At 37.3% G+C, this 72,089-nt stretch overlaps 4 protein-coding genes across 5 annotated transcripts; 3 read left to right on the plus strand and 1 right to left on the minus strand.

The window, feature by feature from the left end:
• Window positions 1-4,590: 4,590 nt before the first annotated feature.
• Window positions 4,591-8,721, plus strand: LOC110911375 (probable serine/threonine-protein kinase PIX13). Its single transcript, XM_022155982.2, has 6 exons — window positions 4,591-4,843; window positions 5,325-5,695; window positions 6,720-6,855; window positions 6,938-7,080; window positions 7,554-7,674; window positions 8,141-8,721. Exons 1-6 carry the CDS (start codon window positions 4,702-4,704, stop codon window positions 8,590-8,592), a joined length of 1,365 nt encoding a protein of 454 aa, XP_022011674.1. The 5' UTR covers window positions 4,591-4,701; the 3' UTR covers window positions 8,593-8,721.
• Window positions 8,722-19,362: 10,641 nt separating this feature from the next.
• LOC110911376 (ubiquitin domain-containing protein DSK2a) lies at window positions 19,363-23,563 on the minus strand. Of its 2 annotated transcripts, none has more exons than XM_022155984.2 (8): window positions 23,115-23,563; window positions 21,855-22,592; window positions 21,147-21,322; window positions 20,417-20,530; window positions 20,253-20,308; window positions 20,112-20,128; window positions 19,931-20,020; window positions 19,363-19,698 (listed from the first exon to the last, which is right to left on the minus strand). In XM_022155984.2, the coding sequence occupies exons 1-8, from the start codon at window positions 23,335-23,337 to the stop codon at window positions 19,550-19,552; spliced, it is 1,563 nt and encodes a 520-aa protein (XP_022011676.1). In that variant the 5' UTR covers window positions 23,338-23,563; the 3' UTR covers window positions 19,363-19,549. The 2 variants fall into 2 exon arrangements, with proteins under 2 accessions (XP_022011676.1, XP_022011675.1); XM_022155983.2 differs by having other exon boundaries at window positions 20,100-20,128.
• Window positions 23,564-28,260: 4,697 nt separating this feature from the next.
• LOC110913586 (zyxin-like) lies at window positions 28,261-29,403 on the plus strand. Its single transcript, XM_022158409.1, has 2 exons — window positions 28,261-28,605; window positions 28,702-29,403. Exons 1-2 carry the CDS (start codon window positions 28,261-28,263, stop codon window positions 29,401-29,403), a joined length of 1,047 nt encoding a protein of 348 aa, XP_022014101.1.
• Window positions 29,404-50,768: 21,365 nt separating this feature from the next.
• On the plus strand, window positions 50,769-55,629 carry LOC110911377 (probable flavin-containing monooxygenase 1). Its single transcript, XM_022155985.2, has 5 exons — window positions 50,769-51,257; window positions 52,583-52,820; window positions 52,901-53,076; window positions 54,378-54,736; window positions 55,081-55,629. Exons 1-5 carry the CDS (start codon window positions 50,829-50,831, stop codon window positions 55,415-55,417), a joined length of 1,539 nt encoding a protein of 512 aa, XP_022011677.1. The 5' UTR covers window positions 50,769-50,828; the 3' UTR covers window positions 55,418-55,629.
• Window positions 55,630-72,089: the final 16,460 nt, after the last annotated feature.

Genomic DNA, 72,089 nt, shown 5'->3' on the forward strand with positions numbered 1-72,089 from the left:
ACTGGTGATTTTAAACATAATTACTGGCTATTCAATTACAGTTATAATGATTCAAAGTTCCCTAAATAAAAAATAAAAACTGGCTTAAATTTTATAAACCTAAGAATTTTGAAATTACCACCTTAAACATATCCTTAAATACGTTATCTCATTAATTCAGACAATTAATTGTAATAATAGTCAAACAATCTATATTGTTATTAAAAAGTTGTTAAATTTAGAAGTTAATAAATGACAAATAAATATCACATTATTATTATTAATTGTTTATTGATTGAAATATAAGATTACAATTTACAAAATTATCAATCATTTCTAAATTTGAACTTTTGAAATTTAAATTTGAAAAACAGTTATAAATGTATTGCAATAGTACAATTGCGTTGAATACAATCAAAGATACTACACGGTAAGATATGTGTTATAATTATTGAAAGTTTCCTGAATAAAACTAAATGGTGGTTTAAATTTATACATCTAAAAAATTTAAAATTACCCGTCTTAAACATATCCTTAAATACGTTATTTCATATATAACAATCTAAATTTTAATTATACGTTGATGAATATAGAAGTTAATAAATAACAATTACGTGTCACATTATTATCATCATCATCTAAATGTGATCTAAATTACTGAAGTTTTTTATTTATGAAAGTTTGAAAACTCAAAACTACATACCAAAATCAATATAGATCGTGATAATTGTGAAAATCCACTAAAAAATTATTTAAATTTAATTGAAAGATGTATTATATTAAATATACTTATAACCAAAAACAAAAACAAAAAAAAACATAATTGTTAAAGCAAATAAATGGGTAGAACTAATACAAAAAACAAAAAATAATCCTAACAATTTAATGAAAAGGCAAAACAAACATTGATTAATTTGTTACATGATGTTCTTCAATAAAATACATGAATAGATGCGTGACTATGGACGGAGAAGAATAACATGCAATCAAGTAAACAAAAACATGTTAACAATATCGAAATCGAAAATGTACTATAAAAAAGATGATTGGGATCACCGTTTAAATAAAACAAAAGCAATATAAATACGATTCGATGAAGATTAAATGAAAAAGAAAACCATACCTGTAAGATCAAGTTGATTCCTGCAATTAAGAAGATCCGTGAATCAAAATTAAAAAAAAAAACAGTAGTTATGCTGAAGGAAAATGGACAATTTTGATAGAGAACAAACGATTAAGATAAATATAAACATCAGATACACATACCTTTCGATACAAATGACAATCTTGAAGAACAATAATGAATCTCCGATTGAAAAAAGGGTTTACAGAAGAACGTGAAAAGAGAAACGTGAAAACCCTCGACAACACGAACCCTATCGGATGCTTCTCAGCTTTCTAATAAATAGCGATTATCCATTTCAGATCTTGTTGAAACCCTCGAAAAACAAATAACAACTCAAATCATTGGATCGATTAGCATATAGATACAGAAAGACAATACCAGTAGAATAAGATGGGTTGAAATACCTTTCATAATCGTTGAAATACCTTTTGTAATCGTTGTCTCCACCACCAAAATAAGAAGATGATCCAAGTTTGTGATGGTAACGGCGATTAAACGATGATGAAGATTTAGGTTTTAGAGAAAATGAGACATAGGAAGAAGAGGCGATATGATCTGCAGTAGCAAAGATGTGAATCTAGGGTTTCAAGAATGAAGCGGCGAAGGAGAAGAATGAGGTTGTAGAGAAATTTAGGTTTTTTAGATGGCTTATATACACGGGTCAAAAAAACGGGTAAAATAGCTCCATTCGGGGCTTCATTGTCAAAAAAACGGATCCATGGTTTTCCCGCCAAAAAGCAAAATTTAGAGGCCTCCTAGCTTGACACATCAGCAAAAATTAACACATTTATTATATATATATATATATATATATATATATGTAGGTAGAGGATCCTGTAAAAAAGGCCTAAAGTGTGAGAAGGGTAAGAAAGAATCTCAGCCATTAGATCTTTTGATCTAATGGTTGAGATCGATAGGGACCAAATTGTAAAATATTTTTATTAATTTGGACTGATTTGAAATATCTAGGGGCAATATAGTCTTTTAAACCCACTAGAAATTAGGTAATGCACATGTAACTTTCCCCCGTCTTTTTTAAACGTCAATAACTTTTTGTACGTAACTTTTTTTTTAAAAAAATTACACCATAATAACGAGCGTTTTTTTATCTTTAATATGAGTACCATATTGCTATACTTATATAGAGAAAAAATATGTTTCGATCAGATGTTTAGTCAATGAATGGTGTTATATACTTGCTGAATGATATTATATACTTGCTGAATGGTGTTATATACTTACTGAATGGTGTTATATACTTGCTGAGTGCTGAATGGTGTTATATACTTGCTGAATGGTGTAATATACTTACTGAATGGTGTTATATATACTTGCTGAATGCTAAATGGTGTTATATACTTGCTGAATGGTGTTATATACTTACTGAATGTTGTTATATACTTGCTGAATGGTGTTATATACTTCCTATAATTAAGGTGGCGGTTATGGGAACTTTTTAATTAATTGAATTAATGATAAAATTATTTGTTTACCCTTTTCAATTAATTTAGATCTAATGACTGAGATTTTTTCTTACCTTTCTTACACTTTTGGTCCTTTTTACAATAACCTTACCATATATATATATATATATATAAGGAAATTGTAAAATGAGAATCATCTTGAGTTGTAAGAACTACCAGAACTCGGCCTTCTAAAATATGTTTCCATTTTTTTCTCAAAAATCTTTAAAAAATACTTGTCCAACAAAAAAAATGTTGCATGCAAAAATTCACCTCGATGTAAAAATTTTTATTGGTGATGTGATTGTTCCGTAAACAAAATTTACATCAGGCATAACTAGCGATTCGACAATTTTTTTACAGATGTGTTTATAACATTTTTCATCTTCGTTTATGCAAAAAATGGTGGTCTAGCTCACGTGGAAAATAGTAGTTCGCATAGTTCTCACAACCTGAATCCTATATATATAATGTAAAATATAAAAATAGGTTCACATGTGATATATAATATATTTATTAAACAATCCTATATATGTTAAGCAACCCATCAGTCAAGCTTTCGCTACCATACATTGATTAAAGTCCAAATTCAACTTTATGAATATCTAACTTTGAACAAAAACATGCTTCTTAAGTCTTGTTCACATTATGCTAACTAGACGCTAAAGTAATCAATCAACACTCCTTATGAGAACGTACACAACACCAAACTGGTGTTTTACAATATATGGAGGTGATTGTGCGATACACAATAACCAGAATGTATGTAACATTTTGATCTATTGTTAAATTTATGATCAACTAACGTAACTACAAGAAAAATATTTACAAATCTTTATAAGTACTTGTTATATTTGTCAAAAAAAAAAAAATTATAAAGACAACTAAAAGTGTTATTATGATATATTGTTGAATTTATGATCAACTAACGTGAATATAAGAAAAATATTTACAAATCTATATAAGTACTTGTTATATTTGTCAATAAAAATATATATTAAAAAGACAATTAAAAGTGTTATCATTAACCATATAAGGAAAAAAAAAAACCTACATTTTAATATTGTTAATTATTGTTTATAAAATTGTCAATCATTGTTTATAAAACTGTCTTAAAGAGCTATAATGTATCTATTAAATAGCTACAAATATACAACATCCTAGTTTCTTGTTTTTTCTTAATTAGATGTGTTCAGAATTCGATTCGGATTCGAAAAATTCGAAATTCGACTCGATTCGATTAAAAAGGTTCGAATTCGAGTTGATTCGTATTCGAGTCCAATAATCGAATACGGATTTATGATTTTCAATTCAATTCGAAATTCGAATTCAACTGATATATAATTTTTTCATATATGTATATAGACACACAAACATATATATACATACATATAACTTCTAAACTTGGCCAAAGTATGAACTACCTCCATAAGTGATAAAGTTTATTATTCATAACATTACCAAACCTACCGACAAATAGCTCATACTATTTATTTCTAATTTTTTACCTAACTTAAATCACTATCAGTAACCAACCTATCTTCTAATTTTTGGTGTTTTAACATATTGATAGTTAATTAATTTTGCAGATTATTATATTTTATGTTGAATATAATTAATTTTTAGTACTTTAAAAAATGAAAGCAAAAATAATTATTGTTTAGGGTGAATTTGAATTAAATCGAATTTATTCGAATTCGAGTTTCAAATACTAATTGAATCGAATACGAATCCAGGTTAAAAAATTCAAAAAATTTAATTCGAATAATTTAAAAATTCATTAATCGATTCGATAAACACCCTATTCTTAATCACATGCTCATAGCTACTATCAAACATTTGAAAATAAGATTAATCACAAACTTTAAATAATCTTTTTGGTATAAAGGTGAGGAGGTGACATGATATAACATATTGTTATTTCCAGAAGATGATTCATCACAAAAATATAAAACCTGCTAAATTTATTATCAAGGGGCCTATCTGACTTAGTCCTCTGCCTCCATGGCTCCACCTACAGAATTCCACACTCTTTTAACACCACAAAATTACAATTTTTTTTCTACCCAAATTAAGTCCTGGTCAATACAACCACCTTTGAATATATAAGTTTGAAACATATTTGATTCCACAATGTCACATATTCAACATCTTCTTCATCAAGATTTCACACCCCAAGAAGAAACTGGGGGAAAATTAGCAGTTTTCATCATGGGTGGTATTTGCAGTTCTACAACTAACGTAGCCCCTACCACCACTGGCAATCTCACTTCAGGTATAATACTTTAATTCTTACATGTTTTTTTGGGAATTATTTGTGGGTTTTGTGGTTTCTGTTGATTAATGTTAGAATTACATCTCAGTTCAGTTATAAAACTAAAATTCTTAATAGTTTTTTCATACTTTTTTGGGAATTATTTGTGGGTTATTGTGATTTCTGTTGATTAATGTTAGGATTCATCTCAATTTTGTTCATTGATCATTAAAGGTTTGATCTTTTTCTCTGTGTTGACCCGTTGACTTACCCTAGAAATTGTATGATCTAGTCTAAATTTAAGATCTTGAATCACACATGTGAGATAGGTAGTGTTCTTTAATGTCCTTTGACAGGATCCTAAGACTATACACCCAATTTGATATTTTTTAATAACCTATACAAATAGTCAACATATACAATGGTTAAAGTCCAAATGCAAATCTAGAGCTATAATTTAGGGATTTGTTTTGAACTTTTGATCAAGATTGTGGTAATACAGTTGCAGGGAGTTCACAGTCGAATACAACGACCACCACCAGCATTACTACAAGCTCATTATCAGTATCATCATCAGGAATTAGTAGCCATGTCTCCGGCAAAAGCCAGTTTTCATCGGCAAGCAGCGGTGATGATCTGGGCCCCGGTGGCCAGATTTTGCCCAATTCAAATCTTAAAATATACACCTTTGCTGAACTCAAATCTGCCACAAAAAACTTTCGACCTGATACTATTTTAGGTGAGGGTGGCTTTGGAAAGGTTTACAAAGGCCGGATCGAAGAAAAAAACGGATCGAAACTCACTAGTAATGGTTCTGTAGTTGCTGTCAAGAAGCTGAATTCGGAGAGTATGCAAGGAGTCGAAGAGTGGCAGGTAATTTCGAACGTCTACAATCTGTCATTGTGTTTATGTACATGTTCATTATCCGATGAGCTCTGTGTGAGCAAAGCTGACAATATGGTTGGCATGAGGTGTTGGATGTTACTAATCAGGATGCAAAATCAGGGGTGTGAATTTATGACACGACACGACACAAACCTAACACGAAGTTCGCGAGTTTGGGTTTAGTCTAAATAGGTCGGGTCAGTTTCAGGTTGAACCTGTTTAGCTATATGGGTCGGGTTCGGGCCAACCCGGTCGGGTTGACCCGTTTAACCCATATATTATATATTTTTACAATATGTTTTATGTCATAAATTAAATTGGATGTGTATTTTATGTCATAATTATAATTTAAAAAGAGAAATTGACAAAAGATTTTATAATTTAAATGTAACTAGGGTAGTAGTTACCCGCGCGTTGCGCAGGGACGCGGTTGGAATTCAGAACGTATCGCACACCATGACAACTGATAAATAAATTCGTAAAATTAAACAAAATAATATTTAAATGTGTTATGCTATTTGTGTCATAACTCGGCTTTGAAGATAAAAAAAAGGTAAAACAATACAATAAATAACAAAGGTAAATAAAGGTAAACGAAAAAGAAAACGATAGGAAATCAGTCGGTTTAGGAGCTATATGATAACTTTATTAAAGTTTAAGGGTATAAAAATAATTAAATTACATGAGGTGTAAATGAAAGTTTACAGTAAATGACAAAATAGACTAAAAGACGAGAAAAATCACTATTCATCTTCTTATAATTTATATAGATATAATATAATTGTATTATATACATTTGTGTTTTTTTTTAAATTGATTTTAATATATTAATTTGCAGAAAAATTCGAGTTAAACAGGTCGTGTTAGGGTTCATATGTATGGGACGATTTCGGGTTCGGGCCGGGTTGAACCGGCGAACACGACTGTTTAGCACCCCTATGCAAAATGATTAAAGCAAGATCTTTTTTTTGGTTACTTTATATTAAAATGATATTATGATTCTTTTGAGCAGGCTGAGGTCGTCTTTTTAGGTAGGCTTTCGCATCCAAATCTCGTGAAACTTTTGGGATACTGTTACGAGGATGATGAGCTTCTACTTGTGTATGAATTCATGCAAAGAGGCAGCTTGGAGAACCACCTTTTCGGAAGTAATATTTTTTTTATTAATTATTGGTCATGAAATATTTTTGTTGTTAAGTTAATTTATGATTATTTTTGTTAACTTTGCAGGAGGGTCGACTATTCAGCCGCTCCCATGGGATATACGGCTTAAAATTGCAATAGGAGCTGCTCGGGGGCTGGCGTTTTTGCACACTTCGGATCAAAAGGTTATATATAGAGACTTCAAGGCATCAAACATATTGCTCGATGGGGTAAGTTAAGTCTTGTGGGCTGTACCTCATAAATGATTGTAACTATTTTTTGGTTTGTCGGTCGTGTCGGGTTGGCAGTTTGAATTGTTGAGTACGAACATGACCCATATATATATTCGTGCCAAATACATCAACCCCACAGTCCACACGACCCCGTTTATCCATTTAACTAAACGATTCAACAGGTAGTAAAAGGGTTGGCGGGTTATATTCGAGTTGTAAACGTGTTAAAGGGGTCATAAACGGGTTGGTAGGTTGTCATAAATGGGTTAAACAGGTTGATGGGTTGATTTGTTTAAATAAACGGGTTAAAACAGATCTGTCTATTAAATGGGTTAGATATGATAACTCAAAACCTGACTATATTCGTGCAGTTTTTCCGGTCGTGCTAGAAATTGCCACCCCTGTAGGCTGTACTACTGATTATTGCAAGGAGTAACACTGATCCTCTGTTGTGTTCTTGTTTTTGACAGTCGTATAACGCAAAGCTGTCGGATTTTGGGCTGGCTAAAATGGCGTCGGCTAGTCAATCGCATGTGACAACACGTGTCATGGGTACACATGGCTATGCTGCTCCTGAGTACGTGACCACAGGTAACCGCAAAGGCCACAACACATGCATACACCATTAAACTAGTCAGTTTGGTTCGGTTTTAGGATCACAAATTTCGGTTTGTGGTTTCATGTGTCGAACAAACTGTCCGTATTCAACTATTTATCAAATTTTAATCAATATTAAGTTGTGTTAGAATTATTTTATTTGCCAAAATTGCTACCACTTCAACCCATTTACCTATGAATGGGCCAATTCGGGTTGTATTTAATTTCTATCTTGTCAAATGGGTAAATACAATAATTAGCTAAAACTGAAAGAAGAAACCGGTTGAAAGTCGCTAAAAAAGGTTTTTTTTTTTTTTTTTTTTTTTGCATAAAACAAAAATCTATAGCTCAATTTATCAGAAAAAGTTAGATTATTATCGAAATAACGGATTCCTCCTATTCATATAATGATATACTAATTATCTGTTACAAAACTAATGAAGTTTCAATTTTTTTTCAGGGCATTTGTATGTGAAGAGTGATGTCTACGGTTTCGGCGTTGTGTTGGTTGAGATGCTAACAGGAATGCGGGCACTTGACGACGATCGCCCAGGTAACCAACGCAATCTTGTGGAGTGGGCCAAGTCGTATCTCTCTAACCGTCGGAAATTGAAGAACATAATGGACCAACGGCTTGAAGGAAGTTACCCTTCTAAAGCTGCAAGCCAGGTAGCCCAACTAGCTCTCACGTGCGTTGAGCCCGAACCAAAAGCCCGTCCGTCAATGAAGGAAGTGGTGGCAACACTAGAACAACTCACTGACATCAAAGAAAGACCAAAAGTTCCTAGAATACACAATTCTGGTCCTCACTCACCATATCGAAATGGTAAACAACCTTTGCGTCATCGTTCAACGCTTCGTGTTAAGGATGATGTAGACCGACGGAATCACGACTCACCGAAAGGCTCATGATATATATTAGTATTATATTTTTTTCTTAAAGGGGTGTGGAGAGAAATTGCTATATGTTGTATATTTTTGTGAAGGTATTAATTGAATTCAAAATAAGTGACCTTTTATTTCCATTCAAGAGTTTGTGTGTGGAGTTTGGTGATTGTCAAGACTTATAATGTCTTAATGAGTATGGGTCAAACAGGTTTAGAGTAGAAGTAGCATGATGGGTGGTTCGGGTAATGGGTCAAACTGGTTCAGAGGCTGCCAAACAGCCCTTACTCCACTAATAATTCAATTTATTTAAAATAATGATTTAACAGTTTTCATGCTTATAAAAACTTTGGTCGAATTTGCCTTGTACCCATTTCGGTTTTGACTGTTAGCTAATTATTTTATTACTCATTTGACTAGTTAAATACGAAATACAGCATGTATTAGCACATTTATAAGTACATATATATATATATATATATATGCATCAAACTACCATTTCAAGAACTTACAATTCAATTTTTCAATTGGTAGTTGTGATGTTTGATGGAAGAAAAATGAGCTCTCAACTTCAGCAACTTTATTCTATTAAAAGTTATTACCAGGTATTGTAAATAATTAGAGATGTTAGAATCTTTTCAATTTTACACTACTGCTAAAATTCCACTCGTAGCAAAATTGTTGGTAGGGTTTAAGGGCGGTAGGATGTAGTGCACATCCTACCGCCCGCATATCCTACCAATGGCTTTGTATGTTGCATGATGCTAAAATTACAACTCAGGTATTGAGCCATAATGGTAAGGACTAACAAAACCAAAACGATACCATTCAACCAGTGCAGTTCTGTTTGGACCTAGTCAGTGGTTGAGCTTGAACGACAAAAAATCAATGAGGGTTGGACTCTCAAAATCCAAATCAGCGAGTGTCGTACTCTTAAAAATTCAATATTTTACAGTACATTTTTTCCGGAAATTTCGATAAATTACGGACGAAAAATCAGCAGGGACTGGTAGAGGGGGCAATCTTGACCCAAAGTCTTCCAAGTGGGTCAGTTTGGGTTGCTTTTAAAATTATATGGGTTGGTTTGGGTAAGATATTTTAACTAAATGGGTCACAATGGGTCACTTGAAATTCCATCTTGTTATTTCCGGGTCAAAGCGGGTCGACAACATTAAAGAAATGGGTCGATTTGGGTTAATGTCTTAAAGAAACGGGGCAGGTTTCGGATCGGAATGGGTTTCGAGCCGGCACAAGTATCCGCACAAGACGGGTTACGGCACGAAACGGGTTTTGGATCGGAACGGGTTCGGTTCAAATTGAGTTTCGGGCCGAGACGGGTTTCGGCACGACGCATGTTTTGGATCGGAACAGGGTCGGTTCGGTTCGGGTCAGGTCGGGTTTCGGCCGACACGGGTTTCTGCACGGGATGGGTTTCGGATCGCAACGGGTTTTGGGCCAACACGAGTTTCCGCACGCGACGAGTTTCGGGTCGGGACGAGTTTCGTACCGTTTCTACCGGTATCGTTTCGACCAGTACCGTTTCGACAAGTTCGTTTCGAATCGAACCGTTTTGACCAGTACCGTTTCGAATCGAACCGTTTCGACCCGTACCATTTCGACCAGTACTGTTTCGAATCGAACCGTTTCGACCCGAACCGTTTCGACGCGAACCGTTTCGACGCGTACCGTTTCGATCCGTACCGTTTCGACGCGAACCTAAACATGAATTAATACGCAAACCTAAACACTTTATCTTTTAGTAAATTGGATATACGATATCAATCCTGCCATTGTACAGCTGACTAGAATTTGATAGCATTATTGCTATTTACCACCATTGTAGACTTGTAATACATTACAGGGATTGATAATAACTTTTCTGCTGATGTGACTTGAAATGTTATTTACATAAAGCAATTCATGAAGCCTCAAATAGCCTGTTATTTGACGATGATGCAACCTAGAGATATATGCTGGGACATCCTTTTTATTTACGTATTACGGTATTACCTTTGTTTTGCACCTACGGTATTACATTAAACAAAATTGCCCCTTGATGTACAATCTCTTTAAAAAAAACATTTTTAACCAACCCGACCCGAAACTCGTTCTGACCCGAACCCGTTCTGACCCGAACCCATTTTGACCCGAACCAAAACAACCCCTTTTTTAATTGACCCGTTTTGACCCAAACCCATTCTGACCCGAACACATTTTGACCCATGACCCGACCCGACCCAACCCGACCCGTTTGCCAGGTCTATCAGGACTGTGGCACCCCGGGCCACCAGAAGATCCTCACATGGTCCTAGTTATGTAATACAATATTTTACTAACAGTAAAATGAGCATGAGAATTTATCAAAATTTAATAACTCTGGAGTTGGAATAAGAACAATCTATATAGATAGATACCTACTTCTGTACCCAAGAAACTTCTTCAAAGATAACTTTTGCTCATGAAAGAAACTCTTCCTTTGAATCAAGTCTTTAGGTAAAGGCACGGTGCTTTCAACATAACATTTGATTTGATGGAACTCCACGGTTGATTCGCATAGAAATGGATGATCGAGAGTGAATTGTACTGATCTAAAACATCCGGTCTTTATGATGTAATTATAGGTGCACCGATCACATTCCAAGACAACTTTCTCAAGGAAAAGATAATCTCATCCATATTGACAGAATCTAACGGGAGAAAGCAATCTGACGTGCGCCAAGACTCGGGGAATGTAATGGTTTCTGTCACCCAAACATTATTTTCATAGTCGTTTAATATCAAAATATGCACTTGGTTAGCTTCCGCTATACAATCATAACAAACAACTCCTATACAGCCATTGATTTTTATGATGTGTGGATGTTTATAATTGGATTTCTTGTTGCCAAAATACCGTTCGCTTCCCCAGGCATAACATCTATAGGAACCTTAACAATCGAAAACTCCTCTTTCCTCAAATCAAATGCCAAAATTTCTAACGTAGTTACAAGCATCCAATGTACCAACGATTCCAACTAATATCAACAGTAGCATCAATCATTCTCCATGAGTTATTCGACATAGAGAAAATCATAACCGACATTATAGAATCTGATCTAACACAAAGCATCCTTAAAATAACGTGTTCATTTCTCAACTCATCAAACCCAAAGTAGTACCCGATATCATCATCTACCTGTCTCAGGAAGTTTAAAAACCTTATGCATGCTAGGGTTAAGAACCAAAGCTTCACACGGGGAAGAATAACATACTAATCCGTTCAAATGTTCGACGGCTTCTATGAGCATGCGGTATTTTGTTGGCCATCTGAAACATCTCCATCATATGCATAAGAATAAGCATTTGCAGCGGAAGGTTTAAATGATTTGCAGTCATGATGAAAATGATATTGCAGAACAAGAGACAATGCAGAACTAGTAGAGAAGAAATGAATAAAGAAAGGACACTTTCGATAAACAAGAAAATGTCTTGGTACCCGACATGATTGCCGGTACACTTGAATAAATACATAGTGTTTGGCAGTTGATTTTGGCGGGTAACTACCGAAGGCAGTTATTTGAATCATTTACCCGCTTATCTCACCGGTTATTACATACACTTATCACTTATCATCCGAAAAACATATCATACATGTTACTAATTATAAATTCAGATAATTAAAACATAAACTTATAAACATAACTAAGTTTAATATTTCTAACATAACCCCTCTTAAACTTGGTTATGTTTCAGAGCTTGATTCATGACGCTTCGGTTAGCTTCCTCAACGGCCCATCTTGCATGATTGAAGTTGAATCTCTTCCGTCTTTTAACTTGATTCCAGTCATCATCTTCAATCCCAGCAAAGAATGCCGACTGTTCTGACTCTGCACCCTTATGATCTTCACTTGCAGCAACACCCCGACCCATATCTTCACTCTTTGTCTTCCTGTGACGTCATTGAGAGGATTCAGCACCTTCATTCACCACTTCCTTCACATGCACTTTCTCCTGTACAGTTTTATATTTATAATAATACTCTAAAACATCCAGGTACATTGCATATACAATCCTCATATAGTCACCATCTTTATATTCGAATCCCAGATCTTTTGCAATGATTGGCCATATGTTTTCTATAGTGACTTCTCGGTATCCGCCATCCTTTGCCACCAACATATATAAACTTAACAGATCTATCTTTCTTTGATCCAAAGAGTAGGGTGGGATTGGTCTATAATTGATTCCTAAATATTCATTCAGAAACCAGTGAACCATTTCCTCAAATTTCTTTTCTAGATCAACTTTATACTTGAATACGTATTCACGGTCATCAAGCATATTGATCAATGCTTTGCAATCACCAAATTCATGAAATTCTAATGCTTTTAAAATCATTAAATTCCAGTCATCTTTATCGGAAACATTCAGTGTTTCGAAATAAGAATTCAAATAATCGCTTTTGAATTCATCATCTATGCCGCACATGTTTTTCAGCCTCTCTTTCTCTTTTAATCCCAGTTCCTCCTCCTTCGTCAAACCAGTCATGTCATTTATTGAATTCACCACCGGAGATGAAAACATAGGAAAGATTTTACATGAATCACCAGATTTTCTGACCGTGAAACCTTGAAGTGTTAACTGTTCAAGACTTAGAACGTTTCGGTCAATATCTGATGAATAAAATACACTGGGAATTCGAAGTGTTTCGTTCCCTGTTTTCATCTCCACTATTCCTACTCCGCGGATGAAAAAAAATTATTCATTCCGGATCTCGTTTCGACACCCATTATGTGTTTAACCCTCTTAAAAACATCGATATTACCCACAAAATGATGATTGAATGTTGAATTAACATACCAGATTTCATTCCATTGTCCACCATCAGTCCCGGTGACAACCATCTCATCACAGCAGTGCACATCATCATTCTGTGTTCTTATTCCGGCATTGATCGCTTGCCGAATCAGTTGTGACTCTTCGTCGTTCTCCTTGGCTTTACACGTGTAAATTTGGTGACCGGGCAAATGGCAGTAATAACATAATCTTTCACGCTGAGTTCGGCGTTTTCTTTCATTTTTCTCATCAATGCAATGTTGACAAGGCATAGATGTGGCGGTCGGTTTAACTTCTGCATCGAATCTTGTAGTGGCTCTGATACCACTATGTTGGCCATCCGAAACATCTCCATCATATGCATAAGAATAAGCATTTGCAGCGGAAGGTTTAACATGATTTGCAGTCATGATGAAAATGATATTGCAGAACAAGAGACAATGCAGAATTAGTAGAGAAGAAATGAATAAAGAAAGGACACTTTCGATAAACAAGAAAATGTCTTGGTACCCGACATGATTGCCGGTACACTTGAATAAATACATAGTGTTTGGCGGTTGATTTTGGCGGGTAACTGCCGGAGGCAGTTATTTGAATCATTTACCCGCTTATCTCACCGGTTATTACATACACTTATCACTTATCATCCGAAAAACATATCATACATGTTACTAATTATAAATTCGAGAAAAATGCAATTTGCGTCCCTGTGGTATGTCCCAAACATCAACCTGAGCCCCTAAATTAAATTTTTGGTTTTTTGAGTCCCTGACCTTATGAATTCATAACACTTTGAGTCCCTGCCGTCAGTTTGACTGTTTGAGGCAGGGGTAAGACCGTCTTTTGACATATATTAATAACACTTTGCGTCCCTATGGTATGAGTGAAATATCAATCTGAGCCCCTAAATTCATTTTTTGCTTTTTTCTTAAGAAATCTAATAATTCAAATTAAATTAACTCTTTTATTTTTTTAAAAATGCAATCTAATAATGAACTCTTTTTAAATAAATGCAATATAATAATTAAATGTATACTATATATAACAAATTATTAAAGCATAAACTGTATATTAAATGTAAAGTTTTAATACATACAATACAGAGACAAAACGTCATACCAACTTCGTAGACTTGACAGAACTTACAGACTCGATAACAAAAGACCGTAACATACAATACAGAGACAAAACGTCAAAGATCCACAAGCAATTGTGGATCTTTACTGACGAGTGCACTTCGGAATGTAGCAGATATGAATGAATATAACCCAAGTGGTAGATATGAAATTCCAGAGCTCGCTAATTACATATCTGCCACTGGGGTTATATTCATTCATATGAATGAATATAACCCAAGTGGTAGATATGAAATTCCAGAGCTCGCTAATTACATATCTGCCACTGGGGTTGTATTCATTCATATCAATCACTTCCTTATGTGCACCACACCATCTTCTAGGAGGTTGTCAAGTGTTCTCGCCTTCGTAGTTGGTGTTTTGCGTATCTTTACATCCGCAGCCATTCTGTACAACAAAACACATTCAAATGAGGAACACATTCAATCCAAAACTGATCCGATACAACAAAAACATTCAAACCAACATCAAAACCAAAACACATTCAAATGAGGAACACATTCAATCCAAAACTGATCCGATACAACAAAACACATTCAAACCAGCATCAAAACCAAAACACATTCAAATGAGGAACACATGCAAACCAGAATCAAAACCAAAACACATTCAAACCTCTGTTTTGATACCCTAACACATTCAAACCAAAAATCAAAATCAAAACACATCAAACCCACATTCAAACCCACAAGAATCAAAACCAAAACACATTCAAACCCACATTCAAACCCTCTCTGTTTTGATACCGTAAACCCTAAACCCACAAGAATCAAAACCAAAACACATTCAAACCCACATTCAAACCCTTTGTTTTGATACCCTAAACCCACAAGAATCAAAACCAAAACACATTCAAACCCACATTCAAACCCTCTGTTTTGATACCCTAAACCCTAAACCCACAAGAATCAAAACCTCTGTTGATACATCAAACCCAAAATCAACCCTCTGTTTTTTCAAAATAAACCGCAAATCATCAAATGGAACCCAAAATCAAACCCAAAATCAACCCTCTGTTTTTTTTCAAAATCAACCAAAAATCATCGAATGGAACCCAAAATCAAACATAGAATCAACCCTCTTTTTTTCACAATACACATTCAAATCATCGAATCAAACAAAAAATCAATATGAGGATGAAGATGAACCTGATCTGTTTGATGATTAAGATGTTCGATGAAGATGATCTATTGAAGATGATGATGATGATCGATGAAGATGATGAAGAGATCTGTTGAAGATGATGATGATGTTCTTGAGAGTTGGGAGAGCTCGCTATTTGATGATGTGATGATAATGAAACTGGTGATGATAATGAAACTGGTAATGAAGTAATGAATTTATTAAGCTCGCTATTTAAGGGTTGGGGGTATTATGGACTTTTCACAAGCCTCAAACGGTCAAACTGACGGAACACTGACGGCAGGGACTTATACTGTTATGAATTTATAAAGTCAGGGACTCAAAAAACCAAAAATTTAATTTAGGGGCTCAGGTTGATGTTTGGGACATACCACAGGGACGCAAATTGCATTTTTCTCTATAAATTCAGATAATTAAAACATAAACTTATAAACATAACTAAGTTTAATATTTCTAACATATTTATGGTCGAGTGTCATGAGATGAGTGACTAATCCACCATCATGAGGGGCGGAGAGAAAGTATTGTTTGCATGTGATGCATGGATCGTAAGAATGAAGAGGCAATGGTGGCGCAAATAATGAAAACGATATTAGTAACTAAGTTGATCTATATGTCTCTGAATTTAAGAATAGGGTGGAGATACAATAGGAAGTTTATTTGGCTAGGAAGGCTAGGAAGTGATCTTGACCATCCATTAAGTTAATCAAGGGCTAAGATTAAATCAGGGAAATTGAAAGGAAGAAAAGAGGCGCGTGAGTTTGTGCAAGGGCATTCTAGTCAATCCAAGCCAATAGTTTCTCTCTCCTCCAATCCCCCCCCATTTTTTAAACGTTAATAACTCTTTCATACGACATTATTTTTTTATAAAAATTGCACCAAAAAAAACGAGCGTTTTTATCTTTAAAACGAGTATACTATTGCTATATTTAAAAAAAAAAAATTAAAACCCAGTTGCGTAAAACGCAATAGAAAAACCACCAGTTACGTAAAACGCAATGAAAAAAAAACCTAAAAAATGACATTTTTCTAAAACGCAATGCACCAAAAACACAAAGAAATGACTTATTTGTAAAACGCAATGGCCAGAAAACACATAAAAATGTGTTTTACCTAAAACGCAATGCACCAAAAACACATAAAAAAATGTTTTACCTAAAACGCAATGCACCAAAAACACATAAAAAGATGTTTTACCTAAAACGCAATGCACCAAAAACACAAAGAAATGTCTTATTTGTAAAACGCAATGGCCAGAAAACACTTAAAAATGACTCATTCTAAAACGCAATGGACTGAAAACACCTAAAAAATGTGTTTTACCTAAAACGCAATGACTAAAAACACTTAAAATGTGTTTTTTTCTAAAACGCAATAGCCAGAAACACATAAAACTCTCTTATTTCTAAAACGCAATGGACACATAAAACTGTCTGTCAATGTGAACTGTCTGAATTGTCTACGAATTACTGTCTTCGAAATGAGCCAATTTCTGGAAAATTAATTTTTCTGATGCGTTTTTAGTGCAGCTCAACCCCAGCAAGGGGCTCTGTCCCTTGGACCCCGCCAGGGGCTGCCGCCCCCGGACCCCCGCAAAGATCGTAAAACGCAATGACTAAATCAAAAACCCAGATCATGAAAATGAAATTAAAGAATTTCTTGCATGGATCGAAGCCGATTTCTTCATCAATTGACGAAATTTGAATGATAGAAACACTTATCAACGCTCGAATCGAACGAAACGAGTGATTATCTCCAAAATCACCGGAAAAAACGAGATTTTTTTCTGAAATTAAACTGGGGTTTCTTCAAAAAAAGCTGAAGAACACGTTGATCGGGTTTTGAATCATTGATTGGTGATGAAAATCGCACTATAATGTAGTGATTATTGAGATAGAAAGTGAAGAAATAGTTGAAGATGGTGGGTTTTAAAAATGGTGGGTTTTGAAGTTACTGGGTTTTGAAAAAGGAAGAAGAAGGAGTTGGATTGACTAAAATACCCTCTCTTTATTTTAAAATTTGCCACATGTCATAATCTTATGGCTTCCTATCAATCCTAGCGAAAATTAACTTCCATCTTTTCCCTTTAAGAATAATCTACATATTGATGTTTACAATTAAAAAAACTGCTATCCATTGCTCGGAAAACACCCTCAAAGCCGGATATAGAGCAAGACGATAAGAGGTCCACAGTTGCTTTTCTCCGCTCGAAGTTACGGCCATGATCATTTTTCTTAGAGCTTTTACCCTCTCATATAATTAGCGAAGAACTTAAAGTATCAAGAGTTCGGAATAACCTGAATAAAAAAATGTGTTTGTGATGATCATTCATCATAAGATAAATAACAACACAAAAAAGAGTACCATGTTCCCTACAATATCCAATCCCTTGAGCTCCATTTTTTCTACAATGTCAAATCCCTGGAGTACCACAATTTTTCCTAGTTCTTAATACATCATTAGGTGTGTCTTCATGTGAGAAATTACGAGACAACACAAAAATTATTAGGTTTTGGGTTGCATATTTAACCTGTTTATTAACACACCAACCCAATTAATACATTTACAACTTGATTACTACCCTCCAAGTCGTACAACACGGTTAGATAAGTAGATTAAACGGCTCATGTTCGAGTTATACGATTTTAAGTGTGTCTGAGTTAGGGTTGATGTTTTTTATACTATAAATATTATAACTTTATATCGAAAAAGTACTTATTTTTTTCTACCTTTGTTAAACAACATGCACCAAAAATTTATTTTAACCCACTATCCAACTAATCCATTTTTCTACATTTGTTAAAGAGTGATTCTATGTTTCTCATTGTTAGTAGAGACAACTTGAAAGTTAACAATTAACTTGTGAAACAGAAACAATAACATAAAGTAATAATGAATAACAAAATTTTGGGCAAACCTGAGATGAAACAAAATAAAAAATATATATATAAATAAAGATATTGGATCAAATAATGGAAATAATATATATGAACAAAAAAAAAACAACAAATGGAAACTAATTTATTTAATTACCTCCTTTCTTGTGGACCTATCTGCAAGTTTTCGAAAGGAAACATCATTAGGTCACTCAAAGCATCACTACAAGAAACACGAGCATTAGTGGCGACCTTTTTAGTGGTGACATGACATCACTAAAGTCGTCGCTATTGGTCACTACAAGAAAATGAGTGTTCTACCTGTGCTTCAATGATGAATTTTTTTATATAAACTAGTTAACGACTTAACTGTTGTTTTACTTGTTTGGATTTGGTTGAACGAGGAACAGACTCGATGGAAGCTTAGCCGTATGTTAATCCCGCCATGAGTCATACCTTTATTACTACAACATCTTCTTTTGTTATTTGATAGACGTTATCATATAAAGACTGCTAGGTGTTGGTGGCGGTGCTAGGGCTAATGGTGTGTACTTATGTTTGTGGTTTGGGGCTACTAAACACATGGTAGGGATTACGAGAGATTGGACTTGAATGTAATTTGACCAAAAAAGTCAAAACCGCATCATCATCATCATCAGTAAATCCCATCAATAGCAAAGCTAAAGTAGGGTCTGAAGAGGGTAAAATATAGACAGCCTTACCTCTAAATATCACAATAAGCATAAACCATTGACCAAAACATTTAAAATACCAAACTTTGATCAAAACAACACATCTAAAAATTTTACCAATAAAACAATGACATGTAGACACTCCCAAGACGGAGGTATTTCAAAAGAACATCATAAAAAAACAGCAATGAACTATGAAATTTGTTGGTACAATAAAAAACACCAAAAGAAAATCCACATGACCTCCATTTGTCTACAAAGAATACTTTAAAACCGAATCATATTACAAGCCCGGTTATATCTTTAGAGATCAAAAGAGACATCATGGGCCAAAGTTACCCAAAAGCCTCTCGACAGCAGCATGAACGTTGCCCGATGTAGCTCGTAGCGCCCTGATGTTCTCTTGGGTATCAAAAAACCCCATTTCTTGAAGCTGTGCTAGTTGTGTTGCATATAATTGTTCCGGTGGCACTACATGAAGAAAAAAAAACATCACCTTTATTAAACAATCAGAATCATAATATGTATATTCGGACATTAAACTCGGGATTATCACGACTACAGCAACAATAAAAAGATCACTTAAAAATGCACGTTAAAATTTTTTTATAACTATTTAACTGCAGAGTTGGGCTACTTACGGTTGTCTGTAAATCGTATATTTCGTAAATGTATATTTTCTGGATCAAAAGTAAAGTCTTACCATCAGGCACATTTGGAACAGCCAAACCGCCAGCTCCAAGCCCACCAAACATATTCATCAACATGTCCAGCCCCATATTATTTTGTGCTCCTGCAGATTATTATAAACACGAAACAATATTATATATAACAGGGACTGTGAGAAATTAACAGAAATAAAAAGTCTGTACCCGTAGCAGCACCTGTTTGGGTAGGGTCCCTGAAACAGAAAAGCGCCGGTTTTAAACGAAATATAAAGCTAATAATGCTCGGGGTGTTTTGAGTCGTTCATATCTCTAGATTTCACTTTCACATGGTAGTTAAATAGTTGACAAATTACTTACAAAGTGGATTGCTGCTGGTTAAGCTGAGGTAGAAGCTGCTGCAACGACATCATTTGCTGTAAAAATGAAACGGAAATGGTACATGGTTAGTCAAACCAACCTTTTAACCAGTCAAACTCTTTAAAAAAAACACAAACCACCCCACAAGCTGTAATGCTGTATACCTGCATCATCTGTGGTGAAGTTAACTGGCGCATTACTTCTGGATTTTGCATCATTTCTCTTAACTGAGGGTTAGCATCGTACATACTGCGTAGTTGAGGGTTTTGGTTCACTATCTACAAGTTCACATCATCAAAAAAAAAGTGAAAACCAGTTAGAAATTAAAATTAAAATTAAAAAATTAAGGATTAACTTCATATATACCCTTACAAACTTGAAAATTTTCATATATACCCAACCAAAACTAAAAATATCATATATGCCCTTACAAAACAGTTAAAATATCAAATATACCCAATTTATTAAAAAATCTAATAAATAATCATTTTACCCTTAATTTTTTAACTTCGAAGTTTTCATATATGCTCATCTTTTAACTTCATATTTTTATATAACACATTTTAAGCTTAAGTTAATTTTTACTCTTTTTCCCCCATAAACAATGGTATTCTCCATATATATAATATTTAAGATAAATAAATTAAGCTAGAAATGAGTAAATATAATATTTGAAGTTAAAGGTCATACACGAGATTTCAAAGTTTTAGAAAAATAAGGGTAAAATTGTCTTTTATTAAATTGTTTTTAATGAATTGGGTATATATGATATTTCAACTACTTTGTAAGGGTATATATGATATTTATAATTTTGCAGGGGTATTATATGATATTTTGTAAGTTTGTATATGAAATTGCCCCTAATATTAAGATATCAGAAGCATATGTACATACCTGCTCCATATATTGGGGATTTGAAAGCAAGCTTTGCATCATCTGAGATATAGCCGGGTTTTGCATGAGCTGACTCATGTCAGGCATGTTAGACGCGCGATCTAACCCTGGTAGACCCATACCGCCTAACCCGGACACGTTTGGTGCTCGGGTACCAGCATTTGTTGGGGCAGCACCTAACAATTTTCAGCATAAAAATTTCAGCACAAAATAATGCTTCCTGTAATTTAGAGTAAAATGTCATTTTTGTCCCTGAGGTTTGGCCAGTTTTGCGACTTTCGTCCAAAGGTTTGTTTGTCCGCATCTAGATCCAAAAGGTTTGAAATCTTGCCATTTTCATCTGGCTTGTTAACTCCATCTATTTTTCTCTGTTAAGTCGGGAGTATTTTCGTCTTTTCTCTCTGTTAAGGGTATTTTGAATATTTGTACATTATGCTAAATGCTTGTAGATAAAGTGAAAAGGACCGGATTGCCCTTTAAGTTATAACAAGAATAATGAAAAATACGCCTGACTTAACCAAGAAAAATGGATGAAGTTAAAGAGCAGGATGAAATCATGAAATGGCAAGATTTCAAACTTTTTGGATCCAGATGCGAAAAAACAAACCTTTGGACAAAAGTTGCAAAGCTGGCCAAACCTCAGGGACGAAAATCGCATTGTACTCTATAATTTAACAAAAAAAAAACTACAGGTGTTCAGATCTTTACCTGTAGTACCACCCCACGGGTTAGGAAGTGGGTTAGAATTAGGAACTGCAGATCCTGGAGTTGTTTCAGAACCCGTTACCGAAGGAGTGTTAGCAGCAGCAGCAGTACCCTGATTACCGAGTAAAGCTGCAAACGGGTTAGCCGCAGAATCATTTCCACCGGTTGTTGTGGCATTCAGAAACGGTTCTTGGACATTCTCATACATCCGTCTCAGCATGTTAAAACCCTCAGGAGACGATTCAATATTGCTCATAGCCCTATCGGTGTTACGCATCATCTCACGCATAAGCTCGGGATTCCTCGCGGTTTCAAGCGACTGCCTAAGAATTGCAGGGTCATTAAGAATATGAGCCAGCTCGGGGTTACGGTCAATGATCTCACGCATCTGAGGATTGCTCATAATCATGCTACGCATGATTTCCGGATTATTCAGTATGTTTTGAATCGCTGGCATGTTCATCATGTCTCTCATCATATTAGGATTTTGAGATAGTTGCTGCTGAACTTGTTCAAATTCAGGAAGTCCCGACCCAAATAGGTTCGGTGCACCAGTTCCCCCGAGCCCACCCAAACCAGGCCCAGGAAACGGCGGTGCCCCAGCCCCGCCACCAGCACCAGCCAGCCCGACTCCTTCATTGGATACAGCACCTTGAGAGGGAGTTCCAGCAGCAGGTGCACTAGTTGCTGGTGCTGGTGCAGAACCGCGCACCATGTGAATTGTGTGATCCGCCTGCAGGCCTACACAACATTCGCATTTAGGTGTAAATAGCAAAACTCACACCCATATACATTCACACTATGCATACATATATACATATACATACACACACTCTTTTTTGCATATAACAAGACGATATATAACATCCAATATATCTGGCAAATTACAAGTTTAGCTAATCTGTACAATAAATCATTGAAACCAAGATCAATGTCTATAAATCATCAAGCGAATTGCGTGTAAACAGCAAAATTCACACACACTCACACACATATACATATACATATACATACATGCATACACACACACATATACATATATGCATACACACGCACTTTTTTGCACAAAACAAGACTTTATATCACATCCAATACATCTGCCAAATTACAAGTTTAGCTAATTTGTACAATAAATCACTGAAACCTAGATCAATGTACAGTTTATAAAGCATCATACAACATTTTCAAACACATAACAATGTAACAATCATCAACAAAATTATCAACCTGAATCAAACATCAATAAAAAAAAAAAACATTTACCATAACTATCTAGGGTTTGATCGTCCTTCAAAATCCTTCCTTTATAAATCAAGCGCTGTTGATTCGCCGGAACATCGCAGTTGTGGGCCAAAAGATCTTTAAAAGCGCTGACCGTTGATCGGAGAGTCGATCTAACGGAGAACTTGTTGCCGTTAGAGCAGCGGATGTTGAGGTTGATCTCTGCATCGCCACCGTCAACGGCCGTTTGAGTTGATTCACCCATTAAAGAAAAACCCCAATTCTAAATTCTAAATTGGAAATTGAACATAAACGAAACGAAATGAATGATGGAAGCAGGCAGGAATTGGGATAGAGAAGATATGATATGATTGTTGATAGATGAGTTGCTGAATTTATTATTTTTGAGGAAAAGGGTCAATATTGGTGAGCGTATGTTCAAGATTTTGGGAGACAATGAAAACAATTATTTGTTTGGTTTATTCTAATTTCATTCATCCATCAATGTTTTCTAAAATAAACATAAAAACACTTTTTTTTTTTTTTTACGTTTAACAAAGTTCGGCCACCCGGGTATACTATAGGTAAAAGGCTCACACAAGCCTGCAATCACTGACAGCTGGTGACTTGACCTGTCATTAATTTCAGAGAAAACTCACCGCTCAAAGGCCCAGTGTGGTAAAACTCTGGCTCACAAATGATATTTGGTTATGAAAGAGACTCCAAACGCGACCTCCCCTAGAAAAAATCAACAAGTACCACTAGAGTACCGCCTTTTTGGTCATAAAACATATTTAATCCTAATAAATAAGAAACTGATTGTAGCATAGATAGTGCAAAGAGTGTACTAAGGCATTTCCCCTACCAAATGTTGTAGGTTCTTATCTTATAATGGACACTGATATAATAGTTAGGAGTTCTTTCTAGTGGTTATGTGAGTTTACCGTTCTATAAAATAGTAATAGTTTTTTTAATATCAATCCGATTTACTGCTAATTTTGCATCATTGCTTCTCGTGACTAAATTCGAGGCATCTTTGTGACAACCCTCACCAAACCAGGTATCCGTACGAATTAATTAATATTTAATTAATGCTTAATTACTGTGCTTGCTTACAATTGTGGTTAAACTGCTACTTGAATTCTGATACATACATATACTTGCATCATACTTTATTAACTGTCACTCTATTTATTTACACTGTCTCTAAGGCCAGTATGAGCCGGGAATAGTTTACTACACTAGTAGGGAGTGTAGAGAGGTGAGGATTGTAGAACTGCGTCACTAGGTATTAGTTATATTGACCGGATGTGCCTAAAACATGTTTTAAACACAAAATCCTACACTTTAAAACAAAATTCAGCATTTAAGCTAACTAGTTAAGTGCAAAACATGGGAAAATAATACTAGACACTTTCCAAAGTGTCGGGAATTCATTGTGTCACTAAAAATAATAATAAAGACACTTTAAAGCTTTGTTTGACACTCTAACGGATCAGTATCCAACCGAACAACCGGACTTTACCCGGAACATAAAAATATTGTCAATGACATTGTTTTCCTTCTCTGAGCCAGTTAGGGTCCCCGAATACCCTAACACCCGTCACATAACACTACACGCTAGTAACTAGTTTAATCACCTAATTAAACTAACTAGTTACTAACTAACTAGTTCAAATTCAACCATAACCCCCCCTTCCAACCAAATCGGTCCCATGTAGGGGACACACTCTTACAATGTTGATTATTTAATTAAGAGTTGTCTAATATCTTCCGTACATGTTATACATTGGATAATTAGACATTATGGATTATAAATGTGCCCATAAGATCACCACTTCACTTCTCATAAACACTTCACCAAAGTTTCACTCTCCCTCTCCTCTCATCATTCTCGGCCAAACACAACCATACCCACCTCACCATCCTTCAATCTTGATCTTGCAACTCCACATACACATCAAGGTGCTGGAGTTCATACGAGGAGACCCGGTGCTTACGGAATCACAAGGACCTCTCTACATCGCTATTATCCACCTTGTTTTTGCTTAGATTCTTCCCTAGCCTTGAGCTAGTTGTAAGTGATTCTAAACACTCTCTTGATCTTGCCTAAAGTGGTTAATAAGGAATTTAAACGGATAAAAATTATGAACACTAAAGATCAAAGCTTAAAGACTTAAAAGTATGATGAATATGGTGGTTAAAGAGAAACTAATGGTGTATAACTCATGAATCTTGTTTTGTTATGGTTATTTTATGTTGTTGGTTGCTAGTAGTGGAACGGGTCGTCATCTAACCATGCTAGATCATGTTCATGTAACATGAACTAGCATTATGTTAAATAGAAAAGTTACAAGATGACGAACCCTTTCATACAGAAATAACTTGTGTAAAAATAGTTTTTCTTGTAAAATGAAGTTCTAAACTAGTAGATCTAAGGATCTACAAGTGGTATTTTCGAAGAACCAAGTGTAAGATGAAATCATGTTTAAAAGCCGGATCTTTCTTGAAACAAAGGCATTTTTGTGAACCAAAAAGTGTGTAGACACTTGTGTAACGAAAGGATTTAACAAAGAAATATTTTTGTAATTTTCGACTAAGAAGTTGTAAAGATGCAGTTTCTTTAAAAATAAAGCTTCCAAGAAACCGATTTCATTTTTAAAGGTAAAAAGATCTACTAAAAATAATGGAAGATTACTATGTATTTTCACACAACTTACAAGTTCATGTGTTTGTGGTTTATACTTGTTTTGACTAGTTTAGTGTTTGAACATGTGTTTGTGGTTTATACTTGTTTTGACTAGTTTAGTGTTTGAACATTGTTTGTTGATGATGGGAAAATTGTTGATTGAGTTGTTAAAAGAAAATGATACGCTTGTAAGCGTGGCCACCTCCAGTTACAGAGGAAACTCTGGCGAAATTTTTCCAGAAAATAACACTTGGAATATTTCCATGACAAGTGTCTATAAATATACTTTTAACTTATTTTTTTCAAATAAAATTCGCCATAAATTTTTATTACAAAATTTCCAAGTGTCGGAGGTGGGATTTTCATAAATAAAACTTGCTAAATATATATTTAGAATATATATTTTTCATAGTAACACTTGTGTGAATATTTATGATTATTTTATGAACTACATAAATATTATTTTTAGAGTAAAAATAATATTACTGGAATACACTGAACGGTAACGACTCCAAAATAATACTAACGCCCTCACAAATAAATATCTAAGTTACACCAGTATTATTATTATTACCACCCGAACTTTAAGTGTAACTTATGTATTTTCAGAAAATACTCTTAAATGTGTATTTTGATTAAAGTATTATTTTGGGAAAAATTATATGGAATAAAATATAATATTTTTGGGAAAATATTTATATTTTGGAGATAGAATGTTTTGGACTAATGAATTAAAATATATTTTATTAAGTGGGACTTGATAATATATTTTTGGAATTATAAGAAAACGCACATGTATTACAACCCCCATCCTTGGGAAGGAATAAAATTTCTAAATATTTAAGAAGTGTCAATACGAAATAGTTGCCTAACTATTTCCCCAAAAACGCTAAACCTTAAGCTAAGGCACTGCCGTCCGTCTAATAGAAGTTAGTACATGTAGGTCGTCACGCAGCAGGTTGACTGGGAGATTACTGTTTCAAGACGCACTTCAGTGAATTCATGTCCCCCTTTTCTCTTAAACTGTTTTCAGTTTCTAAACTGCGGGGGTGAAATACATGTTACAATGTTTACGAATACTTTTATACATGGTATGATTAGCTTAAGGAGGGTTACTACTTAGATCATGTGAGTGAGTAGGCGAGAACTGGAGGCCATTAATCCTCAGTGTAGGACCGAGGGTCTTTAGCGGTAGATCTATCTGGGTGTAGCGAGCCCGGCCCCAGGCCCAACAGTACGGACCTCGGGGTGACTTGGTACCCGACGCAAAAATCTGCTAGGTTTGAGTCTTCCTACTGCACTTCACACATATCAATGGCCTTGCAAACCATTGGTGATCCCTTTATTTCCTTATTTGCTACATACCAGGATTTTATAATTACAAAGGTTTTACATACTCACTGCATATGAACTCGCTCAACATTTTTGTTGATTTTTCCAACTTACAAGTATTTCAGGGAACTAAGGATCTGGCACTGTATGCTACGTTTTCACGCTGCGTAAGAGTTATGAGGTCATCCAAGTTTAGGGGTTGTGGCTTTTACCTGGACGAGTCACAGTTCTTAAACTACGTCTGTTTTATGTTTGTGGTTATGTCTTCTGAACATTGTTTTTATATTATTAGGTTGTAATTTCCGTTGCATGTGTCAACGCTCTAAAACAATGTTGTGGTACTTTTATTTTAAAACTTAAATCAATGGATGATCTGCATGGTTTTACTTTCATATAGCTTTGTTGTGATTAAGCTATGGTATTAAGAAGTCACACCAAATAAACCCACGCTTCCGCAAAGCCAGGGTGTGACAGCTTGGTATCAGAGCTTTGATCATAGCGAACTAGGATTCCTTCTCGAGTCTAGACTATGATCACTAGGGCTCTCACGAAAACATTTTTACATTGCATACACTACGTCCAGATCCAGAGTACAAAATATCTTTACAGACAAAAGTTGAGCACATTTTATTTGTTAGTTATGGCTCAGTCTGGGAGGCTGAGGGAGTGGTCTAGTGGGACTAGGAGGCTCAGTCTGGGAGGCTGAGGGAGTGGTCTAGTGGGACTAGGGAGTCAGTCTGGGAGGCTGGGAGGTTTATCTAGTGGGACTAGGGAGTTCAGTCTGAGAGACTAGGAGATTCAGTCTGAGAGGCTGGGAGGCTAGTGGGACTAGGAGAACTATTTGATTGCTTATTGGTGACTAACATGTTTATTTGACTATATGATTGATTGTTTGTGCATGTGTGTGTTTGTGTTACAGACATCATGCCTTCATCTGGTACTGGAGAGTCATACACTACGGACCCCATGGCTATAGTATCAGACGACATAGTTTCATCAGAGCACGAGGTGTATACTTCGGATACTACCAGCACGGACGATGACGACTTCCAGCCCTTTGTGCTACCCAATGTCGTAGCAGAGCCTGCTGATGGCCATATCGCTGGGGATTTGCCACTCGCGGTGATCCCTGCTCTTGTGCCCCTTGCCGCTTACCCAATTGTTGATATGCCCCTCGACGTAGTCGCTGACGTCGACTTGTTTGATGAGGACTCACTCGAGGATGACTTTGAGGGCGAGGCCCATATTGCTGCTGGTGATCTCCTACTTCTTGCTGACGCTCCTGCAGAGGAGGCTCCCATCCATTCACCAGTCCCAAACTCCTTTGAGTCTGTGGCATCCGCACCTTCACACGCGCAGGGAGTGCAACACCATTCACATGACACAGACCCTGATATGGCATCATCCGCTGCACCTGCCTCTGCCCCTAGTTTTGAGTTCGATCATGATATTGATGATGATTCAGATCCTGTTTTCCCACCTGGTTTTGATCCAAACCAGGAGATTGAGTTTGTACACTTAGATCAGCCCATGGAGGATCCCGTAGCCCCTGTTGACCCTATGTTTGCTGATCCCGCTGATTTTGAGATGGAGTTTGATGATCTGGAGCCTGCTGTGGCCCCTGAGCCAGTTGATGCTCCTGTCCTCGCATTAGAGCATGACCCTGATCATACCGATGCACCTGTTGTTGCTCCTATCGTTGATGATTTGCCTGTTGACGATCATCCTGATGTTGCTCCACTGTTGGAGGATGATCATGCTGTTGATGCTCATATTGATGCTCCTCACATTGCTGACATTCCTGCTGATCCTGTTGTCGCACCACATCCTGATCCCATGCCAGTGATGTTCGATCGTGCACCTTTCGCGACCCATGTTGACCCACGATATGCTGACACCCACAATGGGTGGATAGACGATGATGATGATTTTCCACCTTTCGTGGTACCTGTTACACCTGTTTCAGCCCCTATTGATGTACCTTTGTTTCCCACCCACGTCACAGATGCGCATCGCGCATACCTTCCTGTTACATTTCTCCAGGACATCCCTCCGCCACGTCCTGGAGAGGGTTCATCTCGTCAGCCTTTTGGTCATACACCTTTCATGATAGGAGGAGATCAGTTTGTACCTCCGATTTCTCATCATACTTTTGTTCCCCCTGTTGCACCGTTTGCTGTACCATCCTTCGCTCCATCTAGTGAGTCGTTCCTCTGGACTTCGCCACCCATTATGCCGCCATCTGATCCTTATCATCCTTATCACATGGGTTATTCTACAGAGGATATTCTCAGGTCTTTCATGATATAGCAGGAGGCGCTGACTCGTCGCGTGCAGGAGCTTGAGAGAGCTCAGCGACCACCGTGCCAGTACCCGACTCACCCTGTAGTATCACACCCTCCTCGTCCGTTATCTCCCGATTCTACTGCTCGTTTTTGGAGTCCGGAGCAGCAGATAGCATATCTGTTGCGTTCTCATCGCGCTATGGAGGAGGATTGGCTTCACATGCGACGTTTGCTCTTTTCTCATTTTCCCCCTCCTCCACCGCCATCAACGTAGGGCCATTTTGTACGACTCGGGTAGACTTTTGATGAGAGGACGGCGATTATGCAAACTTTACAGCCTTTTGGAGACCGCATATTGGATGATTTTGACTTTTGATGATTTGTATATTGGTTGTTATTGACACTGATTTGATAGTTTTGGACTAGGGCGATGTGGCCCTTAGTCACGGATGTTGTATGATACAGTTGTGTACTTGTAAACCTTACATTGTGGTCTCGATTTATGACAGTACAATCGCAGTATTCTCATCATATGTGACGTTTGATTGATTGTTTATGTTCTATAACATGAGATGTTATGTGTTTGATTTAGCTATAACATGAGACGTTATGTGTTGATATTATTATTACATATGTATGATCCTTTATCTATTATGGCCTGACCTACGTGAACTCATCTTTTTAGAAGATGCCTCCGAGACGCCAGACGCGCATGCCTACCAACGAGGCAGAACTCCAACAAGTCATTGCTGCCGCCATTGCGCAATATGCTGCTTCGCAGGCGGAAACCAGTGGGAATATCTCTCAAAACAACGGCAATAACAATCCGCCTCATGGTAATATTAAGTCATTAAGACATACCACGATACATTTGGATATCTCTAGCAAGTTTGCTAATGCCATTTGTATATTCTAACGTATGTGCAGGGTGCACTTACAAGCAGTTTCTTGACTGCAAGCCTGTAAACTTTGACGGCACCGGAGGTGCTGTTGCTTTTGTTAGATGGGCCGAAAAGACAGAGTCTGTTCTCCGAATGAGCAAGTGCGCTCTAGACCAACAAGTGACTTACATTTCTGGGCTATTCTTGGACGGAGCCCTGTCCTGGTGGAACTTACAAGTACAGACTCTTGGTGAAGCCGCTGCATATGCAATGACATGGAACGAGCTAAAGGAGCTTATGCTAAGAAAGTATTGCTCTCGCCCTGAAATTCAAAGGTTGGAGACTGAATTTTGGCATTTAAAGATGGAAGGCTCCAAGATCGCGGAGTATGTTCAAAGGTTTCACGACCTGTCTCATGTGGTACCTTACATGGTTACACCGGAATTCAAGCGAGTCGAGTGCTTCATTTGGGGTCTAGCTCCTCAAATCATGAGTATGGTGACCTCTTCAAAGCCGGCGACAATCACTGAGGCAATCGATCTGAGCGTAGCTCTTACTGAGGAAGCCGTCCGCTTAAACAAGCTTTCAAATGTTGAGCCAAAGAAGAAAGAGACTCACATAGAGTCATCTGGCGAGAACAAAAGGAAGTTCTCGAATTTCAAACAAGGAACAAGTGGGGTTGGTAAGAAAAGAGAGTCAAGCACGCCGGTTCAAGCTACAACCGGTGCTGGAAAGAAATGAAAAGGGTATATGGGTACACACCCCAAGTGTAACACCTGCCAGCGTCACCATTCTGGCCGGTGTGGGCCAAAAGTGTGTGAAGCTTGTGGAAAGGTTGGTCATTTGAAGGATAATTGTTGGGCTAGTGCAGGCCGGGGAGGCCAAGGAGGTTTTGGTAATAGGAACAATAATCGTGGAGGTAATGGAAATCGTGCACAAGGAAATAACGGAGGGAATGGAAATCGAGGGAACAACGCGAATCAAGCGGGTAATGTGAACTGAACTCAAGACAAAAATCAAGCTGGGAACGGAGCAGGAAATGGTTAAAGAATGGGTTGTTTCAACTGTGGTGACATTGGGAATTTTAAGAGAAACTGCTCGGAATTGAACCAAGCACGGGGAAGGGTCTTTAATATCGAAGCGAGGGAAGCGCGCCAGGATCCCAATGTTGTTACTGGTACGTTCCCTATAAACCAACACTTTGCATCCATTTTATTTGATACTGGTGCCGATTATAGCTTCGTGTCATTAGAATTTAAGAATATGCTTGGGTTAGCTGCTAGTAAATTAGATATCCCGTACTCAATCGAATTGGCGAATGGGAAGTTGGTAGAAGCCAATGAAGTGGTCAGAGGTTGTGTAATCGAATTGGGAAAGCGTGAGTTTACTTTGGATCTACTACCAGTCCAGTTGGGGAGCTTCGACGTGGTAGTAGGGATGGATTGGTTATCAAGCAACAAGGCAGAAATTGTTTGTCACGAAAAGGTCGTTCGCATCCCAACCGAAGATGGAGAGACGATAGTAGTTCATGGAGAAAAGCGTGATACGCCTTTAAGAATCATCAGCTGCCTGAAACCCCGTAAGTGTTTACAGAAGGGATGTGCTGCCTTCCTGGCATACATCGTGGATAAGAAAGCTGCTGAGCCAAAGATCGAAGACATCCCTGTCGTGAAGGAAGATCCGGAAGTCTTTCCAGAAGACTTGCCAGGATTGCCACCCCAAAGGCAAGTGGAATTCCACATTGACTTAGTTCCAGGCGTCGCGCCTGTGGCTAAGGCACCCTACAGACTTGCTCCTTCAGAAATGCAAGAATTGTCGACACAACTTCAAGAGTTGTTAGACAAGGGATTCATCAGACCAAGCTTCTCACCTTGGGGAGCTCCGGTCCTGTTTGTCAAGAAGAAGGACGGTAGTTTTCGTATGTGTATCGACTACCGGGAGTTGAATAAGTTGACAATCAAGAATAGGTATCCTCTGCCAAGGATCGATGACCTATTTGACCAGCTGCAAGGCTCAAGTTTTTACTCAAAGATCGATTTGCGATCAGGTTACCATCAGTTGAGAATACAAGAGGAAAGTATTCCTAAGACCGCCTTTAGGACTCGTTATGGACACTACGAGTTCCTAGTTATGCCTTTTGGGTTGACTAACGCACCAGCTGTTTTTATGGACCTAATGAACAGAGTTTGCAAGCCGTACTTGGATAAGTTCGTGATTATGTTTATCGACGACATTTTGATTTATTCAAAGACGAAGGCTGAACATGAACAACACTTAAGAGCTATTTTGGAGTTGCTGAAAAAGGAACAGTTGTATGCCAAATTCTCAAAGTGCGAATTTTGGTTGCGTGAAGTCCAATTCCTTGGACATGTGGTAAATGAAGATGGGATTCATGTGGACCCCACCAAGATCGAAGCGATCAAGAATTGGGAGACCCCAAAGACGCCAACCGAGATTCGTCAATTCTTAGGTTTGGCTGGCTACTATCGAAGATTTATTGAGGATTTTTCAAAAATCGCCCAACCACTGATATTCCTCACGCAGAAAGATAAGAAGTTTGATTGGGGAATCAAACAGGAAGAAGCGTTTCAGCTGTTAAAAGACAAGCTCTGCAATGCGCCAATCTTAGCACTACCAGAGGGTACAGATGATTTTGTGGTATATTGTGACGCCTCGCGTCAAGGATTGGGTTGCGTGTTGATGCAACGCCAGAAGGTTATAGCATACGCATCGCGCCAATTGAAGGTACATGAAAAGAACTATACCACGCATGACTTGGAACTAGGCGCAGTGATATTTGCATTGAAGATCTGGAGACATTACCTATATGGTACAAAATGTACAATCTTCACAGATCATAAGAGTCTGCAGCACATATTCGACCAGAAAGAGCTGAATATGAGATAAAGACGTTGGGTCGAGTTGTTGAACGCTTACGACTGCGAGATCAAGTATCACCCAGGGAAGACGAATGTGGTCGCCGATGCCTTAAGTCGAAAAGAAAGAATCAAGCCCATAAGGGTTAGGGCTTTAGAGATGATTACTCAGACGGATCTTTCCTTGCGCATTCGTGCCGCGCAGAAAGAAGCTCTTAAGGAAAGAAACCATGAAGAAGAATATCTCCGTGGGATGGAGAAGCAATTAGTGCCAAACGAGGAAGGAACGTTATGTTTTATGAAAAGGATTTGGGTTCCTCTGTTTGGTGGTTTAAGAAAAGTTATTTTTGATGAGGCACACAAATCATGGTACTATATCCATCCATGAGCGAATAAGATGCACCAGGATCTTAAAGATTACTATTGGTGGCCTAGGATGAAAGGCGACGTTGCTGTTTATGTGAGCAAGTGTTTAACGTGTGCTAAGGTTAAAGCTGAATACAAGAAGCCTTCAGGACTTCTGCAACAACCTGAGATTCCCAAGTGGAAATGAGAACAAATTTCAATGGATTTTATAACGAAGTTGCCAAGAACGCCAAAGGGTCATGACACTATTTGGGTAATAGTGGACCGATTAACGAAATCTGCGCACTTCTTACCCATCAGAGAGAAGGACAACACGAGCAAATTGGCTGAAATTTACATGAGAGAAATCGTTGCACGTCATGGAGTGCCACTCTCAATCATCTCTGATAGGGACGGAAGGTTTGTGTCAAGGATTTGGCAGTCCTTCCAAGAAGCTTTTGGCTCGCAATTGAATCTGAGCACTGCATTTCACCCACAGACCTATGGACAAAGCGAACGGACGATACAGACTTTGGAAGATATGCTGAGAGCATGTGTTATGGATTTGGGTGGTAGCTGGGATAAACATTTACCATTGGTCGAATTTTCATACAACAACAGCTACCACACCAGTATTGGTGCCGCGCCATTTGAAGCTCTATATGGCCGCAAGTGCAGATCACCGCTTTGTTGGTCTGATGCAGGTGATAGGCAGTTGGTTGGTCCTGATGTGGTACAGGTAACCACAGACAAAATCGCACAGATCCGAGATCGCATCAAGGCGGCTCGTGATCGTCAGAAATGTTATGCGGATCGAAGAAGGAAACCTCTAGAGTTTGAGGTAGGTGACATGGTATTGTTGAAAGTATCACCCTGGAAGGGTGTGGCACGCTTCAGGAAGCGTTGAAAGTTGAATCCTCGATATATTGGTCCATTCAAGATTCTGGAAAGAATTGGGTTAGTAGCATACAAGTTGGATTTACCTGCCGAGCTGAACGGTGTCCACGATACATTTCATGTATCAAATTTGAAGAAAAGTCCAACGCAAGATACTGTTGTCATTCCCGCAGACGAGATTCATATTGACGACACGCTCCACTTTGTCGAAGAACCGATTGAGGTTACAGATTGGAAGGTAAACAAAACCCGCCGGAGCGGTGTCAAACTCGTCAAGGTTCGTTGGAATGCAAGACACGGTCCAGAATACACCTGGGAGCGTGAGGACCGAATGAAAGAAAAGTACTCCCACTTATTTCCTAAGACCCCTGCAACTAGAAGCAGAGCCTAAAATTTCGGGACGAAATTCTAACGGGGGAGAATGTGACAACCCTCACAAAACTAGGTATCTGTACGAATTAGTTAATATTTAATTAATGCTTAATTATTGTGCTTGCTTACAATTGTGGTTAAACTGCTACTTGAATTCTGATACGTACATATACTTGCATCATACTTTATTAACTGTCACTCTATTTATTTACACAGAACTATAGTGACAAACTTGATGCACAAAAGCACAGTAGCACAATGAACGGATAACCCAGTAAACGTGCTGACATAGCCACCACCAGACAGACACTGTCTCTAAGGCCAGTATGAGCCGGGAATAGTTTACTACACTAGTAGGGAGTGTAGAGAGGTGAGGATTGTAGAACTGCGTCACTAGGTATTAGTTATAGTGACCGGATGTGCCTAAAACATGTTTTAAACACAAAATCCTACACTTTAAAACAAAATTCAGCATTTAAGCTAACTAGTTAAGTGCAAAAACATGGGAAAATAATACTAGACACTTTCCAAAGTGTCGGGAATTCATTGTGTCACTAAAAATAATAATAATAAAGACACTTTAAAGCTTTGTTTGACACTCTAACGGATCAGTATCCAACCGAACAACCGGACTTTACCCGGAACATAAAAATATTGTCAATGACATTGTTTTCCTTCTCTGAGCCAGTTAGGGTCCCCGAATACCCTAACACCCGTCACAAAACACTACACGCTAGTAACTAGTTTAATCACCTAATTAAACTAACTAGTTACTAACTAACTAGTTCAAATTCAACCATAACCCCCCCTTCCAACCAAATCGGTCCATGTAGGGGACACACTCTTACAATGTTGATTATTTAATTAAGGGTTGTCTAATATCTTCCATACATGTTATACATTGGGTAATTAGAGATTATGGATTATAAATGTGCCCATAAGATCACCACTTCACTTCTCATAAACACTTCACCAAAGTTTCACTCTCCCTCTCCTCTCATCATTCTCGGCCGAACACAACCATACTGTAACACCCCGTGTTTTCGAATGTCAAAGTCAAAGTCAAAGTCCAAGTCAACTTTGACTTCTTTGACTGTCTATGTTCTTTTTACTTTTGTATTATGTGGAGTAAGTGTTGTATAAATGAAGTAATCGAATGTTTTAACGCGAACCGATCTACGACTGTGAATGATAGGAAGTAACAATGCGATAAAGTTAACTAATCAGCAATCAAACCGATCTAACAATCATCGAACTCGAGACTCGAACTATGCGAATTTTGGTATTGTTATACGTGTGCGTGTGCCTTATGTGTTACTTGTGCATGTTTACTTTATGTTTGGTGTGGTATTCAAGCGAATCAATCGAAAATCGAATCGAAACTCGAAAAGCAATCGAACCCAATCGAAACCGACATCGAAACGTGACTTATAGAAGATTGTATGTTAGATATAGTGATTGGGACTGAAAGTAATTTGACTAGGAACTCTATCGTATTCGTATCATCGTCCATCAAAATTGAAACGTCGAAAATCGTCGCAAAATACTCAAAGTGTGTCGCGGATCGAACAGGAGGCATCCTGATCGAACAGGCCAGCCGATCGGCTAGCATCTTGCCAGCCGATCGAGCAGCCCATTCGATCGGAGCTCCTGGCCGATCGGCTGCCACTTTCCCCTTTTGGAAGCCTATAAATAGGGCTGTCCTTGTCTTCATTTCCACTTTTGGAAAGTTCTGACCGGCCAGCTCCTTTTCTTCACCTTTTCTCCGATTTCTCTCAACTCCGGTAAGTTTTCACTCTAATTCTTATACGTTTTTTATCATTGCATGATTCTACATTTTTCTATATTTCAAAACTCGATTTCTAACCGTGAAATCACCAAGATCTAAGTGTTCTTGGGTGATGTCATCATGGTGTTCTTGAAGAACATCAAACTTTGGCCTCATTCAACTATGAATAGCTTAGATCTAACCGATTTCCACATAAACAAGTTAAGATCTATCAAAGATCTAAACATCCACAAGTTGTGAAGGATTGAAAGAAGGAATCCCAACTTCCTTTCAACTCTTTTACCCTCAATGCCTTCAAACCGGTAGAAACGGAGCCTGAGCCAACCCACCGATCATTCCAATGGTTGGATGGTTCAAGATTCGGGTTCTATCTACGAGGTTCACCGACAATGGGTTAAACTCCAAACCGACGTTCCGAACCGCTCAACGGACGGATTTGGGTGATTCCTGTCCGAGCCGAAGAGACGAGTAAGAACGAAGGTATCATAGTTCAACTCGTTATCAAACTACCTCGATATAATGACAAATCATCAAACATCCGAGTGTTAGACGGAAGGCCGACCAGGTCAGACTTGCTGGCCGAACGGCTAGGCTGTTCGAACAGCCCAGCCGATCGACCGGGCCAGCCGATCGGCTAGCACATGGTCTCACACTCTTAACATTTCATGAAGCATAGTATTGAGGAAGAGAAGTTCGATCGAACTGCGTTTGGTGAACATTACTCTTCGGATCATGAGATACTACTCTTCAACACTTAATCGTTTTCACAACTCGTTTGTAGTAGGGAATGCCAGCCGATCGAACAGGCTGTTCGATCGAGCGACATTCCGTTGAGAATCACTATAGGGTTCCCAGCCGATCGATTAAGCCGGCCAATCGAACGGACCGTTCGATCGATCGACCTGAAAGGTAAGGACATTTTTGTGTTCTCATATACTACAACGAAAACTTCAAAAGTTCAAATCCTCAAACACAAACATACCAGAGGAAGAAACAATCCACTCGAATGGCCCAGCCGATCGAGCCTATCGGCCGATCGAACAAGATTGTCCAATCGGATATGCCAGCCGATCGAACAGACCGTTCGATCGAACCTGCCGTTCGATCGACCAGCCCATTCGATCCATTCACACTTGTCTTATTCTTCCACGTTACTCATTGTTATGCTATCGAACTATTCAGGCTAACCCTACTCTCAGCGCTTCCTTCAATCCATAATCAATCATTGTGAGTATACTCGATCCCTTTTTGCTTTTAGCACTTTTGGGTGTTACATACGTTACTTATCAAAATCACAATCAAACACACCATTCAAACTATTTGAACGCTAACCAATATGCATGTATTACGTGACTTAATGAATGCTTGTTGATTGTGTTTACACGTGGAATGCTGTCTACCTGCCTTAACGATGTAGTACTATAGTTTGGACTCAGCACCCGTTCACACGGGGTTGTTAAGGACAATTACTTGCATGGATTACGGTGGTAATCATGTATTGCGAACCGTCTCGGACGGTCAACCCGCAGTCGTTGGTATCGATGGTCCCATGTTGATAATTAACATGCATCGTTTTCCTCTGTGTACGTGCCTGGTTATGCGTAAACTATTCGAACTCTATATGCTATTATCAAACTTGTATGCTCACCTTTACATTATATGTATTGACTTTATTTTAACGTATGTGACAGGTGCTTAAGTTGCTAGGATGCTTAGGCGCGTGGTGATGAAATCGAGGCTAGGGAGTCTAGAAATAATAAACAACTGTCTGTAATAATAATTGAATCTGAGTTGTCGGAACGGAATTATTTGCCTAGTTGCTTTCTATGATAACTTGTTTATTTATTTGGGATACGGTATGGGACGTATCATTTAAACTGAATTTATATAATAGTTGTTGTGGAAACTTCTGGACAATCTGTTTCGCTCAGTGCCGCGCCCCGATGATTCCGCCATCGGTTGGGGTGTGACACATACCCACCTCACCATCCTTCAATCTTGATCTTGCAATTCCACATGCACATCAAGGTGCTAGAGTTCATACGAGGAGACCCGGTGCTTACGGAATCACAAGGACCTCTCTACATCGCTATTATCCACCTTGTTTTCGCTTAGATTCTTCCCTAGACTTGAGCTAGTTGTAAGTGATTCTAAACACTCTCTTGATCTTGCATAAAGTGGTTAATAAGGAATTTAACGGATAAAAATTATGAACACTAAAGATCAAAGCTTAAAGACTTAAAAGTATGATGAATATGGTGGTTAAAGAGAAACTAATGGTGTATAACTCATGAATCTTGTTTTGTTATGGTTATTTTATGTTGTTGGTTGCTAGTAGTGGAACGATTCGTCATCTAACCACGCTAGATCATGTTCATGGAACATGAACTAGCATTATGTTAAATAGAAAAGTTACAAGATGACGAACCCTTTCATACAGAAATATGAACTTGTATAAAAATAGTTTTTCTTGTAAAATGAAGTTCTAAACTAGTAGATCTAAGGATCTACAAGTGGTATTTTCGAAGAACCAAGTGTAAGATGAAATCATGTTTAAAAGCCGGATCTTTCTTGAAACAAAGGCATTTTTGTGAACCAAAAAGTGTGTAGACACTTGTGTAACGAAATAATTTAACAAAGAAATATTTTTGTAATTTTCGACTAAGAAGTTGTAAAGATGCATTTTCTTTAAAAATAAAGCTTCCAAGAAACCGATTTCATTTTTAAAGGTAAAAAGATCTACTAAAAATTAATGGAAGATTACTATGTATTTTCACACAACTTACAAGTTCATGTGTTTATGGTTTATACTTGTTTTGACTAGTTTAGTGTTTGAACATTGTTTGTTGATGATGGGAAAATTGTTGATTGAGTTGTTAAAAGAAAATGATATGCTTGTAAGCGTGGCCACCTCCATTTACAGGGGAAACTGGCGAAATTTTTCCAGAAAATAACACTTGGAATATTTCCATGACAAGTGTCTATAAATATACTTTTAACTTATTTTTTTCAAAAAAAATTCGCCATGAATTTTTATTACAAAATTTCCAAATGTCGGAGGTGGGATTTTCATAAATAAAACTTGCTAAATATATATTTAGAATATATACTTTTCATAGTAACACTTGTGTGAATTTTTATGATTATTTTGTGAACTACATAAATATTATTTTTAGAGTAAAAATAATATTACTGGAATACACTGAACGGTAACGACTCCAAAATAATACTAACGCCGTCACAAATAAATATCTAAGTTACACCGGTATTATTATTATTACTACCCGAACTTTAAGTGTAAATTATGTATTTTCAGAAAATACTCTTAAATGTGTATTTTGATAAAAGTATTATTATGGGAAAAATTATATGGAATAAAATATAATATTTTTGGGAAAATATTTATATTTTGGAGATAGAATGTTTTGGACTAATGAATTAAAATATATTTTATTAAGTGGGACTTGATAATATATTTTTGGAATTATAAGAAAACGCACATGTATTACAACCCCCATCCTTGGGAAGGAATAAAATTTCTAAATATTTAAGAAGTGTCAATACGAAATAGTTGCCTAACTATTTCCCAGAAACACTAAACCTTAAGCTAAGGCACGGTCGTCCGTCTAATAGAAGTTAGTACGTGTAGGTCGTCACGCAGCAGGTTGACTGGGAGATTACTGTTTCAAGACGCACTTCAGTGAGTTCATGTCCCCCTTTTCTCTTAAACTGTTTTCAGTTTCTAAACTGCGGGGGTGAAATACATGTTACAATGTTTACGAATACTTTTATACATGGTATAGTTAGCTTAAGGAGGGTTACTACTTAGATCATGTGAGTGAGTAGGCGGGAACTGGAGGCCATTAATCCTCAGTGTAGCACCGAGGGTCTTTAGCGGTAGATCTATCTAGGTGTAGCGAGCCCGGCCCCAGGCCCAACAGTACGGACCTCGGGGTGACTTGGTACCCGACGCAATAATCTGCTAGGTTTGAGTCTTCCTACTGCACTTCACACATATCAATGGCTTTGCAAACCATTGGTGATCTCTTTATTTCCTTATTTGCTACATACCATGATTTTATAATTACAAAGGTTTTACATACTCACTGCACATGAACTCGCTCAACATTTTTGTTGATTTTTCCAACTTACATGTATTTCAGGGAACTAAGGATCTGGCACGGTATGCTGCGTTTTCACGCTGCGTAAGAGTTATGAGGTCATCCAAGTTTAGGGGTTGTGGCTTTTACCTGGACGAGTCACAGTTCTTAAACTACGTCTGTTTTATGTTTGTGGTTATGTCTTCTGAACAATGTTTTTATATTATTAGGTTGTAATTTCCATTGCATGTGTCAACGCTCTAAAACAATGTTGTGGTACTTTTATTTTAAAACTTAAATCAATGGATGATCTGCATGGTTTTACTTTCATATAGCTTTGTTGTGATTAAGCTATGGTATTAAGAAGTCACAGCAAATAAACACACGCTTCCGCAAAGCCAGGGTGTGACAATCTTGAGGATGGGCGTCATTTTATACACGTCGGGACTGTTTGATACATAAGTTATATACTATTGTTTTTTACTCTTTTGTTTTTTCAAAATCTTCATGTGTGATTGTGACAAAGTATGTTTTTTTTAATCTTCATGTGTGATTTAGACAAAGTGTGTTTTTTTTAAATCTTCATGTGCGATCTTGACAATGTATGTATGGAGAGAGATAGAGGGAAAGAGTGTGTGAATAATAACTCCTTATGCATGAACATCTTACTACATTCATTCAATGCATTTTATTTTATGCACATTGTTATATATCTTAAATTGAAGTGTCGATAGATTTTACGCCATAAGCACTTCAACTTTAGATAGTTAACACTTTTGCCCCTTGCACATTTTTACTCTATCGCACTTTTACTTTCATATTTTATATTTTTAGTCCTTGAACTATTAATTCACTTTACATCCATTGGCACCTTCACTTTTATTATTTACACTTTTGGCCCTTTCACTATTAATTCACTTTACGCCCCTTAAATTTCAAACTTTCCATTTGAGTATTTACCCCTAAAACTATTTTTTAATGTTTGCATTTTTATGTACGTGCCCGTTATTATTCAAGTTGGTTTACATGTCGAGTTGAGTCAAATATAACACGTTTTCGTTTGACGGTATAAATTATAGTTACTCTATGTTTTGACCCCGTCACAACGCTCTATAGGTAATCACTTTATACACGTTTTATGTTTTTTTTTTTAATTTAGGTTTTGATCCAACTCAAAATATTATTGACTTAAATCGGATACGTCAAAACACGTTTTTCATATTGTTAACGCATCATATAACACTTCGAGCCGCACTGTGTGCGCGGGTCAAATTACTAGTTGAGAACTAATGTAAAAAATACAACTTTAACACACTTGCTTACTAACATATTGGTGGATAACTTCAATGCTAATGCTTAACCTTAGTAACTATGGTGATTGGTGCATAGTTTTAAAACATTGATGCACACCTACCCCTTCCACAGTCGTAAAATTAATTTAATGCATTTTTAATGCTAATGCACATATTCTAGGTCGTAAAATTAATTTAAGAGTAAACTGCAAATGTTGTCCGTTATCTTTAGATCCATTTTTAGGGGGTGTCATTTATGTTTAAAATTTACGAGTTTTAGGGGTGAGCAGTATACGGTTCAAAACCGCCAGAACCGGGGAATCGAACCGGAACCGCTAGGTCCAAACCGTATTTTTGTATATAGGATCCGGTTCCGGTTCTTAAATTTGGGTAAAAACGGTTCTCGGTTTGGTTCTGGTTAAAACCACGGTTCCGGTTAAAGAACCGCTAGAACCAGTTGGGGTTATAAATATTTAAAACCCTATTTTATTAATGGGCTTTTCAACATCATACGACCATCCTAATTCTTATTCCCTCTTCTTATATTCATTCCACGATCTCATCTTTCATCTTCTAATTCTTCTCCATCTCTCAACCCTAACCCTAATTGCTATCATACAAGTTAATCTCCATCAACACCCTGCAAATACAGGTACGCTATTCTACATGACTTTTTTTATGATTGCATATATTTTCTTTCTAGATGTTTGCTTTCTGATACATATAGTTTTCTGTATGTGAAAATAAAAATCGAACACAATAATCAAATCAATGTTGATCAAATTGTAATGTGTGTATAAATAGTGTATCGCTTGGTAAATAGAGTAGATGCATTATTGATCAATCTATTCACGTGAGCCAAATACAGTAGATGCATTATTCGTCTATTTTTTATTGCTAACACTTGGTTTCATTTAGATGTTTATGAGAAGATTAAGAGGATGAAGATCGAATGAAGTTTGAAGATGTTTGTTTTAATTATTAACACGATGGTTGTAATAGTTTTATTTAGAGTTTGTTTTATGGCTTGAAATTTTTTATTGTTGCTTTGCTACTTTTATTTTGGTTGGTCCAAACTTTGAATGTTGCAACTCTTAGTTAATGTTTTAAATGGTTTGATTCGTTTTTATTGAACTGTTAATTTTACGATTTAATTGTCAACCGGTTCCCGCGAGAACCGTTTACACAAGAACCGTTTAACCGGTTCGGAACCGAACCAGAACCTTCATAATACGGTTCGGTTTCGGTTCTTAAATTTAACAATTAACGGTTACGGTTCGGTTCGGTTTGGTCCGGTTCCGAACCGTTGCACAGCCCTAACGAGTTTTGTACTTAATGTTTCAAAATCATGCACATTATGTCCTTTAGACCTAACCCAGCTAGATTTTTTGGTTAAATCAGACCACCCCAAGGGTACTTTAGTCTTTTTACAATTTATATATAGTAAATAACTATAAAACAAAAACAAATTAATATAATATATTATATATACTAATATAAATAATATGTATGTATAGATTTCACAGAGAACCCATCTTTAATCTTAATCTTTACCTTTTTCCTTTACTCTCTCTACACCCTCTCTTTACCCTTGTTCACCGTCACCAAGCCACCAACAACCACCACACACACACTCTCTCACACATACACACAACCTTCACCCATCACCATCATATGCCACCACCCTTTATTACCCTCACCATGAAACCCTAACCATACCTAAACGATCCACCGGACACCCTAACGCTACCACATCTCTCTGCTGTTGTCACGTAGGTTTTGCCATCAATCCTCTAAACAATCTACCTATTGTCATCACATCTCTCTTGCCGAAACTTGATTCTCATTTCATCCTCCATCATCAGATTCCCAGATCTGATTTTCCAACCAATCTTACAGATGGTGTGGATTGAACAGAGAAGATAACCATGTGTTTGTTCATTTATTTATGTGTTTATTCAGGCCTATTCTCTTCAATCATGTGTTTATTCATACAATTTGGTTTTATTGTGAAATCATGTGGCTGGCTAGATGGATATTTTTGGGGATTTTGTATGGCTTGATGCATGATTTGTGATTTGGGGATTTTGTATCATGTGTCTAGCTCAATGGAGGATTTGGGGAATTTGTATGGATTTGGGGTTAAAAAATGATTAAGGTGACGTGAATGAATAAGGCGGTGAAGGGTGGTGGTGGTCGCTGGGGGTTTTCAAGGTGATGTGGGTTGGGTGCGGCGGTAGTGGCAGGTGGTGTGGTTATGGATGGTGGCTGTGGAGAAAGGTAGAGAGAGGATGGTGGTTGTCGAGAGAGGTAGAGAGAGAGATAGGATTTTTCTTTTTTATATGTATATAATTATTAAAATGGTTTTTTAATAAATAAATAAAAAGACTAATTTGCCCTTCATTTAACAAAAAAAAAAAAACTAGTTTAAGCCTAAAAGACATAACACGTAGAATTTTGAAACATTAAGTACAAACTTATCAATTTTAAATACAAAGGACATGACCTGAAAGGGGTATAAAGATAAAGGATAAAAGTTGCAAGTCACTCTTAATTTAATTTAATGCATTTTGAATGCTAATACAAATATTCTAACGTATTAATGCAAATATTTAACATATAGTTGTGTGGGGTGTAGTTTAACATACACATTACTTTAATATATTGGTACACAACATTGATACATGAAAGCAAACATTGTTACATAACATTAACACAATAGTGCACATATTGTGAGCAAGTAAAGTTTGTGCAGCACGGCTATAAATTGTGTCTCAAAGCTGTAAAATTTGGGTAAAATGCTAAACTGATTTCCACTCATAAGGTCTCTATTTTGAACCTTGGGATAGGTTAGTACACCTAAGACTGACGCAAAAAAGTTTCAGTAAGGGTGAACGGGACACTATGCGGGGAGTGGTGCGGTGATTGAAGTCCCCAAGCGGGAACACCGCCGCCATCACTTCGGGGAGGGTATTCGGGGAGGCGGATCAGTGTATGTTCGCCGCACAAGAATTGCACAAGGATCGAGATTTAAACGTTGGGCAACGGTCAAATGTTAAAAAAAAATCAATTTTAACCAATATAAATAACCAACTTAAATCTCGTGGTGGTTCGAGCGGTGCAAGTGCACAACCACAACCCCTTTCGGATATACTTCACAACCCCCGTTTTTTACCAATAACCTTCACACCCCTCCTTTTACAACACCCAACCACAACCCACTTTCGGCTATTTTCAAAATTTATTACCAATGGATCCTCAAAACCCCCGCCTTCGACCCGTATGGTTTTCGTTCCCCACAAGTTCCATCTCCACGAGAAAATGTTGAACGTCCTCTACCTATTCACGAGGACGAGGACGAGGAAGTAGTGCCCGAAACTCAAAATTTGGGCGAGTATGAAGATGACACCGGCGACGATGAATATAATGTGGATGAAGACGCCGGCAACGAAGAAGATGACGCTCGGGATAAAAAGGGAAAAATGGAGCGCCAAAATTGGACAAAAGTCCAAGAAGAGGCGTTGGCGAAGGCGTGGGTACATTGCTCTACCAACAAAAAGAAGGGCAATCAACAAACTCGCGATGGTTTTTGGCGTAGGATTTTAGATCATTATAACGCCACCGTTGGTGGAAGTAACCGGACCGTGCATCAAGTATGATCTAAATGGACCCCGATGATGACGAAAATAAACTTTTTCAACGGCCTATACCAACAAGCGGTAAAAATTATATTTTTTAACGTTGTATATTTTTTAATTTTGTTTACTAAGTTCATATGTTTTTAACACTTGTTATTTTATAATATGTAGGATCGCACACGAGGAAGCGGGTGTAGCGATCTCAACGTGATGAAAGTCGCTTTAAAGGAATTTAAAGATAGATATTCGAGCGGTTTTCAACATGTCAAGGCATGGGAGGTCGTTCGAAAACACGACAAATAGGCCCAAGTCCCATTGTTGGGTGAGGAAGGGGAAGGTTCGGCACAAAAAAAGAAAGCCCATTGAGGTGGACCCTTCCATACCCGATATGAACGAAGACCCCTCGCCACAAAGAACACAACGACGAGACAAGCGTCAAGCGACATCGTCCGAGGGCTCGGCCGAGTTGGCGGCACAATTCAAAGAGTACACCGCCATGAAAGAAGCGAAGCACGCGATTGAATTGAGGAAGAAAAGAGAGTCGGAGGCTCGCGAGCTCATAACAGAACAACGCGAGACGATGAGAAACTACACGCACGATCGAGATATGAAAACATTCCTCAAGCCGCACGACGATGTTCCGCCGGAAATGTTGCCGTTCATCCTCGCCCGAAAGCGCGAGATCGCTAACAAGTACGGGTGGCCGTGCAATTTCTAAAATTTTTATGTAGTATTGCGATGTAATTTTTATTTTATTAAATGAAATGTAGTTTTTTGTTTTATGAAATTATATTTTACTTTTTATAAAAATATTTTCTTAATTAAAAAAATAAAAAAACAAGTCCCCAAGAGAGGAGTGCCGCCATCAAATTGAGGGTGTGAGGGGAGTTAAGAGGGGAGTTGACATGGTGCGTGCTGATTGGCCGTGCTTAAGAGAGGGGACTCCCCTAAAAGAGGAGTGCCCCTCTAACCCTAACACACTTAATTAAAATTGTTACCTAATGTTTAATAATCGAAAATAAGTTGGTTATAAACTGAGAATCATATAATGTAGATTTAATATACCTTTCTCATATTGCAGGTAACAAATAACACATTTGAGGAAAAAAAAACCTATGCTCCAAACTTACGAACAAAAACTGAATCGCCTACTCAAACAAACTTTTAATCAGTCACCAGTTAAAGCCGATATAATGCTAGTTGTGACATGATAACGCCTTGAACATTATCATGCCACCTATGCTTGTTAGCGCCTCAAACAACGCCTCGGCCCTCAGGGGCGCCATTGGTTGGCGCCAAAGATGGTTTCACCGAGCCCTTCACAGGCGTTAAAGTTGGAAAAGGTGGGGGCCCAATTTATATATTTTTGAGTAAACTGCAGTTTGAGTCCCTGTGGTAAGGTCCAGGTGACACTTTAAGTCTCTATTTTGAAAAAAAAAACATATCATTGAATCCGGGGCTTTTTCAAAACCCATCAATTCACCCCCCTGCCGCTTGACGCCGTTACAAACGACCGTTAACCCACTAACAAATCAGGTTAATGAAGGGCAGAATGGTAATTACCCATCCTTTTCTTAATCACATCAACTCCCCCTCTTTTGTTAACCACATCAATTCACCGCGTCCTCATTTCCTACCCAACTACCCCCTCCTCCCCTTCGACCCCCGGCTTCACCACCGTGCCACCACCACTTTCATAAATGCAACACCGCGGTGCGCCTCAACCGATAGAACCACCGAAATCCCCTTTTCACCATCGTGCCTCTACCATTGCACCACGATTTCACCTGTTTTGGAATGTTGCTACTTATCAGATCCCCTATTCCACCTTAGTTCAATATGCCTTATGTCGTGCAGACTATGCTGGACTCCAATGTTGTTAGAGGTAACACCATACTTCCGTTTAGGTCCAGTTGACCCTAGTTTCAAGTCTAATTGACCGTAGTTTGGTGTTAATTTTGTTGAACATTGTTGAATGATTAAGTATAATGGTTAATTGATTATGTATAATGTGAACTTTGTAGTTGGAATTAGGGTCAACTAGACCCTAACCCATATGGTGGTGCATGTGTTTGTGGTGCTCAGGTTCTAAAACAACCAGATCCTAGATGTCCGTTATAAACGTGGTTGGACCCCTCTCGGTCTATTAGGAGATCGTTCCCTTTTTGAGGGCCTAGAGTAGGGCTTTTTGTATACATTCCTCATTTCAGAGCGATATCTCCTTGTTCCTCGGTCTGCATATGAGGAGGATTTAGAGCGATAGCAGGGAGGAGAGGTGTTCTTAGCTTTGAGGCAGACCTCTCGTGCTTGTAAGGCTTTTTTTCCTCCTAGGAAAGATTCAACCACTTCTAGAGCTTCTTCTATCGTCTTTGGGGGATGCTCCCCATTTCTTCATACAACTGTTTGGGTCTTATCCCATGGATAAAGTCAAAGACCCTCATCCTTTCGGTAGCTTCTCCGACCCAGAGACTTTCCTTCTTGCATTTTTCCATAAAATCTTTTAGGAGTTCATCTTCTCTTTACTGAATATAGTGCAGGGAGATGGGATCCTTGATGCATTTCCTTTGTTGCACAAAGTTAGTCAGGAAGCTTATGCTTAGATCTTCAAAGCTGTCTAAGCTTTCTTCAGAAATGTGGCGCCAGACATGCATGGACCATTATTCTACTTTGGTGGCTCCTCAGAAGAGCTATAGATGGTCGTCAGGGTCTCCACTACTGTCGTACATCTTGACATTGGATGGCATCTTTGTCTTAGAAGGGAATTTAAATTCTGCAATTCTCTTGGTGAATTTGTCAGAATCCCTTGGTCTTTATAGTTTGAGCCACTCATCTAGGATTTCACCGTCTTCCATTTGTAAAACAATCTTTTCTGCGTCTCCTAAGTGGATGGTCTTCCCTGCATTGCCCGAAGGAAGAGCTGAGGCTAGAGGGAGTGCAGGAGGGGTTGGAGACATCCTTGTGCTTTGCCAGGGGTAGAAGGGTGAGAATGGACTGTAGAGCAATGTTTGCACTGCTAGCAACTGACTCATGGGGAGTTGTGGTCCCATGGGAGCTGAGATTTGTTGAGCTAAGATGTTTCTTGTCGCTTCATAGGTTGGTCCTTGGGAAAGGACTCCTCCTACGGAGGTAGACCCGGTTCCTAAGGTTTTCCCATGGTGTCTAGTCATGCCAGTGGCCGAAGTGGAGTTAGCCAGGTGCTAAATTTGGTGATTTATCAAAGGGGGGGTTTATCCAGGAGCATTGTTGGGCTCTTCTTCATAGGAAAGACTGAAGACTACGCCTTTCATTCTCTGCTCTCGAATGTGCTCGCCCATTAGGCGTTACAAGGTGGAGAAATGTTCCTTGACCCCTTCCGGGTTAGTTCTATCATGTCAGACACATCTACGATATCTTCTGGAGAAAGAGGAGGCCTACCCTTCTTGAAAGTTTGTTGGTTTTCACCAAACATTTTACCACTTCCGAGGCAACAAAAACAATGGGTGAAATCGAAGACGAGACACCCTTCAAGTGACTAAGTTGAAGCGTGCCCCATAGTGGGCGCCACTTGTTGCTACAACGATTATGAAGTGGTAATGAAGTATATTTTATTGATATAATCCAACACTTAACCTTGGAGGGGTCAATGTTAAGTGGTATGAGTACAATGAGGAAGTATAGATTACAACATGAGAAGTAATACATAATTACAAAGGAAAGGTAAACTAGGTTACAAAGGAGAAGTAAGATAGCGATCAAGGTACAAGTATAAGAAAGAGTCTTGTATTTGTAATGGGTTTTAAATTTTTTTGGCTTGGTATTTATAGGCGGGAAAAGGCCTTTCCTTATTCTTAGAGTGACCCGTAACTTTTCCAGGAAGGGAAATGTGGCAGGGTCCTTTCCCATTCCTCATAACTCTGTTCTTCTCTTCCATACTACTTCGGGTAATTCCTTGACCTCCTTCCTGCTGGGAGCGACTCTTCTAGGATTGTCCCCTTGTGTCGTATTAATTGGCTTTGTTTTCAACCTTTTATCCTAAGCCTTTGAGTCAATGGTTTGCTTCGGTCTTTGTGCTTAGCCACGCCTTGTTGGCTTTATAGTTACTGCCCTGCTGATTAGGAGATGTCTCATCCTTGTCTGATGTTGTGTTTGGTAATTATCTGTTTCCTTCTATTATTATGGTAGAGGGAATGGGTTTGACATAACCCCTCGTTAGGAACCCTTCTAACAGTTTTATCGACTACAATTGAAGCTTGAGCTTGCGAATAAGAGGGACGCCTCCATACAACCTTCAAGAACATCACATACACGGGTAACTCCTCGTCTCACACTGTTATCAGGATCTAACTCCATCCATAAAAGTTTTGATAGCAACATAAATCAACCAACGTGTACATTTTATGATTTGGTCAAATGGCCATTTTGTTTCCATGGTTTTTGCTCATCTACGACTTCTAGGTTTCTGTCTCGTACACGTTGGCTATATATATAGATTAATAAAATATTTATATATACATGTATATGAGTATATCTTTTTAAAATGTATCGATTTTATCTTTATAGCTTAATATAAAAAACTCAACTAATGTTAAACATGTTGATTATTTTATACAAAACATAGCTACATTAGAAAAAAAAGGTACTACTACCTTGTGTCAATAAAACATTAAAACAAAATTACTCCACTTTATACAATAAACAAAGATGCAAAAGTACAACCACAATTGCACCACTTGACACACGTTAACCACTGATGCAAAAACACTATCATTTATACGCAATGTCCGTATAAGCCACTTCACTATTGCACCACTGGACACACATTAACCATTGACGTAAAAGTACTACCACTTTTACGCAATGTCGCTTTAAGCCACTTTACTATTGCACCACTCCAAACGACTTAACCATTGACGTAAAATACAACCACTTTTACGCAATGTCACTTTTAACCACTTCACTATTGCACCACTTAACACGAGTTAATCATTGACGTAAAAATACTACCCACTTTTACGCATTGTCACCTTAATAAGTCTTTATGCCACTTCACTATTGCTAACACTTGACACGTTACAGTTTGTAAATGTTGAAACTCTATATGTGTAGCTGAATTACTGAATTGTGCTAATGACCAACGGGTTGAGTTACTATCACCATAATGAAATTTGGACGTACTCATGACCCAAATGAAATTTAATCTCTCTTTCAACCCAAAGAAGCAAACAAAAAAAAAAATAACAACAGAAGCAGATATTCAAAACATTACATCTCACCGGAAACAATGGATAAGAAGCAAGTGGCCATCGTCGGAGCTGGAGTCAGTGGTCTCCTCGCCTGTAAATACTGTCTCTCCAAAGGTTTCAAACCCATCGTATTCGATACCGAACCCGACATTGGTGGTGTATGGGCTAAAACCATCAAAACCACCAGGCTGCAGACGCCAAAAGCTTTGTACCAGTTTTCTGACTTCCCATGGCCGACGTCGGTAACCGATGACTTCCCGACCCATCAACAAATTCTGGATTACATCCGTGCCTATGCCACTCGGTTTGATCTCATTCCCCACATCCGGTTTCTTTCTCGAGTTAAGGGGATCAGCTATGATGGACCGTCGTCGGATACATGGTCGCTGTGGAATGGCACCGGTGAACCTTTTACAGAGTGCAAGTGGAATGTTACCGTTGAAAACACTCAAACTGCCACCACCCAAGTATGTAAACTGAAGTGCTATTTCTTTTGGGTTTTCGGGTTATTCGGTTTATCTTTTATGATATTGTATCTGATAACCGATCCATATCACAATCAGGTTCGTCGGGTTCAGGTTGTTCAGTATCGGGTTTGTCGTGTCGGGTTGTCATAAATTTTTTAATATCATTTTTTAAAGATTTATTAACAATTTGTTTATTTGTTATCAGTTTTAAAATTTATGGTTTAACAGTTTGTTTGTTTGTTTGTATATATTATAATTAATATATAATTCAAGACAGAAATATGCCCCTCATGTTGGAAAGAAAAATGTATACTAGAAATCTTGATAACAGGCCAAAAGTTAAACCAATATAGTTCGGATTAATTGGGACAATCTGTTTGGGTTATTCGGGCGGCTTGATCAGGTACAGGTAAATCGGCAGGCCTAATTTCTGAAATCGTTAATGTTACTTAACGAACCAACCAACCGGCTTGCAGCCTAGTGGTATCAAGGTATGTAGCATAGGTGTTCTCCCCCGAGGCAAGGGTTCTAATCCTATGTGGACACTAAGAGCATTCTCATCCAATCCATCAAATTATACATACATTTCATTAAAAAACAACTCCTATATCAAAATATTTTCACTAAAACCAAATACTTTTCCTCTCTTCTTTTCAATTAAATAATATTATTATTACATTTTTCTCTCTACTTCAGTCACAACCACTTTTAATATATATTAAAAAAATTATACTAGGTGAACAGTGTCCCCCCAAATATACAGATGTACAGTAACATTTTCTCTCTCCTCCACTCACAACCATTTTTTATACCCTTTATAATATAAAAACTACCCCTCACATATTTTGATGGTTTGGATGAGAATGCTCTAATGTAAAATTTAATAATAGGTTTAGTTGATCGGTGAGTTAGGCCACACGGGGCGGTCCCGTGATGGCATTTATAACTCGTTATATGTTCAACTCTCCCACCCCCACTAAAAAATATAACGCGTGATGAGTTCAACGAAATCGATTTTCGTTATTTGTACAACGCGTGATGATTTATTTTTGTGAGTGGAATTGTTGGTTGGGGGGGAAATTGTTGGGTGTGGTGATGAGTGATGACCACCCTCACTAAAAAAGGTTGTGAGTGATGGAAAAATGGTCGATGACATGGCGGAACTTGATTGGTGCTTGTGAGTGATAATTTCTATCACTAGTGAACCACTCCCTCCCCTTAGCCATTAGTCCGTTTTAAAAAGAAAAGAAAAACAAACAAAAATAACAAAGCAGAGTCATCTATCTTATTTAACGAAAATCTGTATGTTCATGTCAAATAACCAGGTTTACACTGTGGATTTTGTGATTCTATGCCTGGGAAGATTCAAAGATGTTCCAAACATACCCGAATTCCCCGTCGGAAAAGGGCCAGAAGATTTCAAAGGGCAAGTGATACACTCTATGGAATACGCAGCAATGGATGACAATGCGGCTGCAGAATTCGTGAAAGGGAAGAAGGTAGTTGTTGTGGGCTTTGGTAAAACCGGACTCGACATTGCAAGGGAGTGTTCGTCGATCAATGGTTAGTTGCAGCCGGTCATGGTCACAGTTAATATACATTTTTTTTTGGTGATTTTTAACTTTGGGATGTTTAACTTTCAGGCCTGGAACAACCAACAAGTATAGTGTACAGGCGTGATCATTGGAAGCTACCGGATTGGGCTCCATGGGGAATCCCGTTGCCGCTTCTCTACTTGAATCGCTTCTCGCATCTTCTGGTTCATAAACCCAGTGAAGGTTTCCTGCTTAGTGTCCTTGCCACTGTGCTTTCACCTCTTGTAAGTCATAGGGGGTGTTTGGCCTAGCTTTTTTAACAAAGCTTATAGCTTTTTTAGCTTTTTTTAACAAAAATAAGCTTAATTTGGTGTTTGGTTTAGCTTTTTAAGCTTATGCTTATTAGCTTATATAAGCTAATTTTAAGAAGCTTACTTGAAGATGGTTTTTTAGCTTATTTTGAAAAAGCTTCTTTGTGTAAGGATAAATGATATAAAAAAAGCTATAAGCTAATCCAAACACTTAAACAAGGCTTATCAAATGATAGAAAATAAGCTATAAGCTACTTAAAAATATAAGCATAAGCCAAAAAATAAAAGCTAGGCCAAACACCCCCATAGTATAGCAATTGGTGACTAATAACATGATATGGCCACTATGCCGGCTCAACCATTTTGGTGGCCTAAGGCGAAGTAAAAGCTTGTGGCCTTTTTCCAAAAAAAACGTATGTAATTGAAAGTTAAACTTAAAGGGCCCAAGTGTAATTATTTGAAAGACTATGTTAAAATTTAAAAACAAGAAAAAATAATGGAAGAAAATGGTGAACCAGGGATTCAAACCCAGGTCTCACCAACATCCATACATAAACAAAACCACTACACTACCGACCATCAATTTCAATCTATTGATGACCCACACCCTCAAGCTTTTATAAATGGATTGTGGTTTCATCAAATCGTGGAGGCCCTATAGTTTTGGTGGCCCAAGGCCCTAGCCTTATTTGACTTGGGCTTGGGCCGGCCCTAATCGGGTTTGTAGTTAGTGGTTTAATAGGTTCGGGCTAGAAGCTTATTGGGTTGATATTGATGACCACATCTACCCTAACCCGAACACAGTTAAAATCATGTAACTTGAATATGACATGTGTAACTTGTTTATCTAAATGGTTAAATGGGTTGGCAGGCCAAACGGGTTGGCTCGCTATACGTATATTGTAATCAAGTTGTAAAAGGGTTATGTGGGTAAACATGGTAAAGGTTGTAAACAACTTGTAATAAAGTTGTAACATGAGTTAAATGTGTTGATGGGTTGAATATATGAACTATATATATTTTAAAATTTTATATTCCAAATAGAAATGGGTTGTTTAACTTTAGTATAACCCGAGCACGATGCATTTATTAAAAGGTTAGACAAGTTGACCCAAACATGACTTCTTTGTTAAACAGGACTAGATTAGACAACCCAAAACTTGATATTTTTGTCGTGTCAAGTCGTTTCGGGCATTGTCACCCCATATAAACTCCATAACTCCTCACCATTCAAAATTTTAGTTGTCTTATGTTCTTATCACCGAGTGTAACAGCGTTGGGGGGTCTCAAAATTTGTTGAAAGCCACATAAAAAGGAAGGTTCCTCTAGCTAAGTTCAACATGGTACCACAACATAGCTTGTCAAAAGATGCTCGATCATGTATGATTTCCTACATGCCAAATCCAAATGACTTCTTCGATGAGGTTGAGAAAGGAAGCATCAAGTTGAAGAAATCCCAAACATTTAGTTTTTACGACACAGGGATTCTGATGGAAGACGACAATACAACGATAGAAGCAGAAGTAGTTATATTTGCCACCGGATTTAAAGGTGTTAAAAAACTTGAAGACATATTTGAATCTTCGACATTCGGCCAATCCATTGCAAGCTCACCACGAGTCCCTCTTTACAGGTTATTCATGTGTTCATTTTTAATAAACAGCGAATATAAAAACGTATCTCATACCCATCAGATGCATGCTATTCATTGCAATGTTTTTAATATTTTTTTAAAAATCTTTTAATATATTAATATATTTGGTTTTAATATGGGTGAACGGATTTCGGTAATTGGTTTATCAACTAATACCATCGTCTTCCAAACCCGTGGATTTTTTTTTAAAACTAATCTCGTACCCGAATACCTGTCTCAAATGTTTTGGGTTTAAGATTTTCCAGTCGGGTTTGGGTTTTTTTTCAAATCCCTAGTCTAACATTAGAGGTTATAACTAAACTAATAAATAGTAACATTAACAGGGAATGCATTCATCCACGGATACCGCAGCTAGCCATAATTGGATTTTCCGAGAGTTTTTCAAACCTTTACATCTCGGAAATGAGGTCAAAATGGTTAGTCGCGCTTCTTGAAGGTGCGTTCGAGCTACCGAGCATAAATGAGATGCAAAAAGATATCATGAAATGGGATGAATATATGAAGCAATCAGCTGGGGAATACCATTGCCGATCGGCTATTGGTGAAATATGGTACAATGATCAATTATGCAAGGACATGGGCATGGACCCTATGAGAAAAAACGGTCTCTTGGCTAACCTTTTTGAACCTTATGGGCCCATGGATTACACCAGAAAATGAGCCCAGTAGTCATCCAAGGCCCATGCTTTATCCATTATGTAGTTGTAAGTTGTATGTATTACACAAACTAGTATCATGTAATTGGGCTAACACTTCACTTTTGGGCCCGAAGTGTTCTCCAAAACCCAATAAACATCACTTGTAGACTTGTAATCGTGTACACTTATATACATTGTCATATTTATATAATTATTTTAACACTTACTTTAAAATGTACATATCACAATTTTTACCTTTTTAAGAAAGTATTAATGATTTAAATCCTTTATGTTAGTTCAAACATTTTATACTATTTTATTTAAATTTGCTATATTTGTTGGTTAACATTTCTCATTAATATTGTATTTGAAGATGGTGGTCTTGTAGGTAGAGGTGCATAAATCGGGTTCAAACCTTATACTGGTCCGGGTACTAGTTGTAGGTGTTGGGTTAATTGTATACATTGTTTTGGAAACCAAACAAAACAAATCAACAAATCTGACAGTAATGTCGTAGATTCCGTTATAAGTTAATAGACGAGACATAATTATACAAACCACTTCTAAGCAATCTAGACGAAAATGGTGAAACCGATAGGGGCGGATCTACTTCATTACAAGGGGGAACGGCCGCTACCGCTTGGCGCTCCGGCAGTAGTGTAAATTTTGGAAAAATTTGACGTTTTTTCGATTTCGTTACCGCTTTTTTATAAAACGTTACCGCTTGACGGATTTTCTTGATCCGCCACTGGAAACCGACCAATGCTAGCCTCCTCCTCTCGTTAGTTGGTTAGTTTTTAAGATCGCTCGAGCCAGTTGAACCGGTCAATCACCAAAGCTACTAGTTTGACTATCGGCCTGATTTTTAAAACATTTATTATTTCTTTAGTTATTAAAAGTTGTAACTATGTATGAAGCCCGACATGTTACTGTCATATGTTTGAAGTGATGTTTGGTAATTTTTCTGTTTTTGTGCGGAAGTTGTGTCCAATACGGAGACTAGTAGTACTAATCCCGTGAAGAGTCTTGAAAAGGTAAATTGTAAAAATATAAAAATAAAGTCCAAAGGAATCTGTAACGTCTACTTTTCTTGCTTTTGGTGCCAAAAGTTGTATTTATCACAAGTTTGGTGCGCCAAACCACAACAAAAACTTCAAATGCGTTTTCGATTAGACTTGTCCTCTTGGCCCCATATGGAAAGTTTTCTTCTTTTTTGATTTTGCCAAAAAAAATAATCATTTAAATAACCCATAATTGAATAGGGTGTTTGTGCGTCTTAAAACCGATCAAATCATAGGAAATATGTATTATGATTTTTAGTTCACAAAAAAAAAAAAAAAAAAAATTACTAGTAATAATAATAACAATAGCAACTCGTTAAACCGGACCGCTTTGACTAGTCCGGCTGACCTAACCTAGTATGTTTAGTTTGTAGTTGTCTACAACCATAGTTAGCGGTTCGCCTCGAGACCAACCTCATCTTTACTTTGAGGGGGTGGGGCCTGTACATCTAGCCCAATACTATAAGAATTTGAAGCAAAAAACATTAGGCTTCTAAATTTTGAACCGGCCTAATCCATCCAAAATTATATTCGTTCATGCTTTAAAAGAAAACCATAATCTAACTTCTCATCATCAACCCTTTAAAGGTATCAACGTGTTGAAAAGGTGGCCCCTCACCAAACGTGGTGAGGGTTCAAGTCGAGGACCGGCTCTTAGGGGTGGACGGGCCAGGCAACCGCCCGAGACCCAAATCTATTTTTGACATGACCCGTTTTTTGTTCCACATAATAAAAAATTTCCCGGTTTATCGGCTCAATTTTTTGTCAAATTGGTAGAACTAGACTGTGAACACCGTTCAGTTGCACTTGAGAATCAAACTCGTGTCTTAAATTATGGTTAAACCCTAGGACCAATTATTAATCTCTTATATCACAACAATAGAAGGCTCTTCTTCAAAATTGTTGACACAAAACCAATGATTGTAGATATAAGAAAGGGTGTGATAATGGACCCCTACCAACTTATATAATCCTACCAAAGAGGGTTGGCTCTAAACTCTAATAAGAGTGAGCTCTTTGTAAATTGGAGAAAGAGACTTTTGATAAAATGTTTCAATCACTAGTTTTGACCTTTTCTTTGGTGGGTAGCTAAATCAGTTATTTTAACACTTTATGATTTAGCTGCTTGATTGATCCGTCAATGTAGTTTGAACGTCGTCTACCATAAATTAATATTATAAATTCATTTTATTTAAAATTTCTTATTGAATGGATAGTTATATTATTATTAATATAAACTACTTTTGATACAAATATTCAATAAAAAAAATTCAATTTCAAGTAAACAATATGAAATTTTATAAATATATTGTTTTAAATTTGATACACATGAAAAACTTTTAGCCGTCTCTTCTTCTCTCACCATATATGATTATCTTCTATATTATACGATTATCTATCAAAATCGGTTGTTTGCGTAGTAGTTAGTATTACCTGAAAACAAATTTGTGAATATTTTCTAACCTTGTAGATCTATTTTCACATTTTACATGCATTACACGGTCAGTGGCGGATCTAGAAAATCCGCCAAGCCGTAACGTTTTATAAATAAGCCGTAACGAAATCGAAAAAACCTCAAATTTTTCCAAAATTTACACTAATTTTTCCAAATTTTTTCACGCCAAGCCGTAGCGGGCGTTGCCCCCCGGCATAAGGTAGCTCCGCCCCTGTACACGGTATTAAAAATAATAAGTAAATGTATCCAATATAATCTCACTCATAGTAAGAGTTATTTGGTAGGCTTTTAAGAGAGCATGATTGGGGCAAACCATACCATACCTATATCATTAGACACTGGGAATAGAGAGGCTGCTCTTGCTCGGATCCCCCAACTTAAAAAAAAAAACCCCTCTTTTTCCATGTGTACAATAAGTATAATAGTATAGTAAAAACATCAAATATAGCTAAAAGAACATATGAAACAACTAATAATGAATGTTGTAAACTACTGTTAATATACCTTGATGAATGAATAAACTATAGTAACTTTGTTATAAGAGGCAATAGATAGGAAATATAAGCATTAACCCATATGCATGTACCTATTAGGGTTGTTCACATAGTTTGTAACTTGAAGCTCACTCGAAACTAGTTTGGTTGTAAACTAGCCAAGTCAAGCTCGAGCTAACCCTTGCGCTCGCTTCGCTCGTTATCCTACTCGTTTGCTCATATTATCTTATGTTTAATATATTGTATATATAGCTTATTTTAAGTTAACTCTAATTGATCATGCCAAATCCGCTTGTCCCATGTTAGTTTGACCGTGCCTCTACCCTCCAACCCTGCATAGTGAGGGTTTCCACGGTTCTTACGGGAGTTGTTATCTGTTTACTCTTCACATGCATAAACCATCTCAATCATCTCTCACCTATTTTATTTGAAATGCATGCCACCCCAACTTCTCTAAAAAACTTCAATTCATTATCCGGTCGATACTTGTGCGTCCACACATCCACTCATTCTCACACAAATGATTATGTATAACAATTTACATCCCTTACACAATATCACAAGCATTAATTATACACATGCGCTCTCATGGATATATCTACGTCTTTTATGTGCCTTTTGCCAACGCTACATTCTTAAGGTAAAACGTACTTTCTAATAAACTTTTTTATAATAAAAATGAAGTGAAATATAAATTGAATCCGACTAAATAGAAATCTTAGTCTAAGGACTAACAACCAAAGAAAAGGTATTGTATTATATTGAAATTGTTAATTGGAATTTGAGTTAAAGTATGAAATATATATATATATATATATATATACACACAAATATTCTAATCGTACATAATGTACGCTACATTCTAGGCCGTCAGATCATCTCATTTAAACCGCGTGTTTAAGTATTAAATTAATCAAATTAAAATTAATAAAAATAAACCGCCAAGGTTAAAATCGTCCAATGCGATATCAAAATCCCTGATAATCAGCACAATAACTCCCAAACATATCGTAAAACCAAAAATCAACGAAGCAAAGCAAAACAAACACCTAAGATTCATCCTGCTACTCTCCCCGTTGCGATTCAACTAACATGAGTTTTGAGAAACGAAGCAAAGCAAACCATGACAGGCCACAAGCGAAGAAGATGAATCCAGGTATCGATTGACATTTGCGATTTTATAATGGAAATATACAGCAATTTAATGTCAAATGCGATTTTGTTTGTTTATTAAACTTTTAGACTGAAAGATATAGTTTTAAAGGATTAGGTATTGTTCATAACTTCATTTTTGTTAGGGTTTATGACTAGAACGGTTATTTATTAGGTTTAGCATGATTATGCAGTTTTCTACATGATAAACTCATATATGTGCGATATTATATAGGGTTTTGTCAGTGTTTTGTATTACAAATGCGATTTTATAGCTAAAGTTTTGCTTGTAAAAAGGTTTTTGTCTTAGCTTAGGTTGAACATGCGAATTGATAAAATCCTCCTGCGATTTCATATGATTAGTTGGTTTTATGGGATTATGATTAAATTATACATGCGATATTATATAGGGTTTTGAGAGGGTTTTGAATTACAAATGCGATTTTATAGGTAAAGTTTTTGGTAGTGCTTAAATAAGACATGCGAATTGATACTCATTCATGCGATTTTATCACTTAATGACTTAGTGTGCATGATTAACTGATAGCATGCAATTTGTAGACATAGATTCTGATGATGACTTTGAAGGCTGATCGGAGTGTCGCGCTCCGGTCAAAGATAATATTTATTTACCCAAATTACCCTTAACAAATAGCTAGTGGCAGTAAGGGGTCGAACCACGAAGAATATGTGGTTTGCGAATGGATTCGACTGAATTATGAAAAGATGTCACACTTATGAAGATTGCTATGATATATTTTTGTATTTTTGTTTAATTGAAAGATGTGAATTAGAATTACTAAAATGATTGAATGGATTAACTACTAGTGATTAACAAATTGCAAGAATTAAAATTGATTGATTGAACAATAATAAGAAAAAGGTTCACACCCGGTTTCAAGTAATGCAAAACTTAGGGTTACTATGTATTTTAATTAGCTTTACTTGAAATAATTCATTAACGGGTCGCAATCACAAAGCTTAGGTGCCAATCGCTATCAACGTCATAGACAACGGACCACGATGCACTTCGTTACTTTGGACTAGCAAATCCTATCAAAAGACAAGGCATAAATACGTGTATTCGTTTCACAAAGTCAAATTTAATCATTCACTCGATAATTCACAAATTCAATACAAACGTAGGACAATTGTCTAAAGATTCAAATGTAAATCAAGTTGTCACAAAGCAAACATCAAAACATAATAACCCTAACGCTTACAAAAGTCTACACCGGGGTGAAACCTTCAAGAAATTAGCCGCTCATGGAAGGACGAACGCTATCACCGGAAATCGAGAAATTGAAGTTGAACATCTAGAAATCTTGAGGATGGTGGATGATGATGGTTAGGGTTTTGGGTAAGTGATGATGATGAATTGATGGAGCTAGGGTTTTGAATCAAGATTAAGATGTTGAATTCGTTCTTGATTCGGGTTGTAGTAATGATGATAGGTGGAATGGTTGAATGATAAGTGATAGATGATGAGTAGTGGCTCCAAGATGATATTCAAAACTCAAAAGTAAGTGTAACCCCCGTATTGATTGGTCACCTATGTTTTTTATTCGATCTCCAACCCCTTGGTCAACATTTTCACGTCGGCAAGATTTAGAGACCGTCGCCGACGGCCTGAAGCCCCGTCGGCGACAGTATGTGGATTTTTACACTTGGGCGACAGCTTGTCTTGCTGTCTACTGACATTCTGGCGACGCACACATACACCGACCGTCGGCGACGGCCCACATGGGCGTCGGCGACGGTGCTTAGAAACCACGTTCTCTGTTTTTCGCGTTCCTTGCTCCCGGTTGACCCGTTTCGCTTCTCGGTGGCTCGTTTTTCATCCCGGTGACCCGTAAAGCTCCTGAAAAGCCCTTAAACTCTGTTAGACCTGCAAAATAAGTATCTAATCAAAAGTAGGCTATTCGAAATTAAAACTTGCGTAAAAACATCAAATTAAACAATTACAAGCACCGGTTTTCGACCACGTATCACATCCCCACACTTGTCTTTTGCTTGCCCTCAAGCAAATCTGTTTTTCACTTTCACGTGGGTCGAACAACGAATACACTCCCCATTCCTGACACGAAGGTTAAGGTCCAATGTCATGCTAAAGTTCAAACTCTTTACAATTTTCAATATATTTAACGGTAATGTGATTTCACATACACAAATGGTTACCCAAGATTAACCCGCCCGTGAAACCAACAATTCATGCACATCCCTCACAATGTTCTCTCCACTCGGCTTCTAAATTGGCTAATATTTATAATGTATTAGCACTTCAAAGAATATTCACTCAAAACCGATTAGAACACATACCCGCATAAGCTTGCAACTCAATCATTCTCCACCATTGATCGCGAACACTAAGCACAAGTCATAAGGTCTTTGTAAGGGTTGTAACAGGGCTAGGCTAAGGGTAGGAATTAGGATATTTTAAAGTGGCTAAGGCGATGAAAATTCGATTTTTATTACAAACCACTAACTTAAACAAAACTAAATATAAACATCAACTATGGGTAATAATCTTTCACTCTTTTATTCGACAACTACTAACACTTCTTTTTGTGTTTTTCTCAATGCTTTTTTGTAACACCCCAAAATTCGAATTATTAAATTCGTTAGCAGGTTGCCATGTTTAATAAAATGAGATACAATAACTAAGTTAATAAACCTAGTTAAATGCCTATTAGATAAGCTAAATGGTGAAACTTGTGGCATTTATGATAGTAAGTTAAACTTGAGGGACTTAGAGTGCCAAACTTGGAAGTTTAATTTATTAAAACAAAAATCACACACACACCCACACAAGGTGTGCGTGTGATCGAGCAGGAGAAAAGGGGAAGGGGTGTAAACCCTAACCCACATGAAATTATCAAATTGAAAAAGGATTTGAGGGTTGATTGAATGCATGAACCAAGATTTATGATCACTCAAGCGTTCTTGACACCAAGTAAGTCGAATTTTGCATATTGGTGATGTTTGATTTAGTGGGTTTAGTGTAATTCGTGAATGTAATGCTAAATATAGTATGAATGATGGTTGCTATGGCTGTGTAGACTTCAAGATATGTTTAATTTTGAATATGAACATGGATTAGGCAAAACCCACTTGCATGTCAAGGAATGGTTAGAAATTTTGAAGTTTCTACATGTTAATTTGGTTGTTGTTGATGATCTTGTTATGAATAATTGATGTCACAACCATATGTTCATAGTTAGTATGAAATATTGTTATGAACTTGATTGATTGTTAATAAGCTATGTGAAGAATTAGTAGGAATCACACTTTAAAAGCTTGTACATAATGTGTTACAAATGCGAAACCCGCCAAGTGTTCGATGAAATGCCTAAGAGAACAAATTGTGAAATTATATGAAAGTTGTGGGTAAGTATGTATAGAAAGTGTTTATAGTCGTTAGCAAAATAATATGTTAAGTGTGCTTACGATGGAGTCCATATGAGAATTCGGATTGAATGTATGGTTTGGTAAAATTATGCATTAGGAACTTGTACCTTATGCTTCAATGGTGTGATGCTCGCCATGTATTTGATGCGCTAGATTTATGATAATTAAAAGTGAATGCGTATGAGTGTGAAATGAATAGCTTATTGGTAAACGATAATGTTGGAGTTATGTCGTGAACGTATGTAAGATAATAACTTTGATTAAGTGAATGTTGAACAATGTGGTTGTTAGTTCATGTTTATCTATGATAAAGTTCGACTATTAAGAGTCTATGTAGTTAAAAGTTGGAAATGGATGTGATATGAATGAACATGCGGACTAACTATGATATGGGCATAATGACTTGAAAGGATAGGAATCCCAAATTGACATGGACTCAAGTATGGAAAGCTAACGGGTCAAGCGGAGGTGAGGAAGCAAACATGAACACTAACGCTTAAGGTAAGTGATTCATTAATCGCTTCTTAGTTGTTTATGTAAAGTTATGTGCTAGTTAGTTAAGTACGTTAATTGGGGACCAATAAGGATGTGTTGTATGAAACCAATGATTTTTGTTAAGTAGATGTAATGGGTCAAATGTAGTGTTGATGATATGACGGAAGGGAGAGGAAGAAAAGGCTACGGTATGATAACCGGGTAAATGGGTGGAATTACACAAAAGTACACTAACGATAAGCGGGAGTGTGGATAAGTAGTCGAAGGACTTGATTATGATTTATGACTAATGGGTAAACGATTTCATGAATGGAACTTGGGCTAGCGAAGATTAATTTAGTATAATCGTTTAAAATGAATGAATTAACACACAACGGGTATCGGGCGCGTAAACCCGGGTACGACTCCGGATAGTGTAGAAAGTAATATGCTATAATGGTCATGTAAGTTTTGGGCAAAAATGGAAATGTTGTTTGATGAACTCATGAACGGGTCGAATAACCGTAAATGAATAATAAGCCGATAGCGTATAAGTTAAGAATTTCCTTAATTCGGATGTGGGATTTTGAGTCCATAAGGTAGAGGACCAATTTACAAGCATGTAGGAAGAAACGAGAGGTTAAACGGGTAAACGGTTCAAAAGTTATGCGTGTTTTAGTGCGTACGGACGACGAAACGGAGCTGCAGAGAAATGAACTTTCTAGAGGGCGTCGCCGACGGGTATATGCCCGTCGCCGACGGGCTCCCAAAAATGCAAACGGGCCGACGCCTTATGTTCCTGGTTACGGCCTTATGTGCTTACGGGCTTATTCAGAAGCCGTCGCCGACGGCTTAGGACCCGTCGGTGACGGGCTCTCGTTGTGAGATCTCCGTTTATTCGCGTCTTGCATTCCCGGTTGACCCGTAACGCATCCTGGTGCTCTGGTTTTCAACTCGGTGACCCGTAAAGCTCCCGAAAAGCTCCTTAACTTCGTTAAACCCGTATAAATACGAATCTAATTAAGAGTAGGCCATTCAAGATTTAAAACTCATATAAGCACATAAAGTCACATGATTACGAGTACCGGTTTTCAACCACGTATTATGTACGTAAGAGTGTGTGTACATATGTATTCATGTATATGTGAAGATATGTATGTGTATATGTGCGTATGTAGAGATGTAAGAAGGATGCATGTACGTATGTATGTAGAGATGTAGGAAGGTAGGTATGTATGCAGATGTGTATGTATGTTTGTATGTAAGTACGTATGTATGCATGAATTGATATGTTAGAATTTTAACGTTACTAATTATGCGTTTGAGGTCGGTATGTAATGCAGGAATGAGTACATCGGATTCTTATGAAAATTAAGCCGAATGCGGAACAAGAGAAGGAGAAGGGTTATTCGAATGGATCAAGTTACATTATCGAACGTTATTCAATCTTTAATTATTTGGGATTAATGTTATATGATGTTGTCATCGACTAATGGCTAAGTTGTATGTGATGCCCACAGGTACTACGCGGACTTCTTCTGCTGCTAAGGAAGTGAAGCGGACGTAGATCGAGTCAAGGGCAAGGATTGTACGGATAGATCGGTCACATAGTTGAAGAATTTAATGTCTAGAAATCTAAATTTTAGTATAAATGTTGTGAATTCTTTTATAGAACGTTTAACATTTGTAGAATTTGGAACCTTCGTGAAAGTAATGTCGTTAATAAGGAAAGAAATTTTAAAGCTCTTTTTCCGCTGCGTCATTTTTAAGGTTAAACGTGTTAGGGCGTAACAAGTTGGTATCAGAGCCCTGGTTCGAGAGAATCAAGTACAAGGGGATAGGTACTTGAGCTCGAACCCGTGTGCTCTTATGACCAGAAAGCCCGTACACTCTGAGACTTGATCATGATCTAAAGGTAGAAATAAAGGTAAGTATGTGCTTAAGTATGTATGTTTGAAGAAAACTAACAATATGATATGTGTAAGGTCAGCATGATTACTTGGAAGGGATGATCTGTAAATGCGGCCTAGCACCGGCACCAAGGTATGTGATATGACATATTGACCGAGGTACGTAGATTTAGCTTATGGGTGCATGAAATGGTATATAATTAAGCAAGTGAAAGAAAATTTTAAACGAAATGTAATAATGGTATGGTAAGGAAGTTTTAGAAATGTTACACGTGCCGAAACTAAATTCTTCGGACATAAGGTGGCGATTACGCGAAGACACGAAACTAGTACGTGGAATGTGTACCTGGCCAGTACACAAGAAACGTATGACGTTCGTGAGACCGTGATAATTGATACAGGTATGTCCGATAGAGCTTGGTAGCAGCTAGGCGTGTGGGTGAAATGGGTACTAAGACTCTCGGGAGATTGAGAGTACTATGTAAGAGAGAAAGGTGTGAGTGATAAGGATGAAATGTTGAATCCACAAGAAAGTATGGATCGACAATGTATGAATGCAATACTTGAATCCGCGAGACGGATTCAAGGAATGAAATATGCGAATGCAATGCTTGAATCCGCGAGACGGATTCAAGGAATGAAATATGCGAATGCAATGCTTGAATCCACGAGACGGATTCAAGGAATGAAATATGCGAATGCAATGCTTGAATCTGCGAGACGGATTCAAGGAATGAAATATGCGAATGCAATGCTTGAATCCGCGAGACGGATTCAAGGAATGAAAGATACGAATGATGCAAATCCCTTGCGGATTTGGTTATGATAGAGAATGCTATAATAAGCTATGCAAGTCGACCGGTTCAAGTTGAACAAGTCGAGTAAGGATAAAGTACCATCCGTTTAGAACGGATGGTCGTGAATGCAATAACGAATGTATGAAGTTCAATCCGTTATACGGATAGAACGAAAAATTTATGTTGCGAGCAATTAACCCGATGTGACCGGGTCGTAAGCGGTATGCTTGAATCTCATTATGAGAGTATATGCCATTACCCCTTTAATTGGGTAATCGAATGTGTAAAGGAAATAAAAGTATATGAGCAAATGGAACTAAAATGTTAGTATTGTAAGCGAAATAAGTATTATGACTAACTTTTAAAACGGGAAGGCAAGTGTTTGCAAGAAAACACTGGAACAGTGAAGCGATGAGATCGTAAGCATGTCTGAATTGAAAAGGGGTACAAACATGTACCTCGATACGTATGTATATATAAATAATAAGAATGATATATTAAGAAATGGCCATGTATTGACCCGTTATGAATAGGTCTAACACTGTCTTAAGAAGGAATTGAGAAAGTATTGATGTATAAATGAGGTGATGTGATAAACAACATGTCTGAATGAGATCGAATGAAATGTGTAAATCCCAAATTTTATAATGAGATTGGCAGTAATCATGATGCAATAAAGCTACCTAGGACGGTGAAAGAATGCTCATGAATGGAAGCTCATGTTACCAGATGGACAAGATCAACCCTGTTAAGATACGGGTTCGTGAAGGAGTAAGTCAACTCGGGTTGTTACACGTTGGCTCATGCCAAATGAGTGAGGTTAGTAAATGGTTTAACTTGTGGATGTTAAATAGAAAGTTACATATTGAATAATACTTCTATGCGAACTGGTGGTACTGAATTGAGTGATCGTAACTGTGGAAATTCTGATAGAATATAAGAAACGACAAGTATCGATAAGAAATGCTAACCTTGATGCTCGGCTTGTTGGCCATGTTCATTTGAACAAGGCATTGTAGAAAAGATATGCATGACATAAATAACAATAGTAACCATGGAAATAATGCTTAGTCTTCATGTTAAGTACGGATAAGTAGGTGTAAGAAGGGTGATTTTGGTTGTAATAATAAGTCTTTGAATGATTGTAGTAGGCGTATGATAATATATCGACCCTTCCTATGAGCTTAAAGCTAATCAGAGGTAATGATAGTAATGGAATGTTTAGGATAGCTCATAGTGAACAAAATAAAAGATAGCATATGATGTATGAGTAATATGAAATAAATTGATTTATTTTGATTAGTAAATGTATGAATGTAATATGATTAAATAGGAAGCTAGAAACAAGTTGTGACCTTAGGTCTTTACGAGTAATAATTGTATACATTTGGAATAAGTTCAACGAATTAAATGCTAGTGATAGTATGTTTTAGAAACTAGCAATATAAAGTGAAAGACACTAATAAGAGCTCTGGATCAGACCCTGACCTCGTGTGATTATGAAAGTAAATTACTAATTTAAGAAGACAAGGACAATGCGTACGATCATAATTATTCATGATTAAGACTTTTGCAAAGACCCCAAATGACTTATGTTGTAATGTGCCCATTGAATGAGTACAATAGAAAGGTAAGAGTAAGAACAAGAAAGGTTTCGGGGACGAAACCTTCTTTAAGGGGGGTAGACTTGTAACACCCCAAAATTCGAATTATTAAATTCGTTAGCAGGTTGCCATGTTTAATAAAATGAGATACAATAACTAAGTTAATAAACCTAGTTAAATGCCTATTAGATAAGCTAAATGGTGAAACTTGTGGCATTTATGATAGTAAGTTAAACTTGAGGGACTTAGAGTGCCAAACTTGGAAGTTTAATTTACTAAAACAAAAATCACACACACACCCACACAAGGTGTGCGTGTGATCGAGCAGGAGAAAAGGGGAAGGGGTGTAAACCCTAACCCACATGAAATCATCAAATTGAAAAAGGATTTGAGGGTTGATTGAATGCATGAACCAAGTTTTATGATCACTCAAGCGTTCTTGACACCAAGTAAGTCGAATTTTGCATATTGGTGATGTTTGATTTAGTGGGTTTAGTGTAATTCGTGAATGTAATGCTAAATATAGTATGAATGATGGTTGCTATGGCTGTGTAGACATCAAGATATGTTTAATTTTGAATATGAACATGGATTAGGCAAAACCCACTTGCATGTCAAGGAATGGTTAGAAATTTTGAAGTTTCTACATGTTAATTTGGTTGTTGTTGATGATCTTGTTATGAATAATTGATGTCACAACCATATGTTCATAGTTAGTACGAAATATTGTTATGAACTTGATTGATTGTTAATAAGCTATGTGAAGAATTAGTAGGAATCACACTTTAAAAGCTTGTACATAATGTGTTACAAATGCGAAACCCGCCAAGTGTTCGATGAAATGCCTAAGAGAACAAATTGTGAAATTATATGAAAGTTGTGGGTAAGTATGTATAGAAAGTGTTTATAGTCGTTAGCAAAATAATATGTTAAGTGTGCTTACGATGGAGTCCATATGAGAATTCGGATTGAATGTATGGTTTGGTAAAATTATGCATTAGGAACTTGTACCTTATGCTTCAATGGTGTGATGCTCGCCATGTATTTGATGCGCTAGATTTATGATAATTAAAAGTGAATGCGTATGAGTGTGAAATGAATAGCTTATTGGTAAACGATAATGTTGGAGTTATGTCGTGAACGTATGTAAGATAATAACTTTGATTAAGTGAATGTTGAACAATGTGGTTGTTAGTTCATGTTTATCTATGATAAAGTTCGACTATTAAGAGTCTATGTAGTTAAAAGTTGGAAATGGATGTGATATGAATGAACATGCGGACTAACTATGATATGGGCATAATGACTTGAAAGGATAGGAATCCCAAATTGACATGGGCTCAAGTATGGAAAGCTAACGGGTCAAGCGGAGGTGAGGAAGCAAGCATGAACACTAACGCTTAAGGTAAGTGATTCATTAATCGCTTCTTAGTTGTTTATGTAAAGTTATGTGCTAGTTAGTTAAGTACGTTAATTGGGGACCAATAAGGATGTGTTGTATGAAACCAATGATTTTCGTTAAGTAGATGTAATGGGTCAAATGTAGTGTTGATGATATGACGGAAGGGAGAGGAAGAAAAGGCTACGGTATGATAACCGGGTAAACGGGTGGAATTACACAAAAGTACACTAACGATAAGCAGGAGTGTGGATAAGTAGTCGAAGGACTTGATTATGATTTATGACTAACGGGTAAACGATTTCATGAATGGAACTTGGGCTAGCGAAGATTAATTTAGTATAATCGTTTAAAATGAATGAATTAACACACAACGGGTATCGGGCGCGTAAAACCGGGTACGAAACTCTGGATATTGTAGAAAGTAATATGCTATAATGGTCATGTAAGTTTTGGGCAAAAATGGAAATGTTGTTTGATGAACTCATGAACGGGTCGAATAACCGTAAATGAATAATAAGCCGATAGCGTATAAGTTAAGAATTTCCTTAATTCGGATGTGGGATTTTGAGTCCATAAGGTAGAGGACCAATTTACAAGCATGTAGGAAGAAACGGGAGGTTAAACGGGTAAACGGTTCAAAAGTTATGCATGTTTTAGTGCGTACGGACGACGAAACGGAGCTGCAGAGAAATGAACTTTCTAGAGGGCGTCGCCGACGGGTATATGCCCGTCGCCACGGGCTCCCAAAAATGCAAACGGGCCGACGCCTTATGTTCCTAGTTACGGCCTTATGTGCTTACGGGCTTATTCAGAAGCCGTCGCCGACGGCTTAGGACCCGTCGGTGACGGGCTCTCGTTGTGAGATCTCCGTTTATTCGCGTCTTGCATTCCCGGTTGACCCGTAACGCATCCTGGTGCTCCGGTTTTCAACTCGGTGACCCGTAAAGCTCCCGAAAAGTTCCTTAACTTCGTTAAACCCGCATAAATACGAATCTAAATAAGAGTAGGCCAAATTCAAGATTTAAAACTCATATAAGCACATAAAGTCACATGATTACGAGTACCGGTTTTCAACCACGTATTATGTACGTAAGAGTGTGTGTACATATGTATTCATGTATTTATGTATATGTGAAGATATGTATGTGTATATGTGCGTATGTAGAGATGTAAGAAGGATGCATGTACGTATGTATGTAGAGATGTAGGAAGGTAGGTATGTATGCAGATGTGTATGTATGTTTGTATGTAAGTACGTATGTATGCATGAATTGATATGTTAGAATTTTAACGTTACTAATTATGCGTTTGAGGTCGGTATGTAATGCAGGAATGAGTACATCGGATTCTTATGAAAATTAAGCCGAATGCGGAACAAGAGAAGGAGAAGGGTTATTCGAATGGATCAAGTTACATTATCGAACGTTATTCAATCTTTAATTATTTGGGATTAATGTTATATGATGTTGTCATCGACTAATGGCTAAGTTGTATGTGATGCCCACAGGTACTACGCGGACTTCTTCTGCTGCTAAGGAAGTGAAGCGGACGTAGATCGAGTCAAGGGCAAGGATTGTACGGATAGATCGGTCACATAGTTGAAGAATTTAATGTCTAGAAATCTAAATTTTAGTATGAATGTTGTGAATTCTTTTATAGAACGTTTAACATTTGTAGAATTTGGAACCTTCGTGAAAGTAATGTCGTTAATAAGGAAAGAAATTTTAAAGCTCTTTTTCCGCTGCGTCATTTTTAAGGTTAAACGTGCTAGGGCGTAACATTTTTCAATTCTTTTTCATGACATTTTCTGATTTTTTTATATATATGCAACAATCAAAAACAACTATACAAATACAATTCCTATAATCGAATTTTCATCACACGGGTTTAAAAGAAAAGGTTTAACGGTTATGGGCTATAGGGTGGTCAAACGAAAGGTTTAGGCTCAAAATGGGCGACTAGGGGATTTATTTGGGTAAGGATAGATAAATGGTTTTAAGAGAAAATGTTTACCTAATGCCTTAATCATTCTCGTGCTTGTATTCGGTCTATAGTCTCAAACGTATCAAAAGTTGCAAGTTCTACAATATATGACTAATGGTCCACTCAAACAAAGAAACATAGGTATGTAATCTATGATATAAAAGTGGCTCGAAACCTCACATATCTAAAAGGGTATGGTATGTGACATGCATAAACTACTAGTTTCTTAGGCGGATTATATTCCCAAATAACCACCCGCTAAATACTCGTCATGCTATTAACTTGAACTTGACCATGACAAAAGACCAAATGGGTTGTGACATCCCTCGTTGACTTAGTTACTTGTGCTTTTAAGATCGCTTTTGAAATAAGATATTTTGAATTTTTTTTTTTTTGAAATTTTCCCCCATCCCCACACTTGAGGTAAACATTGTCCTCAATGTGTAGTGTTTAAATGAACGGGTCAAAAACAAAAATTTTTACTACTCCCCCATCCCCACACTTGAAGTACATATTGTCCTCAATGTGTAAGAACTAGAGTATTAAACGCACAAGGGATGTGACACGGCTAATTCCCCCAAAATTTCACCACGGAAAAATAATATACAATTTACAATCCACTTATTTGCTAATCTAAAAAAAATCAAAAGTAAAAAGAAACGTATGCACTTGGTTTTTTAGCTCATTCCTCGTGTGCTCCTCTTCTCTTCATGAAAGCGATTGTCCCACAAACCCAATGTACCTACAAATCTTAACCCTTGTGTAGAAGCATGCTTCTCACAACCATCAAAATTTGTTAGTTACCTAGTTCTACCACTTTTATGAAATTATTACCAAAAGTCATACCTTATTTTACCTTGATTTATGTGGAAAATAATTTACAGCAACAACAAACCTAACTCACTTTCGTAGGAATCACGGTTGCATTTAGCTTATGCAACAAGCCCTTTTAA

This window comes from Helianthus annuus, chromosome 15 (genome assembly GCF_002127325.2).
Source record: "Helianthus annuus cultivar XRQ/B chromosome 15, HanXRQr2.0-SUNRISE, whole genome shotgun sequence".
NCBI classification, from domain to species: Eukaryota; Viridiplantae; Streptophyta; class Magnoliopsida; order Asterales; family Asteraceae; genus Helianthus; species Helianthus annuus.

Bases quoted from the DNA above. Each gene is read 5' to 3' on its own strand.
- LOC110911376 (XM_022155983.2), bottom strand. From the start codon at position 23,337: ATGGGTGAATCAACTCAAACGGCCGTTGACGGTGGCGATGCAGAGATC. The intron at 20,531-21,146 runs GTATGTACATAT...GTGAACTTGTAG, and splicing joins ATCCCCAATATATGGAGCAG to ATAGTGAACCAAAACCCTCA. The intron at 20,021-20,099 runs GTACAGACTTTT...AATAATCTGCAG, and splicing joins CCAAACAGGTGCTGCTACGG to GAGCACAAAATAATATGGGG.
- LOC110911377 (XM_022155985.2), top strand. From the start codon at position 50,829: ATGGATAAGAAGCAAGTGGCCATCGTCGGAGCTGGAGTCAGTGGTCTC. The intron at 52,821-52,900 runs GTTAGTTGCAGC...TTTAACTTTCAG, and splicing joins GGAGTGTTCGTCGATCAATG to GCCTGGAACAACCAACAAGT. The intron at 54,737-55,080 runs GTTATTCATGTG...TAACATTAACAG, and splicing joins CCACGAGTCCCTCTTTACAG to GGAATGCATTCATCCACGGA.
- LOC110911375 (XM_022155982.2), top strand. From the start codon at position 4,702: ATGTCACATATTCAACATCTTCTTCATCAAGATTTCACACCCCAAGAA. The intron at 5,696-6,719 runs GTAATTTCGAAC...TCTTTTGAGCAG, and splicing joins AAGGAGTCGAAGAGTGGCAG to GCTGAGGTCGTCTTTTTAGG. The intron at 6,856-6,937 runs GTAATATTTTTT...TTAACTTTGCAG, and splicing joins GGAGAACCACCTTTTCGGAA to GAGGGTCGACTATTCAGCCG.
- LOC110913586 (XM_022158409.1), top strand. From the start codon at position 28,261: ATGCCCCTCGACGTAGTCGCTGACGTCGACTTGTTTGATGAGGACTCA. The intron at 28,606-28,701 runs GTACACTTAGAT...GATGATCTGGAG, and splicing joins CAAACCAGGAGATTGAGTTT to CCTGCTGTGGCCCCTGAGCC.